This window comes from Eutrema salsugineum, unplaced genomic scaffold, assembly GCF_000478725.1.
Source record: "Eutrema salsugineum unplaced genomic scaffold, Eutsalg1_0 scaffold_16, whole genome shotgun sequence".
Taxonomy (NCBI): Eukaryota; Viridiplantae; Streptophyta; class Magnoliopsida; order Brassicales; family Brassicaceae; genus Eutrema; species Eutrema salsugineum.
In genome coordinates this window covers 3,976,498-4,046,592 of record NW_006256858.1, presented here as the reverse complement: position 1 = coordinate 4,046,592, position 70,095 = coordinate 3,976,498, and the positions used below count along the sequence as shown (strand labels likewise).

The 70,095-nt window shown below is 36.0% G+C and overlaps 9 protein-coding genes and 1 pseudogene across 9 annotated transcripts in view; 3 read left to right on the top strand and 7 right to left on the bottom strand.

Moving 5' to 3' along the window:
* LOC18021054 (L-galactono-1,4-lactone dehydrogenase, mitochondrial) overlaps positions 1-2,518 on the top strand; it is a 3,083-nt gene extending 565 nt beyond the window's left edge. Inside the window, exons 1-6 of the mRNA XM_006404252.2 lie at positions 1-135; positions 261-511; positions 790-975; positions 1,077-1,497; positions 1,814-1,954; positions 2,169-2,518. The exon at positions 1-135 is cut by the window's left edge and continues 565 nt beyond it. Coding sequence (XP_006404315.1) covers positions 1-135; positions 261-511; positions 790-975; positions 1,077-1,497; positions 1,814-1,954; positions 2,169-2,327 — 1,293 coding nt within the window. The 3' untranslated portion in view covers positions 2,328-2,518. The remainder of the gene's footprint in view (positions 136-260; positions 512-789; positions 976-1,076; positions 1,498-1,813; positions 1,955-2,168) is intronic.
* Positions 2,519-2,575: 57 nt separating this feature from the next.
* Positions 2,576-4,810, bottom strand: LOC18021053 (dnaJ homolog subfamily B member 1). Its single transcript, XM_006404251.2, has 2 exons — positions 4,033-4,810; positions 2,576-3,292 (listed from the first exon to the last, which is right to left on the bottom strand). Exons 1-2 carry the CDS (start codon positions 4,665-4,667, stop codon positions 2,848-2,850), a joined length of 1,080 nt encoding a protein of 359 aa, XP_006404314.1. The 5' UTR covers positions 4,668-4,810; the 3' UTR covers positions 2,576-2,847.
* A 346-nt stretch (positions 4,811-5,156) lies between these two features.
* LOC18021052 (protein NRT1/ PTR FAMILY 2.10) lies at positions 5,157-8,114 on the bottom strand. Its single transcript, XM_006404250.2, has 4 exons — positions 7,801-8,114; positions 6,980-7,197; positions 6,345-6,898; positions 5,157-6,247 (listed from the first exon to the last, which is right to left on the bottom strand). The coding sequence occupies exons 1-4, from the start codon at positions 8,069-8,071 to the stop codon at positions 5,326-5,328; spliced, it is 1,965 nt and encodes a 654-aa protein (XP_006404313.1). The 5' UTR covers positions 8,072-8,114; the 3' UTR covers positions 5,157-5,325.
* A 22,369-nt stretch (positions 8,115-30,483) lies between these two features.
* Positions 30,484-33,402, top strand: LOC18021051. The gene is made up of 5 exons (XM_006404249.2): positions 30,484-30,904; positions 31,665-31,798; positions 31,927-32,074; positions 32,944-33,050; positions 33,163-33,402. The coding sequence occupies exons 1-5, from the start codon at positions 30,571-30,573 to the stop codon at positions 33,202-33,204; spliced, it is 765 nt and encodes a 254-aa protein (XP_006404312.1). The 5' UTR covers positions 30,484-30,570; the 3' UTR covers positions 33,205-33,402.
* A 1,162-nt stretch (positions 33,403-34,564) lies between these two features.
* On the bottom strand, positions 34,565-37,738 carry LOC18021050 (E3 ubiquitin-protein ligase SIS3). Its single transcript, XM_006404247.2, has 10 exons — positions 37,519-37,738; positions 37,336-37,374; positions 36,988-37,054; positions 36,782-36,855; positions 36,241-36,379; positions 36,061-36,153; positions 35,923-35,988; positions 35,661-35,780; positions 35,265-35,378; positions 34,565-35,135 (listed from the first exon to the last, which is right to left on the bottom strand). Exons 1-10 carry the CDS (start codon positions 37,545-37,547, stop codon positions 34,797-34,799), a joined length of 1,080 nt encoding a protein of 359 aa, XP_006404310.2. The 5' UTR covers positions 37,548-37,738; the 3' UTR covers positions 34,565-34,796.
* Positions 37,739-38,454: 716 nt separating this feature from the next.
* Positions 38,455-41,474, bottom strand: LOC18021048 (aldehyde dehydrogenase family 2 member B4, mitochondrial). The gene is made up of 11 exons (XM_006404245.2): positions 41,282-41,474; positions 40,869-41,006; positions 40,603-40,745; positions 40,355-40,508; positions 40,030-40,259; positions 39,846-39,935; positions 39,592-39,765; positions 39,374-39,511; positions 39,154-39,291; positions 39,008-39,069; positions 38,455-38,922 (listed from the first exon to the last, which is right to left on the bottom strand). The coding sequence occupies exons 1-11, from the start codon at positions 41,355-41,357 to the stop codon at positions 38,649-38,651; spliced, it is 1,617 nt and encodes a 538-aa protein (XP_006404308.1). The 5' UTR covers positions 41,358-41,474; the 3' UTR covers positions 38,455-38,648.
* Positions 41,475-42,706: 1,232 nt separating this feature from the next.
* Positions 42,707-45,344, bottom strand: LOC18021047 (probable cyclic nucleotide-gated ion channel 16). The gene is made up of 7 exons (XM_006404244.1): positions 44,865-45,344; positions 44,562-44,777; positions 44,172-44,488; positions 43,980-44,091; positions 43,659-43,895; positions 43,181-43,575; positions 42,707-43,076 (listed from the first exon to the last, which is right to left on the bottom strand). The coding sequence occupies exons 1-7, from the start codon at positions 45,342-45,344 to the stop codon at positions 42,707-42,709; spliced, it is 2,127 nt and encodes a 708-aa protein (XP_006404307.1).
* A 302-nt stretch (positions 45,345-45,646) lies between these two features.
* LOC18021046 lies at positions 45,647-46,222 on the top strand. The gene has a single exon (XM_006404243.2). The coding sequence runs from the start codon at positions 45,653-45,655 to the stop codon at positions 46,031-46,033; it is 381 nt and encodes a 126-aa protein (XP_006404306.1). The 5' UTR covers positions 45,647-45,652; the 3' UTR covers positions 46,034-46,222.
* A 243-nt stretch (positions 46,223-46,465) lies between these two features.
* Positions 46,466-47,336, bottom strand: LOC18021045 (annotated as a pseudogene).
* Positions 47,337-47,979: 643 nt separating this feature from the next.
* Positions 47,980-49,312, bottom strand: LOC18021044 (RING-H2 finger protein ATL48). Its single transcript, XM_006404241.2, has 2 exons — positions 49,137-49,312; positions 47,980-48,386 (listed from the first exon to the last, which is right to left on the bottom strand). The coding sequence occupies exons 1-2, from the start codon at positions 49,210-49,212 to the stop codon at positions 48,217-48,219; spliced, it is 246 nt and encodes an 81-aa protein (XP_006404304.1). The 5' UTR covers positions 49,213-49,312; the 3' UTR covers positions 47,980-48,216.
* Between the last annotated feature and the right edge of the window lie 20,783 nt (positions 49,313-70,095).

The following is a 70,095-nucleotide window of genomic DNA, read 5'->3' as shown; positions in this document are numbered from 1 at the left end:
GATAAAGAGAAGAAGAGAGTTCGGGTGCAGGCTGGGATTAGGGTCCAGCAATTGGTGGACGCCATTAAAGACTATGGTCTCACTCTCCAGAACTTTGCCTCCATTAGAGAGCAGCAGATTGGTGGTATTATTCAGGTTTGCATACTCTTCTCTCCCTTGTGTGACACTAATTGAAAGTCTGAAACATCTTCTGCCATTTCAGTTGTTCGTCTCCATCTTGTGCTTTGAGGTTTAGGCTCTAAGACTTTGTTTATGTTCAGGTTGGGGCACATGGGACAGGTGCTAGATTGCCTCCCATTGATGAGCAGGTGATCAGTATGAAGCTGGTGACTCCTGCAGAGGGAACAATTGAACTTTCAAAGGACAAAGATCCGGAGCTCTTTCATTTAGCTCGATGTGGCCTTGGTGGACTTGGAGTTGTTGCTGAGGTCACCCTCCAGTGTGTTGAAAGACAGGAACTTGTGGAGCACACATACGTCTCAAATTTGGAAGAAATCAAGAAAAATCACAAGTAAAGTGTTGATTAACTTTCTTTGTCTTACTTTCAATATCATATCGTCACCCATGAAAAATTATGCCCAGCATATACAATTTCCTCCTGATCAGATTACTAGAAAAGCATCAGGTTGGTGCAAGTACTTTAGGTTTTGTTCGTTTTCTAGTTATTACCCCATTCACTTGGAGCCTTTGGGAAAGCTCACCCTCTACTATGAAGCAAATTGATCTCATAATTTGGCTCACGGTGGAAGTTTTCCCAACTTTTGTTTTTGTTTTTTTCTGGCTGTCCAGAAAATTGCTCTCTTCAAACAAGCATGTGAAGTACCTCTATATTCCTTATACCGACACTGTCGTGGTTGTAACATGCAACCCTGTATCAAAATGGAGTGGGCCACCTAAGTCCAAACCAAAGTACACTACAGATGAGGCTTTACAACATGTTCGTGACCTCTATAGAGAGAGCATTGTGAAATATAGGTATTGTTATGCTTAAATTCTTGCCTCTAACTTGCTTTCTCTAAGGTGGAGTACTGAATGAAATCATCAAACTAAAAAAAAAAATTCCCCGTGATATTTAGGGTCCTGGAGTCTAATAAGAAGTCTCCTGAGAGCAGGGAGCCAGACATAAACGAGCTTTCATTTACAGAGTTGAGAGATAAGCTACTTGCACTCGATCCTCTCAATGATGTTCATGTTGGAAAAGTAAATCAAGCTGAGGCAGAGTTTTGGAAGAAATCAGAAGGATATAGAGTTGGGTGGAGTGATGAAATTCTGGGCTTTGACTGTGGTGGTCAACAGTGGGTATCAGAAACTTGTTTTCCCGCTGGAACCCTCGCCAAACCCAGCATGAAAGACCTTGAATACATAGAACAGCTGAAAGAACTGATAGAAAAGGAAGCAATACCAGCACCTGCTCCAATAGAGCAGCGCTGGACTGCTCGAAGTAAGAGCCCCATTAGTCCTGCATTCAGCACTGCAGAGGATGACATTTTCTCATGGGTAACTCTTGTTTGCTCTCTGTTTTTTTTTTTTTTTTTCATGAAAGGAAGTATAAAGAGATATTGGTGTCAGTCTTTATGTAGCTCGTTTCCTGTTTTTTGCCTTTTGTTGTGGAGAAAACATTTGAAATATTGATGCTAATATGTATATGGATAAAGAAGTAGCCAGTAGAAATGATGCTAAATAATTTGCTATTGTTGTTTCACGTGATAGATTATTGCTATTGGCCAATCTTGTTCAGCATTGACTGTTTGCTGTTCTTTTCTGTTCTCGCTTTTCATCTACACTTCTAATATGGTGCATTATATTTTATCAGGTTGGTATAATCATGTATCTCCCGACAGCAGACCCTCGCCAGAGGAAGGACATCACAGATGAATTTTTCCACTATAGACATTTGACGCAGGCACGATTGTGGGATCAATATTCTGCATATGAACATTGGGCAAAAATTGAGGTAATTGTAGATTTTCCAATCTAAATTTGAGATTATTAACTCCAACGAACAGATGCCTTCATTTTCGACTTAACTATGTCCTTCTGGTTCACTCACCTCTTTAGAGTTATATTGTTTCATCGGAACCTGAATACCTATTTCTGCTTGAAATACAATTAATTGTCTTCATTTGGACAACTTCTAATATTTAGTGTTTAAATCTTTATTTAATCAGATACCAAAGGATAAAGAGGAACTTGAAGCCTTACAAGCAAGACTCAGAAAACGTTTCCCGGTGGATGCATACAACAAAGCACGCAAGGAGCTGGACCCAAATAGAATCCTTTCCAACAACATGGTGGAAAAGCTCTTTCCGGTCTCGAGCACTGCTTGAAACATTTTCATCAATAGGTTATTTCCTCCTTTAAAGTACCTTTTTGGGATCCTATGCATCTTTTATTTGCATCTATAAGTACTGGTAAGAAGAGAGGAAGAAAAGAGTGAAGCACCAATATATTGGTCACAGAAAGTGTACATTGTGTTTTAACTACTCTTTTTCACAAATCCTATTGAATAAAGATTGCTCTTCACTTCCTTATTCTTGTGTTGTTCTGGCTTAAATTTCAGTTGCCCAAGTTGGTAAAACAAAGGTTTATTAAATAGGTAACAAAGCATACCTCAATGTTTGGAGTACACCCACATAATAAGAGGCAACAAAACCAAATCAAATGAATAAAATAAATAAAAAAAGGGGAAAAATGTCAAATGCCAAACAAGACAAATAAAGACAGAAGCAAAGCTCGTGTTTGATCTTCGGCTTTCAAATCCAAGCCCCCTTAGAAGAATCCATCCTACCATTCACAATCTATCATCTCCTCTACTTTTGCTATCTACATTCATCATCACCGACTTCTTCAAGAGACCCCACCAAGAACTCTCTTCAGCTCCGATTTCTGTTCCGATGTCAGCTTCGACGGATATTTCACGTTAAGCTTCAATCTCAAGTTACCCTTTTTCCCAGGTTCTTTAGAGATTGGCATTCCTTCGTTTGGAACAACAATCTCGTGATCGGGGTTGATGATATCAGTTAGTGGGATCACCAGAGTCCTTCCATCAAGCGTGGTCAGGTCGAGAGTTTTACCGGTTAGAGCTTCCAGTAGAGTAATCTCCTGATTCACCACAAGGTCGTTTCCGTCTCTCTTGTAAACAGGATGTGGCTTCTCTTCAAGCACGAAGATAATATCTGCTGGTATGATTCCAGGCTCTTCATTGCCTTTCTTAGGGAATGTCAGCTTTGTGCCTTTCTTCCACCCGGGTTTTATTTCTATTGGCAATATCTCCTCAACGACCCTCATTTTACTGCAAAGATCAAACAACACGAATCATAACAGTGTTGAAACATAAGACGCTTTCGAATAGGTTTATTCTGCAAATAATCATCTTCTTTATGGTTCAATCGATGATAAAACAAACTCAAATCCATCTCTCTCTATATGCAGACATTATTCACCAACAAGCGAGTAATATCGCGACTATCACTAACAAATTTTCCCCAATAGGCGACTATTCTCTTACAATAATGGAAGGACATGTCTCACCACAAAACACTTGTTCTACTTGAGGACAAGTACTTCTTCGTTCAATAGAGAAAGAAACAAATTTATGAAGCAAGATGAGCCAAAAATGCAAACAGATACGTGCAAGCTATCATCTATTCTCATTATGCATAGAATATTCCTGCAGCGTAAACTGCAAAACCGAAGTAACTGAAAGAAACAAAGCATTTCATAGATAAACGTAAGAAAAACACGTTAATCTTCGAACAGGGGTCTTTGCTAGTATTTCCTATACTACAATCACAAAAGTTTCTGCCTTTTAAACATCCAAAGAGTTCAATTTTAAGAGTGTTGAGAAGCTACACATTACATTTTGTCATGAATCAACCGCTTAACTCCTGGATATAAACTAATAAAGTCACCATTTTTCTATCCACCAAGTTCAATTTGACCATGCAGAACAATACCTTTCTAGAGAAACCAGAAGATAATAAAAGTATAACCTTCCCTTCAGCTAAAACCAATCATCAGAAGAAAACATACCCGGAAGCATCGTAAACGTTTCTAGATAACCGCATCTTCTTCTTCACACCTTTGCAGAGATCCTCCAAGCTACACGGCAATGGATTCTCCACGGCAGGAGCTTTCCTCAGCTCACTGGTATTATGACCATTCGCACCGTAATTACCACCGGTGTTAAAATGACCGTTCCTGAAACTCCCATCCCTAAACGTCCGGTTTCCTCTCCCGCCGCCGCCGCCGCCTCCTCCGGCATTGCCTCCGCCTTCAGATCCAAAAATCTCGGCGTAGATATCCTCCGCGTCTCTAGGGTTGAATCGAAACGACGCGGCGTTGGGCGGATGCTGCCTGTGCTGGTGGTGGAAGTGAGGCGCTCGCGAGGAGAAAGAAGAGGAAGCCTCCGACGAAGAAGAATTGGGGATTTTGCCGGATTTGAGGCCTTCCTCGCCGTAAAGGTCGTAGATCTGGCGCTTCTGTGGATCGGAGAGAACGTCGTAGGCCTCGGAGATCCGCTTGAATTTGGCCTCGGCTTCGTCTCGCCTCGCCGATGGGTTTTTATCGGGATGCCAGATCATCGCCAGGCGCTTGTAAGCTTTCTTCAGATCATCCTCCGTCGCGTTGTGATTCACCTTCAGTATATTGTAGTAATCCACACCCATTTCTTTCACAATGACTGTAACAGTTTTGCGAATCTCTCTTCGTTGAAAATTTCCCGGCCGTTTCCGATGATTGGCCGTCGCCGGAGAAAAGAGGGAAATGAGGAACAGAATTAGAGACAGATGCGTGGAGACTAGGGAAGAGGGAGGCGAGTCTCCACGTTACGTTTATGAATAAAAAATCAAATTTTTATTTTTATTTTATTGCTTCATTTTACTATTCTTAAAATTTCAAAATTTTATAAGTAAAAATACTCGAATTTGTTCCGACCAAAAAAAAACAAAAATATTTTCTCATTTCTTACATATTCTTATTCTAGCAATTATACGTTTTCTTTCTTTCCATTTTTCATTTAATTTTCCAAACTTGTTTTTACAATAACTCAAAGCCAAAATTCCAACCTTTTAACATAACAAAGAAACATTTTTTCACTGTCTTCTCTTGGTCTCCTCTTTTAGTGGTTTGTTCTGCTCTGTTGTGTTGAAAGACGATACAGAATCGTTGTACGCAGTATGATATTAGCAAAAAAAAACTTATTTTACAACAATACATGTATAAAAAAGATGAAGTGATTCTCTTCATTCATCTCATCTATAAGAGTACAACAACAAAGAGGAGAGAGACTGAAGAAGAAGACCAAAATACAATAAAGTTTCGAGATCAGACAGAGTTCTTGTCTAGTTGCTGATGCTGCTTCTTCTCTTCTTCATTGGTCTCAATCACAGGTTTGTCTTCATCATTACTTCCTTTGTATCTATACCATTTAGCCACTAACAAGAAGTAAACCATGTTAACGACCATGAGTCCAGTGAGCATGAAATAAAAGTAATCCAATTTCCCTTTGTTCAGATCCTCAGCTAACCAATTCCCGGAAGGCGAATGTTCAGTCATTCGATGAACAGTCGAGATCAAGAAGCTAGAAAGGTAGCTCGAAACACCTGCCCCAACATAGAAGATGGAACCAGCAAAGCTCTTCATGTTTTCAGGAAACTGCTTGTAGTAAAACTCCATTTGTCCAATAGCTGCAAAAGCTTCTGCTACCCCTGCAAGCAAGAGCTGCGGAATCAGCCACATAGCCGACATGGACGAGATCTCTCCCCTTCGTGGCTCAATCCCTAGTGTAGGTCTCGTCAGCGCAAAGTTTCTTCTACGTTCCTCTATGAACGCCGAGACCAACAAACTCAACACAGCAAAGAAAATGCCAGCTCCGATTCTCTGTAAGAGTGTTATACCAGTGTCTAGCCTGGTCACTCTTCTCAGTGACGGGACAAGGACACGGTCGTAGAAGATGATGAAAACAGTCATACCGGTCATCAAGAACACTACATAGGTGGCTGCGGGAATCTTGAAGCCGCCGGAACCTAATCTCCGGTCACCCTGGAAGGCTTGGAAGACCGGATAAGTCATTTGCATACTTATTGCTAGGTAGTAAATGGCGCAAGCAAACCAGATCGGAATCACTCTCACGATGCATTTCACTTCTTCCACGTGCTGCATCGTACATAGCTTCCATGGATCAGAAGCAGCTCCATCGGATTTCAACTTGTCCTCAGGGGTCATAATCGCTGCTTTGTCTAGAAATCTGGCAACATAAACAAAACCAACATCTCTTCAGCAAAACAAGAACCAAGAAAAAATGTAAAGAAAGGGGAACAAAGAAACAGACTTTGATCGTTTACCTAAACTGGTCAGTGTATTTTAGTGTAGTATTTGGATAGTTAATAGGAATGTGGTTGTAAAGTTCGAGCCAAGGCTGCTTAACTGGCTTCAATCCTCGTTTCTTGATCGCTGCTACTATAACATGACCGATACTAGCCAAAGGACTACCAGAGGCTTTCACTTTTACATACAACTTATCACCAGCGAAGAAAATCACACACGCCAAGAACATTAGACCAACCGGTATACTCAAACCGATCGTCCAGCTCACATTCGACTGGATATACACAACCAGCGTGAGCGAGATGATCTGAGCGAACGTGAAAGTGAAGAAATACCAGTTGAAGAAACTGTTGATTCCTTTCTTTCCTGATTCGGATTTGGGGTTAAACTGATCAGCTCCAAACGCCAAGTTACACGGCCTGATCCCACCTGCTCCTACCACAAGAAGCGCTAAACCCATCAGCAGAAACGCAATCTGGCCACCACTTGGGCCTTGGCAAAAGCTTTTTGTTCCACAAGGAGTCGGGTGCAATCCAGGAACTGCAGCAGTCATTAGTATCACAAACGATCCCTACAGAGATGAAAAAAATGTTTAGAAACAAAAAAGACGAATCTTGGCAAGAAAACGAAAACAAGATGAGGCAATTAGTACCAGGAAACAAGCGATGACAGCAACACTGAGAGTCTTGTAGCGACCAAAGTAAGTGTCGCAGAGAAAAGCAGCGACGAAAGTCCCGAAATTGATTGTGCCACTAAAGGCATTGATGATTGTTGCAGCTGTAACACTCTTGAGGTTGAATACTTGAGTTAGGTAGACAAGAAGGTTTGATAATGTCCCAATGATGCCAATCTTCTCAAATGTTTCATTACCTGTGAAGACACAAATGATTTTTTTGTCAACTGATTAGTCAAACCAAAAAATGGGTTTCTCATTAAAGTAAGAAACTTTTACATTTAACTCTCAACTTTTGAAACGGAAACACACAAATCGAAGATTGGACTTTTAAAGGGTTCACATGAAACTTTTTAGACATCTAACTGCTGTAACTCCCGGAAACTAACTTTGTCTTTAAGCGTACAAAATTCTCAAAAATCTTATCCACTCTCAGAAACTTAACTGCATGAATCAAAGTCTCTTTTCACAAAAATTTGTAAAATATATTTGCATAGATAGATCTGGTTAGATTATCTAGAGAAACTATATAATAATTGTGCAAAAATCTCCTCTGGTTTTGATTTGGGTTTTAAACAAAAATCTTGTCTTTTAAAAAACCAATTTCATTTCTGAAATCTTAAAGGAGGAACTCCAATTCGAGATTTTCGACGCAGTCAAGTGAAATAGAAGATAAATAAACCAAATTAAATATATCACGGACAAAATGTTATATTTCTGTCTAAAATCCGACAAAGCAGACACAAAAAAAAAAAAAAAAAAAAAAACAGAGTATGTCTGAAGAGAAAAAAAAGCGTTACCAATGATAAAAGGCATGACTTTCCAGCCTCTATAAACGAGCTTTTTCTGCTCGTCGTCAAATGAATCGACCGTCGATGTCAAATCAGAACCACCACCATCGACGGCGGAGTAGGGTTTGTGATCCTCCGTCGCCGTCGTCGTTGTCGTCGTCTCAACCTCAAAGGGCTTTCTCTCCATGGTATCAATCTGTGTATAATTACAGAAGCTGTCTCTGTTGTTGTTAATGTTATCTCTTCTCTCTCTATGGCTGAGAATGACTCTACTCTTCATCTCAAGCTTCGCTCTATCGTCTTCTTATATAGTGGTGGATCCAGAGAGTGGAATTGTCGGAATCTGGACAAAGGGAAAAATTGGTGAATTTGGCTGTGGAGGATAGAGACATGTGTGAATGACTCATTTTTTAATATTATGATTAATTGATTTCCTTAAAGTTGAAAACTTTTTCCTTAATAAATTGGGAAAATCTATGAGAAAAATGTGGGCTGAGTTAGTGGTAAACGTAGGCCCATTTTTACACTCGTTTCCTCCGTGTTAAAGTCAGTTACTGACTTACTGTTCTTTGTCCTCAGTCAAATTATTTTTGTTGGATTAATGGATAATCACTTATTTATTGTTTATCTCCAAATTTATAATATTTCAGATTCATCCGTTCAGTCAAGTGGAAGTCAAAAACAAAAAAGTTTTTCCAATTATATGTTTTGACCGATTTATGGTAATTTCGTCTATTGTATTTTTTTCAATTACACTACAAGAAAAACATCATTTTACAACGGCCAAAATAATCGTTATTTCGTCGTAATAGGGCTATTACTACGGACTACCGACGATTTCAAAATCGTCGTAAAGTCATCGTCGTAATAGACAAATCGTCGTAAAATCGTCATATAATATACGACGGATTCGTTTCGTCGTAACATCGAGAGAAACAAAATCGTCGTAAATGCGTCGTACAGTTTACGACGATTTTACATCGAATTGCGTCGACTTGGTCTTCGCCTGAACCGTCGTTAAGTGGTCGTAAATGGTCGACGTAAGATCATCGTAAAATGTACGACGCATAAATCGTCGTAAATCAATCGTAAAGTATTTAATCATTTCGTCGTAAAATCGTCGTAAAGCACAGACGTATAATCTTCGTATTTGTCGTCATACGTTTTAGTCGTAAATTCGTCGTAATATTTACGACGAATGTACGATGGTTTTAGTAAAGCTATTACGACGATTATACGACGTTTAATATAATTGAAAATTAAAAAACAAAATTAATTCAAATTAAAATTTAAATTAAAAAACAAAATTTACAATTTAAAATTTATTAAAATTTGAAATTAAAATTAATTGTAATTTACATAAAAACCCTACAGATCTAAATCTAAATCTAAATCGTCGATCCCGTCGATCCCGTCACCGGCCTCCTCCCCATCGTCCTGGACGTGTTCCTTGCCGGGTCTTCGGTTTGATGCTTCCGCCGGTGCCTGATCTCCGGCTCTAGGAGGCTCAACCCCGAGAGATCGGAATATCTCCTCGTCCGTCTGCACCGGCGGTTGCGTCCTAGTGGATAACCCGGCGGCAGACGATCCGACAACCCCATCAGCCTGCAGCTTGTCCAACTACGCCATGAGTACCGGGTTGTCGGCTCCCATGATCTCGAAGAGACCGTAGAGCTGCTCGATCCTCGTCTCGTACCGGGTCCGCATCTGGTCGATCTTCTGGCGGATAACCGGATCCGGGACCCGGACGTGACCAGTCGCCGTAGCTCTCGGGGTATCACGGATGGACTCCATCCCTAATACCCGCCCCTTTTTCTTTGGGGCAACCTACAAATATTTTAAAAACATTATGGTTAGAAATTTAATTTAAAACTAAAGTTATATTAATTAAATATAGTAATTAAATTTACCTCTTCGAAGATCTGGTCCATCTCCGCCACCGTCAGCGCCGGGGTCGATTGGACCGAGCTACCTCTGGGAGACGTTTGACGCGCCTGCTGAGTCAGCTGCGTCTGTCGCTCCTCGATCGCCGCACAGGCGGCGTTGTAGATCTCCTCCGTCCGAGGATCCGTGAATTCGCCGTTACGCTTCTTATGCGTCTCGGCGAAAACCTTCGTCATCGGAGGAAGTTCTCCTCCGTTATCTTCGACCTACAAAATCAAAATGAAAAAAATTATTTAGTATCGAGAAATAAGAGTTAATTATTTGAAAACAAAAAAAATAGTAATTTAAATTTATTTACCATCATAAGCCGTCTTCCGGCAAAAGGAATCTGGCCGGAAGTGTGCGGGACGTTCTTCCGATTTCCCGCATCGTCAGTAGCGTTCCTGAAAAATATTTTCATTAGAATTTATTATAAGAAAAAAAAATAATGTTAATATTATTGAAATTAACTACTTACCTAGATCCGGAACACGTGGCGGCCGTAGCTGGTTGTGCGGATCCAACCAGTACTGGACAAGGCCCCGCCAGACGGTATTGGCCATAGGCGCCGGCTTGGCCTTGTCGCCGTCAACCTCCCACTTCCGTTTCCAGTCGGAAACGGTGTTGTTGAGGCGGAATTTATCCTTCTCCTTAAAAGCCGTCTCCACACGTCCGTGTGCGGATGTTTCCCAATGCCAGTTTTGCTAGGAAAAAAAAGAAGTTAGTAATTATTGTAAAAAGTTAAAATTTAAAATTACAATTAAACAAAATGGTAAATTACTTACCGCAAAACACTTGAACCAAGTGTCAAGTGTGGCCTGATCCAGCTTCTTCCAGCTGGTATGGGGTTGTACGAAAAACCCCTTGATGATATATGCAACGTTACGACCGACTGCATTGTCGGTCGTAAACCTAGTCAAATGGAAAGAGAAAAAGTAAATTAATATCAAATATATAAGAATAAATATTAATTAATTTAAAAATATTGTAGGAAAAAAATTACGTACCAAAAGATGCCTGGGGCTCGATCCGGGTCGAGTTTGTTCATGGTCTCACGACCGGGTTGCGCCAGAAGATCTTGTACCGTAAACTGGGCATACGGTACAGGCGGGATCGGATCAGCCTTAGGATCGGCCTGTGCGGGAGCCGCTGGTTCGGCTGGTGGTGGTGGAGGCGGTGCCGGCTGTGGAACAACGACCGGTTGGGAAACCGTCCGTTGTGTTCCCGAGGACTCCGGGATGGCTGATCCGGTCGCCGAGGTAGACGGGGCCGTACCGTCAGAATCGACGAGCTGTCGGTAGTGAAATCTCTTAGCCCGAGGAGCCATATCGACAGAACCTACAAAATTTTAAAAAATTAGTTACTAATTTTTCAAATATTTATTTAAATTTACCAAAATCCGGGCCTAACTAAATTCCGAAACCTAAATCTAAACTCCGAACCTAAATCTAAATTCCGAACCTAAATTTAAAATAATATGTAATGAAATTAATTTAACAAAAATACTTACAAATTAATTGGCTGGAGTGTAGGGAGAGAAGGGAGAGGTAGATTTCTAGAGAGATAGAGAGATTTCTAGAGAGAGAGAGGGATGAGAGGAACGAGCGACGAAGGAGGAAATCTCGCGTCCCTTATATAGATTTTGTGATCGTCGTAACATTACGACGGTTTTACGACGATTCGGTTGTATAACAGTCGGTCCACTGCATGACATGACACGTGTCGTGATGGGAGTATTTGACCGTTACGACGGTTTTACGATGATTAAACCCAAAACCGTCGTAACGTCTAAACATTCATAACCTCGTACCTCGGATCAAGAGCCTATCCGGTGCAAACGTTACGACGGTTTTGGGTTTAATCGTCGTAAAACCGTCGTAACTTTACGATTATATTACGACGGTTTTACGATATTTTTTAAAAAAATGAGTAAACCCTAAATCTTATAAATGGGATATTGCATAAAGAACAATGCAAAGGTTGTTGTATCCTAACATATAACAAAAGGTTTACAACTTTGCATGTATGATGGATTTATGACATGAGATAGTAAAAATTGAAATTCCGTAATCTAATATATAACCTTTCACTTAACATTTACGAAAACATGCATGAACTTGTAAATATGTATGTTTTTTTCAAATTTTTGATTTTGATCAGATTGATAGCATTTCATATAAAATAAGATAACCAATCAAAAACATTTGTGAAATACCTTACAACCAATAAGATATAAAAGATTCAAATTCTTGGATTTCAACATTACGACGATTTTACGACGAAATAGTGTACTCGTCGTAAAATCGTCGTAACTTTACGACGCTATTACGATGGTTCGTCGTAAAGACGTCTTAATGTTGAAACCCTATTCATTCAGGGCTTAAAACCTAGACTTAGGGTTTAGGGTTTAGAAAAACCCTCGTAAAACCGTCGTAAAATCGAATTATAGGGTTTTTAAAAAATTCAAACAAACAAAGTTACAAATTACATAATAACAAACATTCACTAAATACAATGCATGAAACTCAATCAGATTCATCTTCCTCTATTACTTCATCACCATCACCGTCGTCTTCTTCCGCCAAATCGTCATCATCGGTTTCAGCAAACTCATCATCACCTTCTTCTTCTGTATCATCGGGAAGATCTTCAACTTGCCTGTTCCGAGGGTCTATTAAGAAAATCTTCTCATCAACATCTGGTTCAGACAGATCTACGCAAGTGTCCTGTTGAAGTGGAACATCCTCAACCCCTACAATCTTGCCCCTCGGAACCACTTTAACTACTGCTAACCATGAAATTCCTGTTGATCGAACTCGAGGGTATGGCAGAAACGTTACCTGTTCTACTTGAGAAGCTAATATAAATGGCTCAAACCTGGAACCAAAATACTTAGCTCGTATATAGACATCTTGAAAATAAACTCACAATACTATCTCTTTTTATTGATTAGACAATAAAGGAGATGGTCTCTTGTGTCACGTCTAGCCACGTGAATAGAGTAAATTAACCTTATAATATTATTACTTCTTTTTTTCAAAGTAATATAACTCTTAATTCGGGTTTCCGGCAATGGACAACCCAATATATAAGGATTTACAACACTATACTAAAATTTAAGAGACCTACAATGGGTCTCCAAGATGAAGATGCTCTTATGTTTGAATGATGATGTGTTGTGATTGAATGAAGGAATGAAGATCTATTTATAGGAAAATTTCGGGCTTTACAACGCTTTTACGATGACTTTTTACGACGGTTTTACATTCAACAATAATATTACGACGAGTTTACGACGATTTTGCGATAAAATTTTTCATCTACAATTGTTAGGTAAACATGTTTTAAATGTTTTTCACCTAACTCCTTTTTCGACGTAAAATCGTCGTAATATATACATCGAAATGTAGTCGTCGTATATTCGTCGTAATTTTGCGACGAATTTACGACGGTTTTACATTTACTAGCAAATCTCTCATTATCGATGTATAATCGTCGTAATTCGTCGTAAATTGTACGTCGAGTTTACGACGATTTTTTTATACGACGGTTTTTAAATTATACGTTAGATCGTCGTAAAATCGTTGTAAATTTGCGACGATTTAAAAACCGTCGTAATGGACCGTTGGAAAACGATTGTTTTCTTGTAGTGTTATAAGTTTCAGTTTTAGTCTTGAATCTACTACTATTATTAGTTTATAGTGTTTATAAATCTTATTCTAAATCTTAGATGATGTATTATAGTAGTTTTAAAGTATTGTAAAGTCCTTTTTCTCGGGTCAATCAATATTTAAAGTCTGTGTTATTGGCAATGTTTTCTAATTATCACTAAGTAAATTTCAAATTTACTTTGAAATGTATAATCAAATCTAGTTTAAATAAGTAGTTTGTTATTTTTTTGGATAACTTGTGCCAAATCGACTAATCTTACAGATATGCTTGTAAAACACATATACCATGTTAAATATCCAAAGCCTAAAACATTGGGATCTCTAAATAATACCATATTAATGGAGGTTTTCACATCATACAAGCAAATATAAAGCCCCCTTAATTAGTAGCAGCGTCTAAATTCTGAACGGAAATCAAACACAAGTCTTCCAACTTTTTTTTTAAAAGTCTTTACAAATTAAAGTCATAAGATCTCTAAGTTATGATCATATAACCTGGCCACGACGGTTGACTTAAGAACTCGAATATAAACCTCTCAAAAACAAACACAAAAGTATTACTAATCCACGAAACTCTTGGCAACTTCGAATAATTTGATGATTCCTAGCGACATGTATATTTGCTATTAATATTGTTTTTTTTTTTTTGCTATTAATATTTGATTAACTCATTAGTATCGAGTTACATAAGATTCCACTCATAGAGCGTATGATTTATATACATGTGTGAAAGGAAGACAAATGGTCCACTTTATTTACTTCAGATTTATTGGGGTGACCGATGTGATTGCCAATTTTGGCATATGTGATTGTTGTCCACAAAATTTGCTAGATTTAGTCGAAAACCTAATTTATAGGGTAAAAACACACACACACACAAATAAATAGAGGGGGACAACATACACGCATATATTTAGAAAATATCATAATCGGGCGATATTGTGTTTCTTTTTTAGGCTTGTATGAAGCAGCCGACGAAAAAAAAAAGAGTTTGAAGGAAACTTTTTGTAATAACCGAAATTAGCATTTATCTCTTTGTATTAAAAATAAAAGGAAAAAAAACAGCATTTGTTAGATATGGAATATAATTTCTGAAAAGAATTGGGTTCTATTCCTAATGTCTTAATAACGTTCAAGGTACATAGTTAAATATGGTATATAGACATATAGTTATCGGATAAATAAATAGATAGAATATCTAGATTGGATAACTTTTACGGTTGTACCTAAGAATTATAATTTTGGTCAAAAAAATTATAGTTTTTGTACGAGTACGTGTCGCAGATGATCCGTATATATTTTAGAGTTCTAAATTCCTACGTACCTATTAACCTATAAGCTGACCAACAAAAAATCATAAAATATTATCATAATTCCATTAGGTTTTGACTAGTGTCTAGAAAAGATTCTGATGTCTTCCAAATTATTTTGTAGTGCACACAAAAAACTTCATTTTTTTTGTCAACCAAAAAAACTTCATTTTTTTAATAAAACACAAATATCTTATTACTTTAAAGTTTAAACAAACAAACAACTTTAACGAAAGACCCTAGAACCATGCATACATTGCAGACAAAAGAACCAGCTTGTACACATGTACGACAATGATTATGGACTACGATCCAAGAATTCGATAATTTCCAAAATTGAGACAAAGATAGTTTTTAATTTCGTGTTTGGACGTTATTGTTTTTAAAAGTATGATGATTTGCAGTTTCGATACCGCTATAAATAAAAATTTAAATAATATATTCTATTTCGTAAGTCGGATATATATAACATAACCAATTTGATGGTAGTTTAGTAGTTGAATTAATGAATTTTCCACAGCAATGTTAATTATGATTAACCATTATAAACCCTACCTTAAAATAATTAAAATATCCAACTCTTTCACAAAGTTGGAGACATATAATTTTGAATTACAACAAAATGGCTTGAGGGAGACATTTCTTTGGAAAAGAGAAATTGGAATATTTTTTTTTGTAGCTCTTTAATATTACATAATTGACAATATGAATAACTTTGCGACATAGACATATATATATATATATATAATTTATGTAATAAAAATATGTATGCATACTTGGAAGATCTACATACACACTGATAATGTATACGCATGTGTTTTTAATTGTGAAAGTGATGGGAGCTATAGTAGTAACATTCAAGTATAAATCACCTACCATTCTACTAACGAAAATGTGTCATATTTTAAAGAAATAAAAAAATGTGTCATATTCATCAAAGAATGATTTTGATGATAGATCCCCATTGCTTCGGTCATAAAATCAAATATGAACCGGTAATATAAATTCTTGTTTCGATCTTGGTTTCCGATATTCGGATTGTTTCGATTTTGGTTTATGATTTTCGGAGTGTAGATTTCGGTTTAAATTGTAACATGCCTTGAAAACCAAATTAAACAAAGAGAATTGAGTTACAGTTAATACTTTAATATATAAAAAAAGAAAGAGTTGATGATGTTGATGTTGCAATCTCCGTGTTCTCAATACCTTTTTGGTTTATGAAAAAGTTTCACACGCACACAAAAAAAAAACCTTTCGGGTTTGACGCGGTTTACTTGGAAAAACAGTGATGTTCTTCATCAAATTGCCAAAAGTAACACTACGAAAGTCAACCTTCTCATGCTTATTTATATTATTGTACATGTCATTAACCACGTCATGGTTTTGAACCTTTTAGTCTAACTCACGCCGTCAATCATTTACACACCAATAAACCGAACCTAACTAAATCGAATCAGAAGACCGGGTATGAAAATCGGTTTTACTTGGACAAGTTTTCTTGTATATATGCCTTTTATATGTCCGAAGTCAAATCATAGATAAAGTTTAACTAAATAAACCAAACTAATTCTATAAAATAAACACGATTACAAAAGATTTTATATACAACTGAAATGATAAATAAACTTGGTTTGATTTCAACATTTTTTTTATTTTACATGGAACGAAACCAATACAAACCAAATTGAACCGAGCCGAAAATAAACAATTGAAATGAACATAATTACAAAAGATTTTATATACAACTGAAATGACAAATGTACTTGGTTTGATTTCAACATTTTTTTTTATTTTACATGGAAAGAAACCAATACAAACCAAATTGAACCGAGCCCAAAATAAACAATTATAGGAATCCCTTGTCAATCATTATATAAAAGCGTAAGTCCCCCTTTCTTAGTAACTTCCTTTATTTTTTAATGAGTTGGACCTGAAAGAAATTAACCAGTGGAATGTAGGTAATTATTATTGTTATCTGAATTACAATTTCTGATTGAAAAAACAAAAATCTTAATGGAATGGAACTGTATGTTTTATGTCTAATATTTTAGTTTATATTGTTAATGTTAATCACGTGTCCTTTTTTTGGTTTTAGAATGTCCTTTTCGTTATATTGGGTGAATGTATTTTCTGGCGGTTTAATATACATAGTGGGACGACAAAAAAAAATATACATAGTGGAGTTTTAATTAGCTGGACTACTACACGTAATTTGGTCAGACACTTGGACTTATTGTTTACAAATAATTGACTAGATAAGCTCACACTTAGAGCAATTATATTTGAATATGGTTTTTGTATGTACGTATAAATATATATATGTATTATAAAAGCGAAACCTACCCTACGAGGTGTCGTGGAGCAAAAGGCGATTGATAATGTCGTATTTTGACTATTTAGATTTTCTTTCCAATTTTTTTATTCTAAATTTGATACATCATATGTGACTAATGTGTATACATCATATGGAGCAAAAGGCGATTGAAAATGTTGGGTTCTGACCTTTTTCTTGTTTGTAAACAAGACCAATCCAAGTTTTCGGATGCATTGCGCAGGATTAAAATATTCTGCTATTTGCAAATGGTTTTTGTAAAAAAATAAGGATTTTTCTCTCACAAATATTAATGTTAAGAACTCGAAACCGAAATCAAAAATAGCTTCACTTGTCTATGTAATGTATGTATCTCGGACATGTTTGTAGGAGTAGGACACACCAAAGATCACTAATGTTAAACGTGCTTCTAATTAAGTTTTATTTTTCTTTTCACTAAGTGCTTCTAATTATAATTAAATTTAGCTTTTTCTTAAATGGGTTGGCAAGTGCTACATGCACTCTCTGCGTCTGATTACGTTCTTAATTCCCATTTTAAACTATAAATCTCTTCTTTAACACCAAAAAAACAGATATAGCTAAACATCTCTAAATTATTAAATGCAATATACACAAAAAAGAAGTCAAATTTTCAAAAACTTGGAACTAAAAAAACTACATGAACCAGTGAACCACCGCATTTTCCACCTTTTACAAACTTTGAGATTTTCTCTTTATTACTATGTATAAGGAAAGTGGGCAAAAACGCATTTACAAAAATAAAAGATCCTACTGTATCTGAAAAATAGAAAGTTGAGAAGATAGAAGATTCCTAGTTTTATATTATATTTGATAATCAACATTTTGCGAAAGCCTATTACTTATTATTATACTTTTGGGATAAAAGTTGCTTCAAGAAGCAAAGCACTGTAATCTACTTGGGCAAAGAAAAAATAACTATTGACGCACTACAAATGTGTACCTAAAACCCACACACAATCACGCTCACGCACTACAACTTTAAACTGTATACCATACCAAAACACGCTATTCAAATAATCTCTACGGCTTCACGTGAAACATGTTTAAAATATTTGATAAAAATGCATTCCTGATTTTTTAAAATTTTGAAGAAAACAACACTTAAATGCTCGGGTAGACGAGGTGGTTGAGAAAAACTTTTTATTGTTCACACGCGTCCTGAATATCCTGATAGACGGTTCGAACATTGCTGAAGTGTTTGGCTTGTTTTAGTCATTTCCACTAGCAGTAGAAATAGTTTTTACGAGCTAAATAGGTTAAGAGCTTCTTGTTAAGTTTTTAATTGGTCAAAAGGGTGTGTATTTGGGTTCATGTGTGTTTTTGATAGTTTTTGAACAGTAACATTTTTAAATGGCAAAGGAACCCTTATTAGAAGGAAGAGAGCATAAGAGAGCGTGAGGGAAAGTGAAAGAGAGTGAAATAGAGTGGGGAGAGAGTGGAAGAGAGCGTGAGAGAGTTTGAGAGAGATGGAAAAAAATAGTGTATTTAAATATTATTATTCTCTTTCCTCTTTTTATTTTTTCCATTGAATCAATTATTGTAAATTATTCATAATAATAAAACATTTAATAATATATATATATATATATTAAAAATATAAAAATCTTTTTTAACACATACAGAAATTTGAATTTTTTAAAACAGACAATATTTGATTTTTTTGCAATATACATAAAAATTTGAAAGTATTCATCATTTGATGTACAACTATCAAGTATTCATTTAACGGTGTTCATCAGAAAGTATTCATCCCTAGATATTTATGATTTGTTGTTCATTCATTTGGTGTATACGTAAAAGTATTCACCAATTCGTGTACATGTAAAAGTATTCACCATTTGGTGTACATGTAAAAGTATTCACCATTTGGTGTACACTAGTGTACACATAAAGGTGTACACCAGTGTACACATAAAGGTATTCACCAGTATTCATGATTTGATATTCATTTATTTGATGTACACAATAAAGGTATTCATCATTTGGTGTACACCTGAAGATATTCACTCAACGGTATTCACCATTTATTTGGTGTACAACTATTAAGTATTCACAATTCAGTGTACAACTATTAAGTATTCACAATTCAGTGTACGACTAGATACATTCAATTGAATACCATTTCTAATGTATATAACTGAAGTATACTGTTTTGAATGTTTGCAGTTTATAGAATAGATTTTGATTTTTTTTTTTCAAAAAATCATTTTTTTATCCAATCATGATTTTGACAAAATTGATTTTTAATTTTTTAAGAAAACTAGTTTTTAAAAAAAATTCCAATTTTTAAACAAAAAACTATGGCCATGAATGTTTGCATGGGTTTTAGTTTTTGGTTTCTGGTTTTTAACTTTTGATTTTTGATTTTTGAATTTTGGTTTTTAAAATTTTGGTTTTTGATTTTTCTGTAGATTTTTGTTTTCTAAAATCTTAAATGGTATGATTGTTTAGTTTCTGATTTTCTTATCAATAATTGTTTTTTAACGTTTCTATGCTTTTTAATTTTAATTTAATTTTATGTGTTTAAAATTTACAAAATTAAATAAATAAAATTGAAGTTTCAAATCATATAAGTAAAATGAGTAAAAGTTATAGATCTTTTCTAGAGTGAAAGTTATATATAAAAATGTACATAGGTAAAATGAGGTTATTTTAGAAATGAGATTTTGTTTTGCTTATACATTTTTTATTTTAGAAATATAGTTTTTTCTCATAATTAATTATTGAAAAAAATAGCAGTATTTAAACAAAAATAAAGTAAATAACAAAAACTTATGAAACTTCTTTGAAAAATCCATATAGGATGGTTTTTGGTTTTTGTTTAGAAAAAAAAATCTGAAAAACTAGTTTTCCTATAATTTAAGAAATCCATTTTTTCAAAAACTTGACTGGTTAATAAAATGGTTTTTTGAAAAACGAAAACTAAAATCTGTTAAAAAAAATGCAAACAATCAAGGCCTAAAATCTACTTTTAAGGAGTTTTATGTCAAGATTTTTTTTGTTTAATACTATCCTATCCTATCCACCATTCAAGTTTTTCTAATTTCAAAATGTGTAGAAAAAAATTTATAAATTTTTTAAATCCTAAAATCTACTTTTTAGTAGTTTTATGTCAAGATTTTTTTTTGTTAACACTACTCTATCCTATCCACCATTCAAGTTTTTCTAATTTCAAAAAGTGTAGAAAAAATTCTATGAATTTTTTAAATATATATTATTATATATTTTATTATTATAAATAATATATAAGAGTGAATGAATTAAAAGAGAAAGAAAAAATAAAAAAGAGGAAAAAGAAAATAATATTTTTTAATTAAGATCTATTTTTTTTTCTCTCACACAATCTCTTTTTTCTTGTTTTTCTCTTTTTGTTTTCTCTTTCTTCCTTTATTTTATTTAATACTTAATTTATTATAATAGCATAGAAATGTAAATAAACTGAACTTAGGAGGATAATATAGATATTAACACATAAAAACTACCCAAACACATCCACTTTTTCAAAACACACCCTTTTGGCAAATTAAAAACTTAAAACTACTCTTTTGGCCAATTATCTCATAGGTTAATTAGACCCTGTTTGTTTTTTTATCATGAAGATGCGCCGTATGTAGATACATCATCTAAATATTGTTTATTTTGCAATTTACTTGCGTCAAGATGCTGCGTCTAGATATAAAACATTGTTTGTTTATAAATCTAGAAAATTAGTTGGATGCAAATTATATATAATGACTTAAAAAGACATACTTTTGAATAATTTTTTTATTTATAATTAAATTATTTTTATATTATATTAAGCTAAAATTATATTAAAAAGATATTTTTATCAAATTAATTTTTAAAAATACATAAAAATACAATTTTGCATTTTTTGCGAGAAAACATCATTTCCTAGAATTGCCAGGGATTTTTTTTTTTGCATTTTGACGGGTAATCAAAATTTTGCATTTTTGACAAAAAATCTAAATTTTGTGAAAAAACATAATTTCTCAGATTTAGCGGCCAAATTGGCGATTTTGCAGTTTTTGCTAGATAATAAATTTTTGTATTTTTGTTGGGAAACCAAGATTTTATGTTTTTAGCGAGAAAGTAAAATTTTGCGGTTTTGGCAGGAAAACAAGATGTTACTTCTCTGGCGGGAAAATGAGATTCAGCGTTTTTGGCAGAAAATTGAAATTTTATGTTCTTGGCAGCAAATCGAGATTTTGCATGTTTGGCGAGAAAATAAGATTTATGTTTTTGATAGTAAACCGAGATTTTGAATTTTTGGCGGGAAAACAAGATTTTGCGTTTTTGGTGGGAAACCAAAATTTTTCGTTTTTGGCGGGAAAATGAGATTTTGCGTTTGCGTATTTGGCGAGAAAATGAGATTTTGTGTTTTTTTTGTGGGAAACCAACATTATGCGTTTTTTACGGGAAAATGAGATTTTGTATTTTTGGCGAGAAATTAAGATTTTGCGTTTTTGGCGAGAAAATGAGATTTTACGTTTTTGGCGGAAAAATTTTGTTTTGCATTTTTAGTGGGAAAACTGAGATTTTGCATATTCGACAAGAAAACATGATTTTTTCGGTTTTGGTCAAAAACCAAAATTTTCTGTTTTGGTGTGAAAACGTGATTTGGCCAAAGCTGTGATTATGCAGTTTCATCGGTATTTTTTTTTGTTTTATTAAAAATTGATTTTTTTTACCAAAAATAATATTTTTATGAATAATTATGAAATGTTATATTAATGGGTAGTTTAATCTTTTGGTTTTTAAGATGTTAGATTTACATCATTTGAGCATTTGCATCCAGATGCAGCGTCTGGACGCAAAAACGAACATGATCTAAATAAAAATAAAAACAAAATGTGATGGGGGAGATTTGGACCTAGGTTACATGGGTCGGGTCACTTGAAAGCAATGGGCTTACACAGTGAAATTTATATTATTTTCAGGATGTCAAGTGAACCCCATCTTATCATATGATCTCAACAAGTGAACTCCATTGTTTTATTTGATTATTTCAATGTAAATATATACAAGAAATTTGTTATGTATTCTACGACTGAAGCTGAAAAACTCGGGTTGCATTTTCGGTCTAAATTGACACCGATGGACACCAATGATATGATCGATATAGTCAATACTAATGTTTTGAACTATTTTTCCAAACTTGATCTCGTTACAGATTTTTGATTGCTCTCGTCGATAATCCTCATTTTTAGTTGTAATGCATATTATGAGTTTTAAAAATATTAGAATCTAACTGCTCAATGTTGCTATTTATAAAAACTAGAAGGACATAAATTCCTAATACAGTTGTTGTTGCTAAAACAATATCACAGAGAATGTGAGAATCAATTTTTTTTGTAGGGAATAAAATTTTGAATGATATAATCTTCTTTCTCAGTCACGATAAATAAAAGATATGGTGAAAATCATTCGACCAACAAAAAATAATATGTTCAAAATCTGACTCGAAGTGAAAAAAATACACTCTGACCCTTGAAACTACCATATGACAAAGAAATATCAAAAATTCAAAAACAAAATCTTACTTCGATGCATAAATTTCACTAAATAAACTTAGATGTAACAATGAAAAGATAGAATAAGAAAGATACATGGACGGTCCATATTTTTATAAGGGGAATGTGTAGTGTATAGAGATAGTTACAAGTCGTGAAGAGGAAATTGATCCATATTTTGAAAGTAATGTATGAAAGCGAGACCATGTTTGGGCTATTCCATGAGGATAAAGATTAAACAAGAGATATGATCACAATTACCAATTGGTGATGAGTGGGAGAGTTGTACCCTTGAGATAAGTACTTAATATAAATCCGTTTCCAATCACCAAGAGACAAAAGTGAAATTGAAATTTGAAAACAACTTTTAGAAGGTCGATTTCCAGTCTGGTAAGCGAAGCTGGATTTACAAACAGATAAAGACTCGCGGGCATATAAGACCATCCACAACCCTGAACCCTATAATGATGTTCATCAATATTTTTTAATAATTTTTGGAGGAGAGAGAATGTGGAAGAATATTAGATGAACCTTGGGTAAAAAATGGGTGTCCAACCCTGATACCCATTTTGGCGTTCAACAGAACTATTTTAAACATTTGAATTATTTAAAATGAAAAGAATTATTTAGTACATATAATTTAAAATTAAACAAAGAAATTGAAAAAACAAAAGTAAAAGTAAAACTAGTAATCTTCTAGATGTAATTAAAACTTAAGAGAAAGTCCACTAGTAAACGAGTTCAACATAGCACATAAATAGTTTTACATAAACATTAAAACTTAATTAGAGTTTAGATAACAACAGAACATAAGATAAAGATAGAGGAAATTTGTTTTCAAGCCCCAGCGTGCTCCAAAGTACATTCCCGAGCAGTTTCATCGAACCCCGCCTTGTCTTTCTTGTACAGCTTCGCTTTGTCTTCATTATAGTAGTCCCCCTCACCTATTTCTGGGTTTGTCAGCATCTCATGAAGTTTAATGAAAATCTAGGATGTGTGACAAGATCATCGAATCAATCAAAGAGAGATTACAAAATAAACAAAAAGCATGAAGATTGAAAAAACAGCAATTGAATCGGACGTGGATCATATCGGACACAAAAAGCCCTAACTAAACTCAATACATACAAGAACCCTAATTTTATCATCAAATTTAAAAACCCTAATACGCGAAATCCAGAACCGATTGAATATAAGAACAATGAATCGCATACAACTCTTAATCAACACCAAAAGCCCCCAAAAAAAACTTCCCGAAGAACCCTAATTTTCCCCCAATTTAGTAGACCCTAATATCGATTCAAACACCCGACCAAAACGAAATTAAAAGACTTCTAAAGGATACAGACGACGTACCATACTGATTGGCCGGAGGGAAAGCGACGATTCACCGTCGATTCGATCGGAGGGGAAGATTGGATTCGAAGTCGCGATTTTCGCAAATCGCCTTCCAAGTTTTTTTTGATAAAAAGAGAATGCGAAATAAACCCCCAAATGTTCGACCCCGACCCTAAAAAATTTTCCCCAAACTTCAGCTAATTACTGCTTGCCACGTAGGCTATTGAACCTCGACGATACGGACTCATTGGACTCATCCCAAAAAAATAGTATTATTGATTTTTTGGGCTTAATCGATTAAAACAAATTAAAATAATGGTTTTGAGCCCCACAGATGAACCCCATCCATACCACGTTGTGGATGGTCAAAGTGGTCTAAGCAACGCGCAACAGATATAGACGCCTACACGTTTTATCCGTCCAATACATATTGTATTTTGCTTGTTTAGGATTAAAATTTATTGCCTTTTATTCTTTAAATATGTTTATTCAAATTATCATCTTTTGAATTTATAAAGGGAAGCTAAATTTTGTATGATATATCAAAACCGATCACAGTATTTAACCAATCCAAAAACTTGCTTTCCATAAAATACATTTATATGATTTTCTTACAACTTTTAAAATGTAACTTCTTAATCTATTGTTTATATATCTTGTTAATTCATCAATGTTACATTATAATATATTTTATTCTATATACGCATAACGCATAACCACCTAAAATAACATTGATTCCAAATAGATGGTTTATTAGATGTTTAACGTTAGGTCGCGTCAGCTTAACGTATGCCTAATATATATTTTGTTTTTTTTGAAAGAAATATGCCTAATATTTTTTGAAACAATGAATTTGTTTTATATAGTGTGGTTTTTGTGTGTATACGTTTATATTTTAAGCGAGAAATATATTTACATTCAAATAAAATTTTATTTTGCTGTCTTTGGTATATAACATTTGTATACATATTGAAATACAAATTAAACACGTAAAATGTGTTTTGCAAAAATCTGTTTTCAATTTGCATTCATACGTGTTTGATGTAGATTAGTAAAAAATTTGTGTTTACTACGATTCTGCTCAACAAGAAAAAAATTATGAATCTGTTTAAAAAATATATATATTTTAAACATGTAATGTCATATTTGAACTTAACATTTTACACTGAGAAACAAGCCAAAACCACTAAACTACTATTTATTTTAAAAATTTGATGCTTTTAAAAATGTTTATAACTCTTGATGTTTAAAAACTTAATTTCACCAGCTTTAGGTCAAAACCGGCCCTAACTATGAATATTATCTATCAGTATTTTATTATTTTTTAGACGATCCGAAAAATCATTTTTCAATAAAGAATTTTATTTGTAGTTTTTCCAAGTCAAAATAGTGGAGCTGGTGATGATAGAGTGAAGAACATTTTTACGACCTTTAGAGCATTGCTTGAGAGAAATCGCGGAAACATGGACGTGGAGAAAGTGGGAAGAAGAATATTGTAATTTACAAAAGACAGCGTGAATAAATTTCCAGACAAGCAACAATACATCACCCATTATCAAGGATTGATTTTTCTTACAGTTTTAAACCATTATTAGGGTTGTTTTAAGAGTCTATTACCATGATTGACACCAACCCAAGTATGAGTGGTAAAATATTCTACGAATTCTGATAAATAAAGAATGAAACAAATTATTATTAAAAACTAATAATTTATGGAACCAATTCACTATAGAATATTTGAGAAGATGAAAGATTTGTTGATTTGACAACTTCTAAAATATCTTTCTGTACGCAATGGTTAAATAAGAAAACATTTTTCTTTTTTGAAATTAAGTTTTGGGCCAATATATTGGAAGACAAAATAATGGTGCCGCCATTTTCCACAAAGTGGTAATAATTAGAGTAGAAGTAATATTGTTAAGCCGAAACCGAATTAAATTACGACACCCTGAGATTAGTTAGTAATACTGTGATGAGTTTAAATGAAAAATACACTTATCATAGTACAATAATAGAAGATGTTGATTAAGTCATGGATTCTCTTTGCCTCTCACTTTTGATGGTTTAGATGAAACATAAATATACACTACCAAATTTAAAAAAACCCAATAGTTATCATAGTTAAGTACGCGTGAAATATATTCTCAAGACAGCTATCAGCCAACACATTAAGAGTATGATTATCGCCAAAACCCCTAAGGGGTTTCTTTACAATATTTTAGTAATATATTTGGGCTAAAAACTTTATTAGAAACCCAATGTTTTTGGGTGGTCCATTGGTAAAACTATTTTTGGTTAAAAAAAAAAAATTAAAGATTATCAAGCTTTTGCCTTCTGCAATCGACCAAGCGAATACTCTGATTCTCAAGCAATGATGAAGCGATCAATCAGCTAAGTCTTTGGACCTTCTTCAGTGAGTACATTCGATTCCGCCAATAAAAACCGCAGTAAGAAGATTGCCATGAACGAGATCGGGACGGGAGAGAGACAAAGGACATGACTGTGGTGAACGAGATCGTGAGTGGAATTAGCGAATTAGAGATCCGGGAGCGGGAGGAGGAGGCCAAGGCTCGGAAGAAGGCGCAAGTTGAGAAGTTAGTAGAGTGAGAGAGAGAGAAGACGACCATCGGCGCGGGGGAGATGATGATTGAAATGAAAAATTTTCTCTACAAGATTTTTTAACCAATGATATGGTGCCACCTGGGTAAGAAGAATCGATCCTTGTGGTGCCCAAATAAGGATCGATCTCTCTCCTTTTAAGCCTTTTTGATTTAATTTTGAGAATTAAAACCCTAAGAAACTCAACAAGGACTCTGCAATAATCATGGTCTAATTTCCAACGAAAATAAACACTACTGATTTTTTCCATGGTGAATATTTCACTGAACACAACTACGGTTATGGGATTGTGGAAACAACTGATATTTTTTCTCGACATCTCTTACACGTTCTAAGCGTAAAGCGTCCTAGGTGTTTTGCTGGTTTTTTTTTCTTCGTGTGTTGAATATTGAATGTTGCATATCAAACAAATTTGTGGAATTCATGCATAAAACTATTTGATTCTAAATATTTACAATAGTTTTCTTAATTTCTATTGATTATCCAATTGTTTTTTTTCGTTTTTTATATACAGTTAACAGTTTACAAAGTCTTTTTTAGTTTTGTTAAAGCAACAGTTTACAAAGTCATTGTCGTCATACTTAGATAGCTAGCAAGCAAATAAATTGGACAATCTAATAAGATATCACCAATCTCGTTCGTTATAACCCTCTCCTTGGCAAGACGACCATCACACATATTTCTTTCCCAATTGGTAAACACAAATTTGACCTTGTTTCTGCATATACATAGAGATTTTGTTATTTACTTATTTGTTATCTCGAAAACCTAGTCAGCGGCTCAACCCCACACTGATTTGTTAATTTTTTTTTTTTAATATTGATATATTTTTAATTTTCATTTAATAACTTGATTGATGGCGGCTGACACATCAATTGTATACCGTTTGGCTAGCACGATAGCTGACTTCAATCTGAGTCCTCAAGTTTATTTAACGTCTGTTTAGTCTTGGCCATATTTTAATATATAAATTTTACAAAAAAAGAATGAATTGAGATTTATTTATGCACAATATTATAGAGATATGTATCATCATCACATAGACACTAATGTTTTCATGAATATTTTTTTTGGAGGGAAATTAGATTGGATGACAAGTGTCCAATATCCATATAGATTTTTTTTGGTTTTTGTAAGGATTAATATCCATATAGATTTAGGAGTGAGAGGATGCACACATGGAACATTTTCTGGGTATTTGTTAATTCTTATTATAAACAAATAATAATGATAAATCGTTTTATGGGTATTTGAACCATGCAGTGTAGAGATTCTTTAAAGGAGCAATTAAAACGGCTTAAAAATAATCTCAAAACATAACATAATCCCTCCCAAGCAATGTTTTCAGACCCGGACCGGATTGGACGATTCGACCGGTTAAACGGTGACCCAGCAAGATTTCCGGTTTGGTTTTTGTTGAAAATCCGGAATGCTATTAAACCGCTTAAATCCTAAAAAACCCGCTTAAATTCGGTGAACCGGCAAAAACCCGACCCAGATAGGTTTTTGATTTGGAAAAAAATTCATAGTTTTATAACTTTATTTATGAATATATGATTTTTTTAAAAAATATATATATATAATTTTGAAAAACAAAATTAGAACAAGATGCAGAGCACTTAGAGTAACAGAAGATGAAGAAAACGAGGCGGTAGCAAAATCAAAAAATATTGCTAGAATTTTCTATATTATTTTTGGATTTTATGAGATAATTAATATACTTTTATTTTAATGTTTTAGTAGTAATAACAGTTTATTTTTTTTTATATTTTATTGAATGGTTTGTTACTTTCTCACCATTATACAATTGTAAATTTTATAATATCAATTTGTTTTAGTAAAAAATTAACTGTTTTTTAAAAAAAATAAATAGAAGGAAAAAGAATATATAATAAAATATATAATTATAAATATTCAAAAATATAGTTAATATGATCACTATATTTAGTGTATATTTTATTTAAATTTTATTGAAAAAAAAATTATACAGAAAAAGATATATGATAATTAATGCGATTTAGTGACAAAACTTTTTAGCAAAATTTGTATTTTTTTACACAACTGAAAAAATGTAACAAAAGTGATAAAATTTATTAAAAAACATAACAAATATATATATTTAGTTGATTGACCCAGATTGATCCAGGTTAATCCAGTGACGCGACAACCCGAAGAACACTCCGGATCGTTGTCCGGGTTGGGTTTAAAAACATTGCTTCCAAGTAAACCCAACCCATATATAAAGATATATATCAGACTTTGAAGGAAAATAAAGTGGCCTTATTAAAATAGTATCGATCATGTGAATGGGCTTTTGCGGCATAATCTTTGGGAGTCAGTTTATAACAAGAAAATCTGCTCGTTGTTTTAACGGGCTTTGTCACAAAGCTTCACGTTCAGATCAATACGATATTGTACCTCAAGGCTCAAGCATATCGTCTTTTGTCCAAAACCTTTCTAGTTTTTCAATTAAATATTTAAGAACTTAAATGCAATCTCGTTCAACCAATCTGAAAATATATCCATGACGTTTTATAAGGTTTTCGAAAATAACAAAAGATACTTGCTTTTCTAAAAGGAGAAGATTGTTTGATTAGTCGGAAGAAACTATATATCTAAAAAAAAAAAAGGAAGAAGAATCTATACTATCAATATATGATTATCATATAACATCATGAGACCATTACTTTTGCAACTTGCAAGTACCTTATTGTCTGTTGTTACCATATATATAGTTATTATGATGATTAACGGATCCATTATTTACTGGTGGATACTAATGGTATCATAAAATTAATGTCGGTGCGTATAACAATATCGTATTACCACTCATTTTCCGGTTTTCTTATTTTCTTCTCTATATACTAATTGCAGTACCAATTCGTTAAGTATTTAGTGTTGACATTGTTGTTTAATTTGTGTTTAGATGTTATAATAGAATGTCTTTAGTTTCTTCTAACCGAAAACCAGTGGAGTATGAATCCAAAGCTGCTTCCTCTTTGAGAGTGGACACAAATTTTGGGTTATTATAAAACCTGCTTATATTTCCTATTAATATTAGTTTATTGTGATTGGTGTTCACGATTAGAAACATGGAACATGAGTATGCATGTGAAGGCGACAACTTTCCATATTTACAGAAATAGAATACAAAATCTCTGTTTATTACTGTATTACAAATCAAAGAAATATAACGATGCGTATAATCATTTAAATATTTTTTTAAAAAAGTCAATTTAAATATTATATGTAAGCCACTCTTGCTATCCAATGACCTTTCGACTGGTCAAAGAGGCTCAACTATGAACCCCAACACCCCTTATACGGCCACTGCTTTTTTTGGCATATCCACTAGCATCTATCATTTTAAAATAGAAAGTCATTCCTCCATAGTTATTACTATAATGCATGTAGGTCCTTGTTCTTATTCAGTTAAATAATCAATATAACCAGCTGAATAATAGTTAAAATCAAAAGCTTACACTTAGATGGAGATGAGAAAAATAAAATCATACATTGGAATGGAGATGAGAAATATATATATATATATATATATATATATATATAATTTTTTAGATTTTGGTTAAAATCAAAAGCTTATGTATATTTTAATGAAGGTTATTTTTTTTTAAAAAATTATTTTTGATGAACACTGCGTTCTATATAATTACAATAATTAAAAAACAAAAATCATTCTAGTTCATTCCAAATTAGGTACCATGCCTTTACTGCTTTACTTAATTATTTTTTGTTACCTGTATATATAATTTATTTTTAAGTTTTTAATATGTTCACACCACACACACATATATGTTTTTTTTTTCTGAATAATACTTTATTTCTCTTCTGCCACATACACACATATATGTTTTTTTTTGTTGGAGCAAAGTATATTTAATTATTTATCTACAGAAATCTGAGTGTTTGTATATATCATTTTCCACTTGTGGTCTCTCTGACTCTCTCTCACATCCTTTTGGTATAATTAGAAAGAGGGGAACATGTTTTTGAGTTGTTGTTGAGATATTTACATCAAAACCCTCCCAACAACCATGGCCTCGCTTCCGGTGAAGCCTCTACCTTCTGGCCATGTACAGCTTCTCCGCTGGAATCTCATTACTCCGGCGGTTTCGAGAGATCCGTCAAAGGTTTCCGCCAGTTTTAAAAGCCAGCAATTCTTAGGACTCTCTTCTTATCTATGTTTTGATGAATCTGTGAGGCATATAAGGAGCCTCAGGTCTACTCGCCGGCGAGTAAGCAAAAACGCCGGCGTCTCTACGCCGGTGGCTTCTGCTGAGGACTTTCCAGCGGTTTCTTGGGATTCTTGGAAGCCAGACAAGACCACGGCGGCCCCGTCGCTGAGTGACGTCATTTGGCCTGCAGCAGGTAATTAGTAATTGATTCTGTTCACCGGAGAAATTATTATACATGTTCACTTTGTTGTAAATAGTCTAAGTTGATATTATTTCAATTCTCTTAAATTGGATTAGGTTATGAACTCGTTTTATATCATGCAAACTACGAATCTCATTTTGAAAAATTAAGGATAAGAGAAAAAAAAGGAATAAATAGGAAAATAAATTACAATATTGATTAGACAGCAATTTTCTTTGTCCGAAGAGTAGGGAAGAGAGAGAGAGAGACAGGGAGATCAAGCCTCTTCCAACGACCAAATAGCTATTGATAATAGCCTAATAGGATATGAATCTAACTGTTCGAGGTTGACCAATTCTCGATCTTAGTAAGAATTATGATTCTTAATATTCTTCTAATGTTTGTGACTTTGATTAAATTATACATTCGATAATTGTCATCGTATATCAATTTTTTTTTGGGTTGACCGCGTCTATCAAATTCTATAAATTACTTTTGGTTTTATCATTTTATATATTGTTATAAATATCTCAAATGAGAAACAAACATAGTATAAAACTATAATCTAGACATGTCATTTTGTTATAAATTTTAACATGCATGCAAAAGAATTGAATTACTTGGTTTCTTTACTGGATTATATACATATGTATGTAATCTTCATATTATGGTTTACCTTCAATCTAAAACTGGTTTTGTTTACTTTATTTTACATATAGATATATATATTTAAAAGATTAATATGTGTTTGTTAATTTTTGTATGACAAAAGGAGCGTTTGCGGCGATGGCGATAATGGGAAGAATAGATCAAATATTAAACCCTAAAGGGATCTCAATGTCGGTTGCACCACTTGGTGCCGTCTCTGCCATTCTCTTCACCAATCCTTCTGCACCTGCTGCTCGGGTAATTTCATAAAAGCGTTTCCTTTTCTTGCGTTTGAAACGCTATTTGAAAAAAAACGCAGCCTTAAATTGCAAGCTACTTTTGATGATCATAATTAACGGTGATGGGTTCATGTGTTTTTATTTCAGAAATACAATATATTCATGGCTCAAATAGGTTGCGCAGCCATTGGCGTGTTGGCGTTTTCTGTCTTTGGGCCCGGTTGGCTAGCCCGCAGCACCGCCCTCGCCGCCTCCATCGCGTTTATGATCATTGCTCGTGCCAATCATCCGCCTGGTAACTTCATTCTACTTTTTATATTTTTTCTATTTTATGAAAGTTTATAAATTTATCATTACTATAACCTTGAACTTGCATATTTTATACTTGATCATCCTAACTAGCAAGAAACTAAAATAACAATAATCAGAATTCTTAATATTCTTTTTGTAAAGGTGGCATATATGAGAACTATATATACAATAATTCTCCACGCTAAACATATATTAATAGTGCGCCAGGAAAGTCCAAAGAGAGTGGAAACTATTGTATAAAACAAAAAAAAATATATGAAAAACATATATAAAGAAAAAATAGAAATAAAAATAAAGTTATCAATAGATAGTCCTAGCTACCAATATTATTTTGAAATATGGAATCTGGAATCCCTCCCATTTCCAAATGGAAAATGAAATTAGCTCAATTGATATCATACTCCTATAATATGAGGATTTTGGAGTGAAACATGCATTATTAAAAATTAAAAAGCAATTAAAGAGTGGCAGTATTATAGTATATTGAATAGTGCAGGTTTTTCTTCCGGATTTTGGTCAAATATCGAATTCTTCCACCTTTAAAACTCTTATTATTAGCTCTTGATCAACTACGTGAGACATTGTAATCCGGAGATTGGTTTGAATGTCAATATAATTTTCCTTGTTTATAAAAGAAAAGCATGAATATTGTGTTAGGTTCTATACAATACGGAGATATTCAAGTTTCAACGGCCTCATGAATAAAACAGAAAAGATTTATAAATTTCACTTTGTTGTGTATATATATATATATATATAGGTAATTTTCTATCAATGTGTTTGGACGTTTTCTCTACGAATAATAATAGGTTCATCTTTGATATGGTTTGTATATATCTTTGAAAAAAACAGCGGCGAGTTTACCACTAATGTTTATAGACGGAGCAAAGTTACAAAAGTTGAACTTTTGGTACGCATTATTCCCAGGTGCAGCCGCTTGTATCCTCCTCTGCTTCCTCGTAAGCCTTTCCTTAAGTTACCTTCTCAATATCCTTCTCCTACATATATGTATATCTTCTCATCTGTTTTTCGTTCTCTGAAAATATTTGATTAGATGTTTAAACTTTGCAGCAAGAGATCGTGTGTTACTTGAAAGAGAACTTGAAATTTTGACGAAAGGAAAGGGACACGTGTTTATATATACATATATATACACACATATTGGTGGAGGAGATCCTGTGCAGATTTTTGATTCATGTTAGACGTTTATGGTAGATGGTCGACGTTTTCGCACCCCATATATAAGTGAATATATACAAACAAATATGTATACGTTTCTACAAAACTTGTAATTTACTTTTCTTTCCATTTTTGGTCTTTATGCTGAGCTCAATTATTTTAGTGAAATAATAATACGAATCAATGTATCATCATAGAGATATACACATGGTAGAATATCGTACGTAGAGTGTTTTCATCTTGAACAAAAAAAAAAGAAGTTACATGCAATCATGCGATCGATCAATTAATGGACGATCGTGTTTGTGTGACGGTGATTAAACTCATGATGTTCAAAATAAAAAACTCACGGAGTAAGTTATTTAGGCTTTTTTTGGATTTCTTTCCAGTATCTACGGCACTATAGCTTGCCACTAGTTATACAAAAATTCACAAAAATTTTAACGATTATCCTTCCAATCAATGGTTACAATCAACATTACCTGGTGGTTTTAAGCAAATTATATCTACATATATGATATATGTAAAGAACGATGTGATCGAATCGCTCAACTACATCATGTGGAGTCGCCAAGTTCATTCTTAAATAGCGTGGATGATTATTGAAACCTTTTCATATCAATCAAATAGTATTTATCTCATTCGCAATTAGCCATTACTCATAGCAACTTTATGAAGTATGCAAATAATTATTCTTAAATAGCTTGGATGATTATTGAAAGCTACTATATAATCACTTCTACCTGATTTAATTATTTGGTAGCTATATTTTTCATCTCTCGTAGAAGCAATCGATTATCTTATATTTAAGTAAGTTGCACAATGATCGTGAAGATGTGATCAGTGGATATGCAAAATGACTCTAGGACTCTCTATTTAGTAAACAACCAGACTGGATTAGGGAGTGAGTTTACAAAACTAACTTCAGATTGTGATAAAGGGCTGCACGTAGGTTTCGCGCGAGAAAAACATGCTATTCGTTCATTACCCAAAAAAATCACATGACATGATATGTATGGTAGTGTTAAAAACATAGCATGTATTTTAATCACACTAGTGTTTTAACATCCGGACATTATTGAGGTTAGTTTTAACATCCGGACACAAACATCAAGCTTACGCAGATAATTATTATTGAGCTGATAAGGTATACAGTATATGTTAATCCTGAAATTAATGATTTGTTCGCATGATTTGGGTGAACTAAGATAAAAAAAAAATTGGTCTTCACCTGAAAGGCTGAAACTAGTAAAGGTATCTGAACAACATTCACTACCGTTAAAGAGTTTGGACATCATGAACAATTCTTCATTCTTACCAAATGTAAAACCCCCAAAGATTGTTGTTTACTCTTCTTTATAAACCCAATTTATTTACATCGTAAGACTGTCAAAGGTGAAAATTTTCAAGGGGTGGTGGGGGTAAGGAAAACACGAGTCAAAATGATTTTTTTTTGTTTCTTCTTAAATCAGTGAAGAGTTAGTATTGAGTAGAGTTTCCATAGACTCACACTCAACACTACTCTCTCATCTCCGGGATGGAGATAGATCGGCCAAGACAGGAGGAACCCCACCATTCTCTGCAGTCTCCAGAGCGATGTCTGTGTGTACAGGGTGAATTAAAGATGATTGAGGTCTCAAAGAGTAGCTCTCGCTTTGAGGGTGGCTTCTCATGTACCGAGCTTCTGTTGTTTCCGTGTTCCCTTGTGAGGCCTGTTGTGTTTCTGAGCTCTGGAGGTTTGATAATGCACTGAGATCTAGGTCTGGAAAAACCGAGCACCGGCACCGAGGACATTTCACGTTTAAACGCAGCCACTGGTCTATGCACTCCACATGGAAATTATGTGCGCAAGGTAAACCTCTAACCTGTGATATTCAAACAAATTCCGCTCGTTATTGAGACGAGGAAATCACACAAGCACAGTATTGAAGCAAAACTATTGTTCAGTTAATCCCTAGCAATGGAGAAAATTTAGAGAATATTATGTTTAGCACCTCATGTCCAATATGGAACTCCTCTAAGCAGATCAAGCATTCGCCGCAATCATCTGGGACAGCTTTTAACCTGAACTTTGGAAGTTCTTGAATAAGAGCTTCCACAGCTTCTGTCTGTTTATCAAAGCATCAAGCATTAGATGTTTGGGATCTTGAGACGGAGATATGGTAGAAGTTAATTTCGACATAATCACAGCTCGCCAATGATATGTTCTTCGACATCATTGGTAAAGAGGATTTCTCGTTCTCTAGAGGCTAATCTCCCTCAGGTACAGAAAAATATAACTATTGAGTATGTGAGATTGAAATCAATAACGCATAGAGTAGCTTCGAGTCATATTTATCTTAGGGACAAGTTAGATGATTAACGTGCTGAGAATAAACGACCAGACTTGCCTGGGCTGGGGTCAAGTAGAGTCCAGGGTGGTATGTAGCAGCATCTTGACTTATGCCTCTCATCTCTAGGCCTGCGGCTTCAAATGCCCAGTCAGGTACCCTAATCATGTCAACTAAAATCTGGGCACAAGAAATCAGATATTGAAAAGTGTCAGAGACTAATTCCAACTTAGCACTTAGAAAAAAATCATAATAACCAACTGCGAAAATGATCTTCTTGTATAACAGAACTGAAGCTGAATAAGCGGATCCTGAAACCTACCCCGAACTCTGAAATAGGAATTCCCTGCTGAGCACGTAATACGTGTACTTGTCTTCGCGCCAACCACTATCAAGTAAACTCATATAAGTCGGGTTTCCTCTTCAGACCAACCAAGAAAAAGCTTGATAAAAAATATACCTTTCCGACACAGATGCAAGCAATGCAGAGGAGGCCACAGTAGCTGAACATCAGCCAAATGAGGAAACCCCACTTTTGGCCTTCTTCAGGTAACTATCGCAAGGGAAATACATAATACCTCAGCATCAGGATTTGCAACAAGCATAATCATATGACATGATGATCATAAAAACTGCTTACACAGCTTCTTGCTTTTCTAAACCAGATTGTTCCGATTACAGTCCAAGCCCACAGAAATGGATACAGCAGCAGAGATAGGAGAGACAGGACCACCACTCTCCCACAAAACCCGGCGTTTCGCTGTTGACTTCCAAAGTCCCTAATAGACAAAATGTTCATACCAGAAATCAATGTGAAATAAACTAACCAGACAATTCATACAACTTTGCTACCTAGCAAGATTTAGACACGTTGCATATAGCTAATTCTGAGGTCAAGCTTGCAATTCTAAAGATAATTAACCCAAAGTAGTGTAAGATTCTACTCGACTGTAACTGCATATATAGTTGATGTTACCAATCTACCATATTTTGTTTCATAATCGAATCCTTTTCAATGAATTACATGCTTATCTGAGGAATAAGGGTAGCCAAGAAGAACAGATTAAGCAAAAAGATTATACTTTTAATAACAACTCCAGGAAAATCATGAAGATTCCAAATTTTCAACACGTTCAAATTCACGGTAACTCTATGACTATGGAACTTAAGATGGGACTTACAAGCCAAGTCCAGCAGCAAGACCATTGTCAACAAACATGAAGACGCGGAAGATAAACACGGTGGTGTAATCGACCTGAAGTAATAAAGACAAACAAAACCGTGAGAAAAATAACAAATTTTTAAGAGTCCAATGAAAGGAAAACAAAAGAATATGAAGCTGGTCATAAGAAAGGGCAAGAAAAAGTAGTTGAAGTGAGGCACCTACCACTATCCATATATGCAACGGGAAATGGCACGATTGATATCTCTTCCAATTGATAGCCACAATGATTCTACAACGCAAAACCCATTAAGGAAACGAAATCGAGAAGTTATCTAGATCACCTTAAACACTAGTATAAGAAGACAATTCAGTACTAGTTCCTCGAATCCATGAGAACCAAAACTAAAATCGGATCTTCAGGAAAACGAAAAAAAAAAGGAACAAGGAGAAGAAGTAAAATTAACTCACGGGATTGAGAAGTTTCAGCTCGATCCAAGCAAGAACAAACAAATTGTAACGGAAAGAAAAAAAAAATCGCTGAATCGAACAAGCAGAGATATATAAGGATACACACTAGTTGCAAGCATCGACAAGAAGAACCCATCATACCTGCAAAAATTCATAACCCACAAAATCAGAAACCCCCAAAAAGTGAAGACACAAGACAGATACGAAATGGGATTCGAAGATCAAAATCGAAATTCGTCTCCTTTAGATCGACCCAAGTAAAAAGAAGAATGAAGGAGAGCTCACCACTTGAAATCGACACCTCTCATCGCCATGAGAGAGGTGGAAGGGAGTTAAAATCCGAGAATCCGAGAGAAGGGGAGAAACCCTAAGAAACTTTAAATATCAAAATGCTTGAATCGAATCAGAAATAGGAACCTGAATCATCAGCTGATGCCAGTATCTAGCGGATTTAGGATCGTCGACTGAGAAAGGAGAAAGAGGGATTTTGGAGCCAAAGTAAAGTAGAGCAATTGCGATGGAGTAAAATGGAAAATTAAACGGAAACCTCTGGCTTAACAAGAAGGATTCCCGATTTGACAGATCAGGTTGGTTCAAGTTTAAGGAAAAAAACAAAAGATTAGTACTTTATTAGGTTCATCTTATATAATAATCTAACCTAACAATTCGTCTTAATTTAATTTCCCTACAAGCTCTCTGTTACATGATTAATTTTACAAAACAAAATAAAGGTATCATACAATAATTAATTATATTTTTTCCGATGATAGCTCATTCTAAAAGAGGAAAGTTATTTATTTAAATATCGAAACTCAAATATGTTATAAGTTATATAGATATTAATTTAGTTAATGAACCAATTTTTGGAATGATTTTTTTATTAATCTATCGAACATTAATTTATAAGAAAATTTACTGTATTTGTTGAATATTAAAAATCAAAATCAACACAATTTCTTGATAATTTGTAATCAATTTTATAACATTTATATTGTAGAAGTTAGATGAGAAGGTTGTATTCTGTGATCAATGTTACTTTCTGAAGGTTTTTTTAACCATCAAATGTTGAGGTATATAATAAATAAATAAAAATTAACCTATCTTTTTTTTCCCCAAGGAAAACATGTCCTGTAATTCCGATAGAATCTGTAAATAATAATTAGCTCCAGCCTCCATGTAATATTCAATTTTCCACAAATTATATAAACCAAAACACAAGGCTAATTGTAACAGCTATTATATGATATACGAGGGGAAACAAGTTACAAAGACTTTACAGTGAGAGCTTGATTACACAATTATTACAGTGTATCACAACGAACCGTTACTCTTTAAGTAACAAACCCTGGTCTTAAATTTTAGAGTCTATTCTTTTATTCAACAATTTATGATAGAAAGAAACTCCAGAGATAGGATCAGATCCAGGCAGGGTTATTAAGAGGAGTGACAACTGCCTTGACCTGCAAGTAATTATTGAGACTGTAAATGCCTTTCTCTCTTCCATTGCCACTCATCTTGTAACCACCAAAGGGAATGGCTGCGTCAAAGACGTCGAAGCAGTTAACCCAAACGGTTCCAGCTTTCAATGCCCTCGAAACCCTATTCGCAGTGTCCAGGCTCTTTGTGAATACCCCTGCGGCTAGACCGTACCTCGTCTCGTTTGCCCTCTTAATCACCTCATCCACATCCCTAAATATCAAAACATCCTAAATCATCATCTTCACTAAACTGTGACTTGTGTTTTGGTTACTAGATTTGTAGCAGCTCTACGTACCTGAACTTCAAGATTGATTGGACTGGACCGAAAATCTCGTCTTGAGCGATAAGCATGTCGTCCTGTATATTTGACCGAGAGGGATATATCACGGTTAATGCCATAGAGAATCGGAACAGAAGACCATTAAAGAAGTCTTTTATTACCTTAACGTTAGAGAAGACTGTAGGTTGAATGAAGTAGCCTTTTTTCCCAAACTGGTCACCACCACATTCAAGAGTAGCATTGCTTTCCACACCTGACCTTATGTACTTCATCACTTTCTCGAATTGTTTTAAATCGATCTATTACAAAGAAAAATCCAAATCAACAAAGGAAAAACAAAGAAGAATCCTTTTGATGTTATAAAGAATGTGTAGGTGTAACCTGAGGACCCTGTTCAGTGCCTTTCTTGAAAGGATCACCAACCACACGTTTCAATGCGCGTGCCTTTGCTTTCTCAACAAACTCATCATACACTTTCTCATGAACATATGTCCGAGACCCCGCGCAGCAACATTGCCCCTAACAAAAACATTACATTTAACATTACCTCAAGAACTAGCTAAGAAATTGAGTAAGCAATGTCAAGTCTTGAAAAAAACCTGGTTGAAGAAGAGAGCAAAGTGTGCAAGCTCTACAGCTTTATTGATATCAGCATCTTCAAATACTATGAACGGCGATTTCCCTCCAAGTTCCAGAGTTACCGGCTTGAGATTGCTGTTAGCAGCCAATCCAAGTATAACTTTGCCTGTATCAGTCGATCCTGTGAAAGCAAGCTGCAGGAAAAAAAAGAACATAAACTTAGTCTCTTAAAGAAGTTTAAGAGCAAGCAAATAGAGATATCTCATATCTCTACCTTGTCTACATCCATGTGACTCGCGAGGGAAGCACCTGCGGTTGGACCGAATCCAGAAACTATATTCAGAACACCTGGAGGAAGACCCGCCTATATCATAAACATTAAGAAGCATTGTTAGTGATAAAAGGCTTTTTCTTTTCCTAGAAACAATGGAAAGTAGACGATGATATATGTATCTTACTTCAAGGAAAAGCTTGCCAACGTAGAAAGCAGTGAGAGGCGTTTGTTCAGCGGTTTTGAGGACAATGGTGTTACCACAAGCAAGAGCAGGACCAACTTTCCAAGCAAACATCAAAAGCGGAAAGTTCCACGGAATGATTTGTCCAGCTACTCCTATCGGTTCATGCAGTGTCTGGACATGATAGTTTCCATCAGCTGGAACTGTAAGCCCATGAATCTTATCCGCCCATCCTATAAATCAAGAATGTTCATCCACAGAACTTAACAGCAAAAACAAGAAAAATTTCAGAGAATTCTCGAGATTTTTCGGTTAATGATTTCAAAACCAGCATAGTAGCGGAACAATCTTGCGAGCATTGGAATCTCTGATGTTTTGGCTTGCTCATAAGTCTTCCCATTGTCCCATGACTCTAGTGACGCGAGCTGTTCGCTGTGTTTCTCAACAAGATCTGCGAACCTCAGCATTATCCTTGACCTTTCCTGAAATTCCAAACCCAAAATGCCAACCAGACCATTACAGATTATAAAGTTCACAAATTTCAAGACTCAAGAACAGTGTTATTCATATATATACATAAGCAGTCATCTTAGGCCAAGGTCCTTCATCAAAGGCCTTCCTTGCAGCTTTCACAGCTCGATTGATATCTTCAGCATCACCTTCAGCTACGTGAGCAATGACTTCGCCTGTGCGCGGATCAAGAGTTGGAAACGTCTTACCTAAACCCCCAAACCCCAAAAACCAACCATTAGTGGTCATGGAAACTGAAATCTCAAGACTTTAAAAACTTTGCCTTCCTCTGTTACTGAACAGAACACTTTAAAAATGAAAACTTTACCCACCAGAAGCAGCGTCTACGAAGTTCCCATCGATGAGGAGCTGTGTGTGAGAAACTTGAACCGACGGGCTTATGATTTCTTCAGCTGCAGAAGAGGTTCCGAATCTCCTTGCGATCCTACTTCCATTGTAACAATTTCTCCCTGAAAATCGTCTATGTTTAACACTAGATTTCGCCTAAGATCCAGACATCAAATCATCTAATTTCCGGTCTATTTTATTGGTATACAACTCACTGAACTTGTGCTAACTTCCCCCACATGAACGTGATTACCAGTATATTTAAAACATACTTGAATCCATCTATTACAATTTTACAACTAAGTTGAAACAAGAACACGTTTTTATGGAGATTCACTGAATCAGAGCAGAGACACAGATATATAGAACAGGAGTTAGTTTTGTATGTATGAGTTACCTTGAGAACGAAACAGAAAAGGAGAGGAAGCAGAAAAGGATCGATATAATAGAGAAGACACTCTACGAGCTGCCATGGATGCAAACTTCAAAGTTCTTATCTTTTTTCTTGGGTTTATCTCTCTCTCTCTCTCTCTCTCTCTCTCTAATGGGATTTATATTTTGATTTCAACGACGAAGAAATTAACGGTGAAGATCTCACACATGTCGCTTAAATTGCACTCTCTTGGTGTGGTGTTGCCGTACTTTGAATGGCTATTGACTAGTTTACGTATTGTCCGTTTTCCAATAAACTAAAAAATTATTACTGTCAGATAATATTTTTATTTTATAAGATATGATGAAAATAATATTGTAAGAAAATAAGAAAGAGATTATTTTTTCTTTAAATAAGACAAAGACCTATGCGTTGTCCGTTTTGCAATTAAGACAAAAAGATCTCTGATTTTACAAATATTTTTATTTCTTCCATTTTAGCTCCATCTGCAGAAGAAAATTAATTAACTTTGGATATAATTGGAAAATTATATAAATATATATTTGTCTATAATTGAAAAATTATACTTAAAAGAAATATAAGATGATGCAATAGTTCATAGTTGCATGTTATGGTGTGATGTCGTTATCTAAGCGCGGTAGTTGTGTCATTTCTTCTATATGTTTTCATCTTTCTTGTAATTGTAGTTTTGTAGTCCGTTGACTGTTGATAAATGAAGAAAACATGATCTGATTTTTCTTATATTCTACAAGCCTAAAAATAAGGAGGTTTTATATTTGACTGCAGTCGGAAAAATCTACTGCGCAAAAGATTACTAATCAAGAAAATGATTGTAGTTTCGAAAAGACAAATGATTAAATTTGGGAAAAAAATGTGAGACACAGAAGCAGCGGAAGAAATCGGCGTTTGGGATCATTGTTAATACTGGAGCGCCAAATTAGTTTTTATTTCTTATGATTGTATTTATATATAATATGCAAAGATTTTTTCACCCAAAAATATATATTACTTAGACGTTTATGTAATTGTAAGTATGTATACTTTCTTAGAAATTAGTATAGTTTTATTTCCATCATATGTGCGATTGTTATTGAACTGTTAATCTTATATTTTTCTAATTAGATATCTTTAAAATGATTTGAAAAGTTGAACCATAACAAAATAAATATCTATCAAACTTAATTGTGAAACCTACTAGGCTACTACTATCACAAAATAAGTCAATCCCCCAATAAAAGCGCTAGTAATAAAAGCTGTAGGAGCCAAGTATGCGTTGGATAGAAATCGACATGTCATCGACCAGACACAATTACTTTTAATCTGTAACAATGTCTCTTTATATACCTGATTAATAATATTGCTTACAACAAATCAAACCAGTACACGTCTGATGAAAAATCCTAAATGCACTGCTTCACAAATATAAAATCAGAAGAATCCTGGATCCTCGGGTTTAAACATTTTAGGCATCTTCAAAGTCGGATCATCAGGATCAATTCTTGTAGACCCTCTTTGGTTCCCTAAAACACCTCTCTTCGTATTAGCCGCAAACTTAGACGCTAATATCGTCGCATTCAAATTCTGATTATTGCTGCTGTTTTCATCTACGTTGTTACTACTTTCCGGCATGTTCTCTCCATATTGATATCCTCCATTATCGTTATCATCATCATCATAATAGTAATCGTCTCCTTCTTCTTGCATAGCTAACTCCATAGCTAACTTTCTCTTCCTGTATCGTCTCCACGCAGCTTGTATAAAACAAGTTCCCCAAGCTCTCCATTGATGCGAATAGTACCTGATCAAGAGTCAAAACGTAAAAAAAAAAAAAATCAAGAAACTCTAGCGTGTAAACCAAGAAACTTTAATTGCCTGTGAAGCAAGAAACGATCTATATATTACCTGAAAGCATGTTGAAGTTTCTTGCTGTGGAGGCGTCTGAATTGGTTAGCTACGAACTTCAAGTCCTCTGCTCGGAGAGCAAAAGCTTCTACTTCAGAGAGAGTCCTCACAGTTCTTGTGGACAAAGGGAGATTAAGGTTAACGTTTGGCATTAAAGCCCAAGTTAAGAGCTCTTCACCACAGAAATCTCCTGGTCTAAGCGTGATGGAGTTAAAGAATCCTGACCGTCCACCATCTGTAGTAGAACTCTCCATCTGACCTCTAATGATGAAAAGCATCTCGTTTACAGGATCACCTTCGCGGATCACGTGTGTATCTTTAGTGTTCAACGACGGAACTAAACGCTCGCAAATTGCGTCTAAGAGCTGGTCATCCATCTGTGCAAAGAATGGCACCTGGTAAAGAAACCAAAAATGTAGAATTAGGGTTTATAACTTGAGTAGAAAGTAATCAAAGTGTGGGGTTCCATGTGGCTTACACGGCGAACTAGGGCGAGACAGAGATGCCGTTGGATCTGTCTACGAAGATCCAATGGTAGTGCACGGAGGATGGCTTCTTCGTCGACTCCACGAGTGGTTAACCATTTGTATTGAACGAAACGCCTCACACGCTCTTGTAACTCCGGTGGCAATTGTCTGTGTCTCATCCATTCCTCTGTATCTCTTCTTCTGACTCTCCATTCGTCTAACCTAGCCGTGGTCGATTGTAGATAGTTCTTCAAGAAATTTGAAATCACTTAATAAGTCTCCATTGTTAAGTTATATAGGGAGAGAAATTGTATATGCATTGAAGAATTTACCTGAACATTGCCAATGAGATGAGAGAAGAAAACAAGACCAGCGACACATATGAAACAACTGAATATAGTCTCACTACTCAGTGTACTCGCTGCAAGACTCTGTCCATAAGAACTACATCAACCGAAACAACGAAACATCAGTATAGAAATTGCAAACATCCGTGGTTATATTTGATTCAAGATTAACCTAACCTGAGATTGCGGAGACCCCACCAAAGGCAGTAGAAGTATTTATCAAAGAAAGGAGAAGAAGTGACATCATTAGTGAAGGCATCACCAAACATACCAAACTGGAAATGTTGGTCATCATCATTACGTGCATCACAATTAGAGAGAACCCGAGTGATGCGCATCCAAGCTTGTCTACCTGGATCCTGCAACGATCCACAGTCTAGAAACAAGAGACTACACGAAGGTGAATGCGTTGCGTTCATCTCCTTAGTACATTCTCTTGTCCAGCATTCGTGCTGTCTCTGGATCGACAAAACGTACCAAACCGAGCCAAGAACCTAAAAAGGAAATGAAAATTGTGAAACAGAGGCATTGTTAGGTCACGATGGAGTAAGAGAAGGGGTTACTTACGTGGCTAACAAGTAAGTAGAGGACGAGATTGTAGGCTGCACCAGACCAGGCTGTTTTGGCTGCGACTCCGGTGGCTTTAATGATCCGACGGTTGAGAGGAAGCATGACGAGGAAGCGAGGCACGTATTGTATAAGTACGATCAAGGAAAGCGTGTGGTTCTGATGCGCTGCGTATCTGAATTCTCCAGCATTTGGTATCACAAACCAAATCATTATCTGATAAAAAACAGAGAGACTTCATTTTGCAGAACAGATCATATATCATCAATGAATCACACGTTTTCATTTTGATCCATTGAGTACCTGAGGAAGAGGAAGCGCGGCGGCGAGATCGATGACGAACTCGGATTTGAGGTAACGGACAGCGATTTCACGGCGATCCACGACGAGCTCGCCACGACCAAAGACTCTAGAAGATTTGGAGACAAAAGCGGTTTTGAATTTGAGGAAAACGTGGATGAGGAAGAAGAGATCGGCTAGGGTTCGGAAGAAGGTGACGAGGATGCCGAAACGGACGTCGATGGACATACAAGCGGTTCCGGCTTGGACGATGGGGAGATAAAAGTAGAGAGGGTCGAGGAAGAGAGCGAGGAGACAGGTGATGAGGAAGATGTGGTTCCATCTCGTGATTAGGTCACCGCCTGGATCGAGGGTTTTGTCACCGAGCTCGGAGAAGATAGATCGGCGGCGTTGGCTTTGGAGGTCGTTATTACGGTGACGGAGGGAGAACGCAGTCGGAAAATTGCGGAAGCGTGCGGAGGTGTAGAGGTGGAGGCTGCTCATTTCCAGGTTGCGTGTGGTTGAAGTTAATGGAAAGGGAGAGATTTGTGGAAGTAAAAGAATGAGATAATTTTGGAGACAGTTAAGGAGAGGAGAGAGACTGTGTGTGTGTGACTCTCACGAAAATAATCAAATACTTTTTGAGTAATATAAATGTATAAAAAATATATATATACAGGTGACGTGTTACATAAGTATCCTATGTTTGACCTAATCTTGATTAAAAATATAAAAATTGTGTAACCAATGGGTTGATTACAGCTTAATATAAAGTCACAAAACCTTTTCAACTCTGTTTCGACTCTTGTGGGATGGAAGTTGAGCGAGCAGATCCGGAGCCGGAGAATAACTCCGATCCGCTTCTTGGTCACTCTCCTTGCTGTTCTTGCCTCTCCGGCGATTTTCAAAGCAACCATGGCCAGGAGCCACGGTGGTGGGTACGGGCGATTCTGAAGATCAGAGAGTGGTCGGAGATCGTAGCTGGTCCACGGTGGAAGACTTTTATCCGTCGAATCAACGGCCATCGACGCCGACGCCGTGTTTGGCACGATAGCGCCAAGTACGATCCTTTGAGTTACAAGTTGAATTTCGAGGATGAAGAAGAAGAAGACGACAAAGCTGGATTCAGGAGCTTCTCGATGCGATACGCTTCTGTCCCCGTTGTTTCCGGTAAAGCTCCAGCCTTGAAATGATGTCTCAGGATAAGCGTTCTGCGTTTGGACTTGTGGCGGTGACGGCGTTTGAAAAGGTCTCTCGCGTCATGAGTTTTTGCGTTTCCTTTGTTTATTTGTTGTATACGTCAAGTTTGGTTTGAAAGTTACTCTGATCACGTGAATAGTATAACGAGGGTCTTAATATTTTTGATTGTATAATTTTACTGTTATTTCAGGATGGTTTGTTGTAGGAAAGAATATGATAAGTGGTTATTGAACAAGATATGTGTTTTCATTTCAATATTTTGTTCATGATTGAATTGATTCAGCTCTTAAATCTGCTGCCAAAACGAATGTTTACTCTGTTTTTCCCTTTGCACTTAAATCTTAAAACAATAAAGAAAATAAGGGAATATAGTGTAAAACTCATGAGTGAAGTAAAATCTATACAAAATAGAATGAAGTAAAATCTCAAATTTCCATGGCTTCGTGTTCTGCTCCTTCTCCAGTAGCCACCTCTGTGTTTGCAGGCACACTGAACATGTACTGGCTCTGATTCTCAACCAAATACTGCATCGATCTCTTTGTGTCTAAAAACAATCGATAAACTCTCTCAATGTCCTCAGTCTCCACGACCTTCCCTTTACGTTTCATGGAAGCCAGAGCAGCTGCATTGATTAGATGAATTGCGTACCTAAGCGAGGTATCACGTCCTATCAAAGTCAGAAGCTGTCTCGCCTCCTCGTTCATGTCGACGTCTTCTTCCTGGCACCGGATCTCCAAGATCTTTCTGATCTCATCTTCTGTGTAAGGTTGAGATGTGATGATGAGAAGACGGTCGAGGAGATCGATCGGGATCACATGTGCTGATCTCTGGTTTGTTCCTCGGATTGTTGTCACTCCTCTGTTCGTGGCCACGACGAGGATTGGAGACATGTCGTTTTCAAGGGCTCGGTTCAGGAAAGAGAAGCATTCGAAGTCGAGCATATGGACTTCATCGATGAAGAGAACGCTTGAGTCAAAGCCTCTGTTTTCGACATGTCGAGAGAGAAGAGCTCGCTTCCTGCGATCATGGTGAAAGGGGCTTCCTTCCAAGCGATTTGGCCATACCCATCGCAATCGCGGTTTTACCCGTTCCGGGTTGACCGCTAAGAGGATTGCCCGGCCGGCAATTTTGCCTTATCATCTCGACGATTACTCCTGCGGCTTTGCGCGCTTTCACTTGACCCACCATTCCTTCCGATACAGCTCGTGGCTCGAGCGCTGAGTCTAGACCTAAGCCTTGTATGTGAGAGTGTGCTCCGATTCGCTCTAATCTGGTCAAGTCTCGACTCTCCGCCATTCTCGGTTGTTTACTCGCCGGCTAATGGCTATTGAGGCGGCGGAATGAGAGAGGCTTGGGGTTTTGGGAAGGGTTTATTAATTAGAGGTATGATTTATACAAAGATTTTAGAAATTTACAGGAAAAAAGAAATTTTTTTGACCCGATATACAGTATTTTCTTATTTAAGAGGGAGGGCCAGAGAAAAGTTTTCATTTTTCTTCTTTGTTCAACAACATTCCTCTTTTTACTCAACGATACATACACAAAGGAAAGAATCAATGCCGGTGATGGAGCTGAGGGGAGGAGGAAGAGATATCTGGGCTGGGTTGAAACTGCGATTTTGAAAAAAGCTGGGGGATTTTTGAGAAATTTCAAAATTAAGTGGAAGATACCGAGGAAGACGATGATCAGAGCAAGTACAGAGAAAACACCAAACACAAAACAGAGATTATAGAGCTTGAAAATGGATCTTTCTGGTTCATAAGAGTTATTGTTGCTGCAGATAATGATTTAGGTGAAAGAGCTTATGTTTCATGAATTTCAGACAGATAAAATCACCCTACGCATTTTGTTTTCCAAAGAGACGCAGCAGTTTTGAGTTTGGCTCAGTTGATCGGTCTAAAGGAAACAAGAATCCAGTTTTAAGAACTTTGCTTGAAAGATAATAAAAAAATTTGGCAGATAGAGTAACAAAGATTTTCCGAGAATCTCCTCAAATCAATATAATCAATACACTTTTTTAGTTCTTAATTATTCAAATCATGTGATGTGCCCTTACAAGTTCTAAATCCTAGCAAGACCACAGATGTCTACTCTCGGAACGAGTGAGCACATACCTCTCCCCGCGCAATCTCCCTGAGTGTCATCTCATTTATGTTGAAGAACAAGTAGTTGCAGCTCATTTCTTCCACGGATTATCACCATAGTAATAGGCGGTTCCAACCATTAAAGCGACTGTAGCACCCTGGACGACCACTCTAGCTCTCATCAAAACCTGACCCATCTGAGAATTGCCTCTTCTGAAACTAATCAGCCCAGCCGTGAGCACTCCCGCAGTCATAAGTGCGCCTGCAATGAGTATTAGCAAGGAATGATCAGTTTTGACCAAGGAAAACAGTGGAGCATATCCAGAGAGCATAAACCAATTCCAAATTTGAGTATTCCTCAATAATTATCTCATCGGAACACTTTCCACATAGTGGAAGCCATGGCTTTTGTCACTGATTGAAACAATCAGTCTTCATACTTGAATAAACATGGAATTGCTAGCTGAGGTCCAAGTTACAATTTTTCATACAATTTAACATAATGTAAGAGCAATTCCAGAAGCTGATATCATAAACGAAGATGTTCTCACTGATTTCAAGTGTGTTTGCAGCTTCACAACAATCACTTACATCTATTATGATGTATGTTGTCCATATATATCTACCATCTATTATGATGGTTCACTGAATCATGAAACTTGAGATTCTCAGGGGCATAGAAAGAAACTCTGGTACAACACAGATCATTCATACCGACTCAAATGTGCAACAAAGACCCAAAATTGTATCTCAAATACATAGCCTTTTACTCAATTTAGAACGAGAACGAGGAACAAACTCATCTCCCATTTGATAAGCTGCCGAATTAGAGAATCCAAACTTTTGAATCCTATGATTCTGATTATGAATCAAAGAGAACAAGTAATTGTGTTCATAGATCGGACAGATAAACCAATCTATACATTCGAGGCCTAGAAAAGAAATGTTCGATTTTGGAATTGAGATCGAAAGAAATAGCAAATGACTGAGAGGTGCGAAAACGAAGACTAACCGAGAGGAACGAGAGGATTCCTGACCCGCTTCTTCTCCTGGAACAGATCTTCCATGTCTGGTTCTACCGAACTCATCTTCTTTCTCGATTAGGGAGAGAAGCAATGCGAAAACTAAGAAGGAAGAGGAAGAAGAAAAGAAAAAAAAGAAGAAGAAGAAGAGAACAAAGTATAAAGGCAGACACGCGTGGCTTGTTCGTCACCAGAGACCGTGAGACGACGGGGCGGTTCGGCGAAACGGGTCGGTTAACAGCTCATATAAATGGGCTCGGGTCGGGTTTAAGAGTGATGAAAAATTTTAAATGGGACCACACAAAATATAATCTACTGAGCCCTCTTATCATTAACAAAGTGTTGACAATTGAGAATTAACTTCATTTAGGTAGATTCGTTATGTGCTAAGCCAATCAGTCTGATTAATCATTTAACATTTGCCAAGCATATTCTACATAGATGAAAATTTTATCCAACAAAATGACAGTGATTTATATAAAAGGACTTAATTAGTTGTGGATGCTAAACCAATATGTACATTAGGAAATGAAAAACTTTTTGAATAGCCGCATATTAAAGACATTTTGTTCTATGTATCAGGAATTACTAAATTTTTTAAAAATGTGAAATCATTTAATGAATCCACAACCTTTATATATATATATATTATGTTAAAAGATTTCAATCGACTCGACCCTAAATGCATGAATTGTACACTGGATTGACATATCACTTACAGAGTCAAAACTACTAAAACTTGACTGACAATGTGAAAGTCAGCTCCAATGATACGTTCATTATTGAGAATATAGCGGCCTCTGATTCTCTAGACTAGAGACAAAATGGTGTAGTCGCCAATAACAAGAAATATTTTTATTCAGGAAATTATTTGTTTGTTGACTATCACATCATTTCCAATTATCTACTTTCTATTTCCTGTGTTTTGTTGACTATCACACCATTTCCAACCATCCACTATATAAATAATTTATAAATAAAAACAAAGAAGTACCACACTTGAGTTTTGACATTGGTGACAGTCTCATTTTGTCTCCAATCTAACAAATCAGGATCACCATGTTCTAATAAATGAACGAATCATTGGAACTAACTTTCACATTGTCATCAAATGTATCTTTCATTTAATTTTCATTTGAGTACAAGTGTGGGGGTGGAAGAACTCCATGACTGTTAGATTTACAAACTGATTCAACTTCAGTTTGTACGGTTTTTTCATTTTGTTGATGTTGAGAATGTGTTTTGCATTCTCTCGGAATATTTCAAATATGTTGTATCTTTCATCAAGGTCGTTCAATGGTATGAAGTGGTGGCTCCTCCACTTATTGTATAGTTTTAGTAAGTTTTTTTTCATTCTGTAGATTATTTTCATCGTAATAAAATCTACAAATAGTTTGAAAAAAAGAAAGCTAAACGACTGTTTTATCATCTTTTTATTTCTTTTTCTTTGATGATTAATTTTTGTAAGTTGAAAGATTAGGAAATGGATGTAAAGATGTATGTTGGGAAGAGAAGACTAATATATAGCTCTGTGAGGAGTTTAGATTTTCATTTGGTTAACTTTTAAGTTGATCACATTAAGTTTCTATATAAGTATTTAGTTCATCACACACATTATATGGGCAACTATAGTATTATAATATAATTTGTAAGTTGGACACATAATTCCAAGTGGTGTATGGATCAATTTAAATACTGCACTGAAAAAGTGTGATCATCACTGAAAATGCTTAACATTAAATTACCGACATCATAATATTATTGTTTTTGCATCTGGACAGATAAAGCAAACTACAACATAATCTTAACCTGCCACGTTTGATTTGTCCCATCTGGGTTGAACCTACTTGAAAAGTTAAACAGGCTTTTCCATTTAATACAAATGACGTTTCTGAATTCGTTAATGTTTGGTTGATATCAAACTGGGTGGTATAAATAGTATGTGCATTCTTTGGAGAGCCAAAATAGTATGTGTATTATTCTTTCTATAAATAAAAAATTAAATTTGAACTTTTAAAATGGCAAAAACACAATGGTTGCAAATGAATCGTAATTGCGTTGATTGTGTTATTGTCAAAACAATAGTGTTTTGACTTTTGATAGTCTGATTTTTTTTAATTCCTGGCCGTTTTTAGATCAATATTAATCTTACATTATTTTGACAGCTTTTTTTTTTGTTAACTCATTGTTTTGACAGTTTTAAATATTTTTTTTTACATTTTCTTTTTAGATATTGATATTATATTTGATAACATTTTGATCTAGAGCTCATTTTATATGTTTCATCCAAATTTGTAGATCGGGAACTTGAACGGGTACACACGGTCCATCACAATTCCGTTGCACCCTTTTGAATCGGCAATGCCTCTCTCAATCCAAACATAATCCCCTTTCGAATCTCACTGGTTTCAAGTATTTTTTTGCAGCTTCACAACAATCACTTATATCTATTATGAATGTATGTTGTCTATATATATATTCCATCTATTATAATCATTCACTGAACAATGAAACTTGAGATTCTGATCTGACGCATAGAAAGAAACTCTGGTACAACACAAATCATACATACCGACTCAAATGTGCAACAAGACTCATAATTTTAGCCTTTTACTCAATTTTAGACTCTAATTGGTGACCAAGGAATGAGAAAGAATAATGAAATTTCTCTTTATTCCTTAAAAATACACTATTTTTATAGAATTTATTTTTACACATTCTTCTTCATTCCTAAAAAATACACCATTTATGAAAAATATTTTTACATATTGTTCCTTGTCATTCCTTCATTTATAAAGAATTATAGAACAAAAAATATTCCTCACCAAATTTGATAAGGAACAATAAGAAAAAGACATTCCCATTATTTAATTCATCTTCATTCTTTTTCTATTCATTCCTATTATTCTTTTAATGGTCACCAATTGGAGCTTTAAAATGATAACGAGCAATAAACTCGACTCCCATTTGATAACCTATCGAATTAGAGAACCCAAAATCTTGAATCCCATGATTCTGGTTATGAATCAAAGAGAACAAGTAATTGTGTTCAGAGATCAATTATGATTATGATTACTATGCCCTCTTATCATTAGCAAAGTGTTGCCAATTGAGAATTTAACTTCATTTAGATAGGTTCGTTACCTCGTTATGTGCTAAGCAATTCAGTCTGATTTAATAATTTGATATATATATGCCCCACTAATATTCTACATGAGATGAAAATTTTATCCAACAAAATGACAGTAATTTAAATATAATGAATTAAGTTAGTTATGGATGCTTTTTTTTTTAAACTTCAAATTGCATTAGTAGATTAAAAGGCGGAAACAGAGTTTAGACAGGACTGCAGAGCCTGTTTAGCCAAGGAATCAGCCAGCATATGTATTCAAAGGAAATAAACAGAAAAGCTAGAAGATAAAATCTTGATGTCATGAAGAACTTCATAGATGTCTTTGTGGGATTCTCCAGATCTGATGAAGCCGATAATAGTCAGCGCATCTGATTTTAACTTCAAATGGATCCAACCGCGATTGAGAGCAGCTTGTAATGCTGCTCTGGTTTAGTTGTGGATGCTAAACCAGTACATTATGAGATGAAAAACTTTTAAATTCTTTTGCATAGCCGCATTAGGGACCTTTTGTAAAGCCTATGTATCAGAAATTATTCTGAAAATTATAAAAAATGTGTAAATCATTGAATGATCCACAATCTGTTTAATAAAATATATAGATTAACAAGTTATGTTAAAACAAAAATTTAACCGATTCGACCGTAAAGGCATGAACTATATCTTGGATTGACTTGCCACTCACAATCTCAAAACTGCAAAGCTTTCAAATTTTTGTAAAACCACAAAAATGGACAGACAAAATTAGCTCTGGAAGCATGTGTACAAGCTCGTAATGAGGGACGTGATCTTGCAGTCGAGGGTAATGAAATTATCCGAAGATTTTGGGTTTGCTCATTATGAGCAAATTTTATCTGGTCTAGTTTCTACCTTTCCAGTCATTCTTGATACAATTTTTAAATATTGGACTGATTATATAAACGGTAATAAGTAATAATAAACGATTAAAATATGAACTAAAGTCAGATAAACAGTTGCAGAGGAAACGATATGAAACAGAAAGAAAGGAGGAACAAGAGGATTGAAAAACGTTTTAAGAAACCCGAAGAAACGCTGAGGCGAGATTTCTCTCTTTCCTTAACTCAAATGAATCGCCCGATAGTGTGACGGTTCTGTACGATTCTTGAGTCCCAGGATACAACGCGCATGAGACCGTTTCGCAACACTCGAAAACGGAATCTATGAACTTAGAAAAATACTACGCTATACTCTCGGAACTTACTTAAACGAAAGAGAGAATGTTGGAAATTTTCTGTGTATTAAACTTGGTGAGAAATGAGGAAAGGGAAGGCTTTCTTATATAGCCAAGAGAAGAGCCCGTTTTGATTTTGAAGTCAAACGAAATCAATTATTCCGTGAGACTCGCTCAGAATAATTGACTGGAGTAAATGGTGATCGTGGGCGAAAAATCTGGAACGAATATTTTTTAACGGAAATATTTGAACAGATTTCTCCAAAAAATACATGTTTGTTTTGACCCAAACATTTATCTGAGTCTGGCCCAAAAAGATAGTTAATGGGCCGGAAGCCCTCTACCAAGAGCCAAGAGCCAAGAGCCACCAGCCACGAGCCAGCCACGAGCCAGCCACGAGCCACGAGCCACGCGCCACGCGCCACGCGCCACGCGCCACGCGCCACGCGCCACGCGCCACGCGCCACGCGCCACGAGCCACGAGCCACCAGCCACCAGCCAAGAGCCAGCCACGAGCCACGAGCCTGCGCCAGCGCCGAGCCGAGCCGAGCGAGCGAGCACGCGCGCGCGGGGACCATCTCTCCTTCCAACAGCTTTTAGACTCCCAAGAGTCTTCTCCCCTATATAAACCAGAAGATTTCTCCTTCTTTACCCGATGTGGGACAATTCCCAATCTCTTCATTTACATGTTGCCTTCTAAAAAGTTTTCTCTTTATGAGCCCAAGCCCATTTCGTTTTCACACATACAAAATTTTATAAAGCCCACATGCTTTATTAAAATTAGTCCAACAATCCCCCACATGAATAGAAATGCCTCTAAACATATGCAGACTCGACAATGCAGACTCGATAGACTACTGACTACACATATCCTAAAACTAGACAGACTGACTTATCGAGAGTATAGACGAAATTAACTGTGTTTGAGTAAGTAGCATTTTTCAGCTTTGAACCACTCATTGTTAATATCTGTCGGGTTTACTTGGCCAGGAGGTGAACATGATGTCTTGAACCACCCAGATTTTTATGTAAACCGAGACAACAGGTATAACCCAGCTTCATTTCTCGTAGAACTAAGTTCTCTATTGTGTTCATTTTGGCCGTGAACTTGCCTGGTTTTTCATGAGTGAACTTAGAGAATATAGCCTCACTTTCATTCTCCTAGAAACGGCCCCATTTCACACTCACTAGATGATCTGCCTTTAGCATGTATTTTAAGAAGTATCCTGTCATACTCCACATATCTAACAAAGCTATAGAATCATTAAAAGCCATTGCTTAACCTTATCACATACAGGTGGCACTGTTTTGGCATCTTAGGAACTGGGTAGAGATACAAGTCTCACAGTGCTCTTAGCAGTTTCAGTTTGATTTAGTTGTCCCCTTGAACTTAGATTTTGGGATCTCCAAGCACATAAGTAGGGTTTCCACCAAACATCTTCTTAATTTACAGGCTTTAAACCCATTCCTCTTGATGATTTTAAAACTTGATCTCGATTCAATCTTTTTGTAAATGGATCTGATAGATTGTCAGCTGACTTTACATAATCAATGGTGATAACACCAGTTGAGATCAAATGTCTAATGGTTTTATGTCGTCTTCTGATGTGACGAGATTTTCCATTATAGAGATTATTCAGTACCCGAGCGATAGTCGCTTGGTTATCACAGTGTACACGTATCGCTGGCACTGGTTTCTCATACATTGGAATATCTTCCATCCAATTTCGAAGCCATTCGGCTTCTTCTCCGGCTTTATCAAGCGCTATAAACTCAGATTCCATCGTGGATCTAGCTAATAGGGTTTGTTTGCCAGATCTCCAGGACACGGCCGCACCTCCTAGCATAAAGATATATCCACTATTGGATTTGAGTTCTTAGAATCGGAAATCCAGTTGGCATCACTGTATCCTTCTAAAACTCCTGGTTCCTTGCAATAGTGGAGACCATAATCTTTTGTATAGCGAAGATAATTTAATACTCTTGTTATACCTTTCCAATGTGTATGTCCTGGATGACTTGTATAACGACTCAGTATATTGACTGCGTGTGCTAAGTCAGGTCTAGTACAATTTGTTAAGTACATCAGACTTCCAATCACTCTAGCATACTCAAGTTGTGACACTGAATCATCCTTCTTGTTTTTAGTGAAGTGGAGATGAGGGTCCAGAGGAGTTTTTGCTGTACCATTTGAGTAAGCTTTGAACCTCTCAAGTACCTTGTCAGCATAATGAGATTGAGTCAGAGTGTATCCTTCAGTGGTTCTAATGATTTTAATCCCCAGAATTACATCTGCTAATCCCATATCTTTCATATCAAATTTACTCTTTAGCAGGTTCTTAGTTTGATTGATGATGGCTTTGTTGCTCCCAAGAATGAGCATATCATCAACATACAAGCATAACAAAATATACCCTTGTGAGGTATTTTTGAAATACAGGCACTTATCACATTCATTTATGCTGAACCCATTTGACATCATTACACTGTCAAATTTTTCATGCCATTGTTTTGGAGCTTGTTTAAGTCCGTACAAACTTTTCACAAGTCTACAAACTTTATGTTCTTGTCCAGGTATAACAAACCCCTCAGGTTGTTTCATGTAAATCTCCTCTTCTAAATAACCATTTAGAAAGGCAGTTTTTACATCCATTTGATGGATCTCTAGGTCTCTTAATGCTGCTATTCCAATCAGCAATCTTATCGAAGTTATTCTCGTTACTGGAGAATAGGTGTCAAAGAAATCCAATCCTTCTTTTTGTCGGAATCCTTGCACCACAAGCCTGGCCTTGTACTTATCAATTGACCCATCAGTTTTCAACTTTGTTTTGAAAATCCATCTACACCCCAATGCTTTAAACCCTTCAGGTAAATCAGTGATGTAGTATGTGTGGGTTTGTTTAATAGATTCCATCTCATTATTAACAGGTTCCTTCCAAAAAGGAGCGTCTGGTATAGACATAGCTTCAGCATATGTCCTAGGTTCGTTTTCTAAAAGAAGAACCATCAAGAAATCATCCCCAAAGGATTTTGCCTTACGAGCTCGTTTGCTTCGTCTAGGTTCATCTTCAATGTTTTCTGAAGTTCCAGGAGTGTTTGCCTCATTTGTAGAAGAGCTTGATTCTATTTGTTCCAAATTTCTTTTATGAGGTTGTTTATCCTTGCATGGGAAAACATTTTCGAAAAAGGATGCATTTCTTGATTCTATTATTGTATTTACATGAATATCTGGGATTTCTGATTTATGAACCAGAAACCGATACGCACTACTGTTGTGTGCATATCCAATGAAAATACAATCCACGGTTTTTGGTCCGATTGTGACCTTTTTCGGAGGTGGTGCTGCGACTTTTGCTAGGCACCCCCACACTTTCAAGTATTTATATGATGGTGCATGACCTTTCCAAAGTTCATAGGGAGTTTTTCCTGTGACTTTGTGTGGTATTTTGTTCAAGATATAATTTGTGGTAAGCAATGCTTCCCCCCACATGTTCTGGGGTAACCCAGATTCCTGCAACATTGCATTCATCATCTCTTTAAGAGTTCGGTTCTTGCGTTCCGCAACTCTATTAGATTCTGGTGAATAAGGAGCAGTTGTTTGATGGATAATCCCTTGTTCTTGACAAAAGGCATTAAACGGTCCATCATATTCACCTCCTCTATCACTTCTAACTATTTTGATAGTTTTATTTAGTTGGTTCTCAACTTCACGTTTATATTCTTTAAACTTTTCCAAAGTTTCATCTTTGCTGTGTAACAAGTATACATTGCAATATTTTGTGTGATCATCTATAAATGTCACAAAATATTTCTTACGACCTCTACTTTGTACGAATTTTAAATCGCACAAATCTGTGTGTATTAAACCTAGAGGTTCATTTGTTCTTTCAACTTTGGGTGATGGAGTTTTAGTGAGTTTAGCTTGTACACAAACTTCACATTTCTCTTTGCTTGGTTTGCTTTTCGGAATTAGGTTCAAGTTCATTAATCTCTGTATAGATTTATTATTCACATGTCCTAATCTTTCATGCCAAATATTAAAAGACTCAAGCAAATAAGCAACTGGGTTATTCTCATTGATAGAAACATTTGCCACAGAGGCTACAGCATTGGAAGTAGAAGCAACATTAGCAACATCATTGTTACGAAGGACTGTCGTAACACACATTTTGACAAGTCCATTTTTCACATAACCCCTGCCTACAAACACCCCAAACTTCTTGAACACCAGCTTGTCCGCCTCAAGGTGAGCTGAAAATCCGGCCTTGCTGAGGAGAGTGCCGGAAATCAGATTCTTCCTCATGTCAGGAACATGCTTCACATTCTGGAGAGTGACTTCTTTTCCTGAGGTCATCTTGAGCACAACTTTCCCACGGCCAGCAATTTTTGAAAATGCAGAGTTTCCCATGAACATCTACTCGTGTCCCTTGCTCTCCTGATAAGTGCTAAACATTGCCTTAGCAGTGCAAATGTGGGTCGTGGCACCAGTGTCATAAAACCACTCCATTTGATTGTCTTCAATCATGTTGACTTCTGAGACCATAGCACAAAGGTCTCCCTCAGTCAAGAAGTTGGCTTGAACCTTCCCATTATTTTTGGGCTTGCTGCGACACTCATCTGCCTTATGGCCAAGCTTGTTGCAGTTGTGGCACTTGCCTTTGAACTTCTTTTGTGAGGCTCCATTCTTCTTGAAATTCGTGGAGGATGAAGGTTTCAGTGATCATTTTTCATAAACCTTAGCCTTTCCCTTTCCCTTGTGAATGGCCACATTCGCATTGTGTCCCAAACCCTGAGAGAAACCATGTTGGTTGCGGTTTCTGTCCTCCATTCGCAACCTGGTGATGAGATCTTCAAGAGATAACACCTTTTTCTTGTGTTTGAGGTAGGCCTTGAATGAATCCCAGCTTGGAGGTAGCTTATGAATGAAGGCGTTTGTTGTGAAGATCTCACAAACCGACATTCCTTCCGCTGCTACCTCATAACAGATTAGCTGGAGCTGCTCCACTTGATCCATTATTGGTTTGGAATCCACCATTTTGAAGTCTAGAAATTTCTCAGTTGCAAACTTCTGGCAGCCAGCATCTTCTGTTCTGTACTGCTTCTCCAAAGACATCCACAATGCCTTGGATGATTTGGCATTGCTGTAGACACCATACAGCTTCTCAACGAGGCGGCCCAAGATCCATCCTCTGCACAGATAATCACCATGAATCCATGACTCAACGCTTGAAGTGTGCGGACATCAGTGTTCCCAGCCGGAATGGTTGGTTTGTCCTCGGTCAGATACTTGTCAAACTTCAGGTTGGTCAGGGCAAACAGCATCTTTTGTTGCCAATTTTTGAAGCCTTTCCCATCGAACTTGTCTGGCATGAGCCCTTGAGTGACTGCTGACGGAATATCATTGTTGACTTCAATGGAGGTAGGCACCAAAGGAAGACCAGAGTTAAACAAAGCTCTCCTTGCTATCTCCTCGGTTCCATCACTGATTTGGGTCACAGTTGGTGTCGTACCAGCCCCCACATTTTCAGCATCAGCCCCCAAAACTGGTGTGTTATTGTTGGACTCGGTAGTCATTTAATCACAAGTAAAGAACAGGTATCAGTATGTAAACAATTTAACACACAGCAGTTTTGTGCGATTTAACACACAGCAGTTGAAGTAATGATTTATCTAAAATAAACCAAAACTGTTGTTTAGCAAACTCGCTTGTAAAAGCGTTCGCTGAAACGTTTTTTAAATGGTCAAAGCGTTTTGCAAACTCGCTCTAAAGCGTTGCAGAAACCTTCACCCTTTTGCGGAATCACTGTAAAGCGTTCGCAAAACCGTCTGTATCGTTTCGAAAACGATTCGCGGAATCACTATAAAATGATTCGCAAATCCGTAATCGCTCAAAACCGGAAAACGTTTATAAAGATCGTTTATGAAATCGCAGAAAGTCTAAATCCGATTGTAGTGATAAACTAGAAGCGGATTCATTTGAGTTAAGACTGTAAAACCACAAAAATGGACAGACAAAAAATTGCGATTGAACTGATTATATAAACGGTAATAAGCAATAATAAGCGATTAAAATATGAACTAAAGTCAAATAAACAGTTGCAGAGGAAACGATATGAAACGGAAAGAAAGGAGGAACAAGAGGATTGAAAAACGTTTTAAGAAACCCGAAGAAACGCTGAGGCGAGATTTCTCTCTTTCCTTAACTCAAATGAATCGCCCGTTAGTGTGACGGTTCTGTACGATTCTTGAGTCCCAGGATACAACGCGCATGAGACCGTTTCGCAACACTCGAAAACGGAATCTATGAACTTAGAAAAATACTACGCTATACTCTCGGAACTTACTTAAACGAAAGAGAGAATGTTGGAAATTTTCTGTGTATTAAACTTGGTGAGAAATGAGGAAAGGGAAGGCTTTCTTATATAGCCAAGAGAAGAGCCCGTTTTGATTTTGAAGTCAAACGAAATCAATTATTCCGTGAGACTCGCTCAGAATAATTGATTGAAGCAAATGGTGATCGTGGGCGAAAAATCTGGAACGAATATTCTTTAACGGAAATATTTGAACAGATTTCTCCAAAAAATAAATGTTTGTTTTGACCCAAACATTTATCTGAGTCTGGCCCAAAAAGATAGTTAATGGGCCGGAGGCCCTCTACCAAGAGCCAAGAGCCAAGAGCCAAGAGCCAAGAGCCAAGAGCCAAGAGCCAAGAGCCAAGAGCCAAGAGCCACCAGCCAAGAGCCCGCCACGAGCCACGAGCCACGAGCCACCAGCCAAGAGCCAGCCACGAGCCACGAGCCTGCGCCAGCGCCGAGCCGAGCCGAGCGAGCGAGCGCGCGCGCGTAGGGACCATCTCTCCTTCCAACAGCTTTTAGACTCCCAAGAGTCTTCTCCCCTATATAAACAAGAAGATTTCTCCTTCTTTACCCGATGTGAGACAATTCCCCATCTCCTCATTTACATGTTGCCTTCTAAAAGGCTTTCTCTTTATGAGCCCAAGCCCATTTTGTTTTCACACATACAAAATTTATAAAGCCCACATGCTTTATTAAATTAGTCCAACAAATTTTTATATAATTGTTTGATCATTTTGTAATAGTTTTGAGCAGATGAAAAAAAAAACATATGAGAAAAACATAAGTAAAATGTAAAAACAAAAACAAAAAATTATAGAAATTATAGATTACAAAATTGAGTTATTGAAAACAAATATAGATGACTATAATGTCGGTAACTATTAGCCTTTGACATCCAAGATTAGGTCTACAGACCTTTCTTTGGTGGTTTGTCTCTGTTTGGTATTTAAATTTTGTAAACAGTGTGCAAGTATGATTGTGAATACATTAATTTTACCCTCTTTTTGTTTAAAAACTATGTTGGTGATAAAAGTAATCAAAAGAATCTCCTTGAAAATTTTAGATGAATCTCAAATAAAACTGTCATTTCTTAAGACTTACCACACTTTCCTTGAGTTTTGACATCAGTAACAACACGATTTTGTCTCCAATCTAACAAAGTTGGAGTGCTATATTCTCGTAATATGAACGGATATATCACTGGAGCTGACTTTCACATTGTCATCAACATTCTTCATTTGGGTACAAGTGTGGGCTTGGAAGAACTCCATGGCCAAAAGTTGCAAACTAATTCAACTTCAGTTTCTACGGTTTTTGAATCTGTTGTTTTCTGTCGGAAGTTGTTCATGGTACTGTATAGTTTTAATAAGCTTTTTTATTCTCTAGTTCATTTTCGTCATAATATTATGTTTGGAAAAACAGAAAATAAATGAGAAACATTAATAGATGTTTTGTCATTTTTTATCATTGATATCAGGCAGCATTATGTCCACAATGCAAATGTCATTAGTACTCTCAAGTTCAATGGTTTTGAGATTGGAAAATGGCTAGACATTGCTAAGATCAGCTCACCACCACACTCTGATTACATATCTTCTCTCCAAGTTGCCATTTTAGCTAAGTTATTTTGTATCATAGGGATCGCCACGTCACCAATGAGACACTACAAGAAAACAGTTAATTAACGACTACGGTTTGCGACTGATAATGTAGTCGCTAAATTTTGTGACTACTTAATGACTGATTAACGACGACCCTACGACTGCGGAAAATCAGTCGCCAAAATGTCGCTAAATAGTATTGCGAATGTCGTCACTTCTTAGTCGCTATCTAACGACGGATTAACGACTAATATGTAGTCACGATTAATCAGTCACTAAAACGTCGATAAAGTTGCGACTAATTTGCGACATATGCGGCGAGTCGGTATTATTTAACACGTGTAATACGTTTTAGGGTGGTTGTACCGGGTTTTCACGACGAACCGTTGGCAGTCGCAATATAGTGACAAAACAGTCGCATATTAGTCGCAAAATTTTCTATATATTGAGATCTCATCTACGTTCCACTTCATTAGTATGCTTGCTATCATTTTGGTAGTTACTTTATAAAATTCCTTTAGCTGTAAGAAATATTTCTTACAAAAAAGGTGAAAAAAGAGTTAAGAAAAAAAAAACTCTTATAATAGAAAGAGAGTTATAATTATAATTTCAAAAATGTCTGGAAATTATAATTATAATAATTTTAGAGCTTGGATGTATAACCGAATCGATGAAAAGACGGGTAATTTTTCGGATGCGTTTATAGAAGGAGTGGAGCAATTCATGAATTTTGCAAATAATCAGACTATAACACAAAGCAATTGTGGTAAATTTTTCTGCCCTTGTAGTGTATGCAAAAACAACAAGTTTTTGTTGGGGATTGGGGAGTAAAATTTGGAATCATCTATACAGTAAAGGGTTCATGCCAGATTATTATGTTTGGTATAAGCATGGGGAAGAAATAACTATGGATTATGGAACTAGTTATAATAACAGTCATCTAAGTGGGAGTGAAGAAAAAATGGATAATATAGCTGAAGATAGATATGTGGATATGGTGAATGATGCATTTTGTGATAATTTTCGTCAAGATGATAGCTATTGTCTAGATGAGAGTAATGAAAATGTAGAAGAACCTGTACGTAACCATCCCAAAAAGTTTTACGACTTGTTAGAAGCTGAGAAAAAACTATTATACGATGGTTGTCATGAAGGGCATTCACAGTTATCTTTAGCTGCTCGGTTCATGCAAAATAAGGCAGATTATAATATGAGTGAAAAATGTATGGATTCATGGGCCGCATTGTTTACTGAGTATTTACCAGATGGAAATCAAGCAACCAGTTCTCATTACGAGACAGAGAAATTGATGGGAAACCTAGGCCTTCCTTTTCATAAAATTGATGTTTGTATCAACAATTGTATGATCTTCTGGAAAGAGGACGAACATTGGGAGAACTGTAAATTTTGTCAAGCACCAAGATATAAGCAAGTCAAGGAAGGACGGCGATCAAGAACCAGAATACCATAGAGTCGTATGTGGTATCTACCTATAGCTGATAGATTAAAGAGAATGTATTAGAGCGAGAAGACAGCAGCGGCTATGAGATGGCATGCTGAACACCAAGCCAAGGATGGAGAAATGTCACATCCCTCTGATGCTGATGAGTGGAAATATTTTCAAGATCTACATCCTCCGTTTGCTGAAGAACCCCAAAATTTTTATCTTGGATTATGTACAGATGGGTTTAATCCATTTGGCATGTCTCGTAATCATTCTTTATGGCCTGTGATTTTGACCCCATATAATTTACCTCCTGGTATGTGCATAAAGACAGAGTATTTGTTCCTGACGATATTGAATTCAGGGCCAAATCATCCACGAGCCAGTCTTGATATATTCCTCGGACCTCTTATTGATGAGTTAAAAGATCTATGGTCTACTGGAGTGAATGCATATGATGTGTCCCTGAAACAAAACTTTAATTTAAAAGCTGTGCTGCTGTGGACGATAAGTGACTTTCCAGCATACGGTATGTTATCAGGATGGACTACTCATGGTAAATTATCTTGTCCAATTTGCATGGAAGATACAAAGGCTTTTTATCTCCCTAATGGAAGGAAGACATGTTGGTTTGATTGTCACAGAAAGTTTCTTCCACAAGATCATCCATTAAGAAAAAATAAAAAAGACTTTTTGAAGGGTAAAGGCATGAGTGACTACCCACCAGAGTCTTTGACTGCTGAGCAAATATATTCTGAGCGGATAGAATCTGTGAATCCTGGTAGAACATTGAGTGCGGTGGAAATTGTCATGAAAAAAAGAAGGTTGGATATGGTAAGTGGCACAACTGGCACAAAGAAAGTATTTTCTGGGAGTTGTCATACTGGAGGGACCTTAATCTCCGGCATAATCTTGATGTGATGCATATAGAAAAGAATTTTTTTGACAACATCATGAATACTCTTATGAGTGTGGGGGGTAAATCAAAAGACACAATCAAGTCAAGATTGGATATACAACGATTCTGTGATCGGGCACACTTACATGTTAATGGTAATGGTGCAGCTCCTTTTCCTGTATACACATTGCAAGAAGCTGACAAAAGAAGATTACTAGAATGTGTGAAAGCGGTACAATTCCCAGACGGTTATGCATCTGATCTAGCTAGTTGTGTTGATATAGAGAAGGGAAAACTTTCTGGTATGAAAAGTCATGACTGCCATGTTTTTATGGAGCGGTTACTTCCGTTTATCTTTGCAGAACTCCTAGATCGGAACGTTCACCTTGCATTATCAGGTACGAACCTATTCTTTTGCGCAATTATATCTCTACAATATGATTACTATGTAAACAAACTAACTAATTTATTTGAAATATTGTAGGGATTGGATGTTTTTTCGTGACTTATGTTCTAGAACTTTGCAAAAAAATCGCGTCCAAATTATGAAACGAAACATAGTACTAATCCTATGCAACTTGGAAAAAATCTCTCCACCATCATTTTTTGATGTAATGGAGCATCTGCCTATACATCTGCCATACGAAGCTGAACTTGGAGGGCCTGTACAGTATAGGTGGATGTATCCATATACATATAGCAATATATATATGTATATTGCATACTATCTAATTTAAAAGCGATAACATTCATGTATATGTATGCAGGTAACTTACTGGAACACCACGAATTCTTTTCCAATTTGGGTTCACGATATAATTCATGGGCCAGTGAATAAGGCTAAAACGTGGCCCATCTACTTCACTAGGGGATATTTGTTTCATACGCAGAAGCATGGTGTGGGCCGAAAAACCTGTAACTATGGGATATGTGTGAAAGGAGAAAATTATACGGATGCATCTGATGAAGCCGATTTCTATGGAATCTTAACTGATATCATACAACTCGAGTACGAGGGAATGGTAAATTTGAAAATCACACTTTTTAAATGTAATTGGTATGACCCTGTTATTGGTAGAGGCACACGAAGAAACAATGGTGGCGTCACTGACGTTAATTCATCAAGAAGATACAATAAGTACGAACCATTTATCCTAGGTATGTTGATATATATATATATATATACTTAAAATATATATGTTTTTTTGTTGAAAGAATCTTTTTATTTTGCTGATCTTCCACAGCTTCTCAAGCTGACCAAGTTTGTTATATTCCCTATCCATACCGAAAGAAACCGAAGCAATTGTGGTTGAACGTGGTAAAAGTAAATCCAAGAGGAAACATTAATGGAGATTATGAAGAGAAAGAACCAACTCTTTTACAACAAGTAAATGATGATGCTATAATGCTGACTACAATTGAGGATCTTGTGGTCGATAATCGAGTACTCGGAGTAAACTCCATAAATCTTGATTTTGATGTTGAAGATGCAGAACCAGCTGATGAATTTCAGTGTAACTTATCATCCTCAGATGATGATGAAGATGAAGATGAACCTTACTAATTATTTTGTTTAAACTAGTTGATAATATGATGAAGATTAAGATGAACATTACCAATTTCATTTTTTAAAAATTGTTTAAATCATTTGATATTAGTTGATATTATCAATTTAACTAAATCAAAATTAAACCAGATTAAGATTAATCTTAAAACCAAATTAAACCATAAAACTAAACCATATCAAACCAGATTAAAATTTAGTTAACCCATAAAACCTAACTAAACCATACTTAACCAAAATTAACCCACTAACCTTAAATTAACCCGAAGCCCACTAACTAAATCCTAAGCCCACTAACTAAAATTAACCCACTAACCCTAAATTAACCTGAAACCCACTAACTAAATCTTAAGCCCACTAAAACTTAACAAAATTTCTTCTTCCCTCTAGTCGATCTAAACGACTAAACCCTAATTCCTCTTTCTCTTCTCTCGATCATTCCGCCTCTTCTCTCACACCGATTCTCTCTTCTCAACCTGTTTTTCGATTCTAAGTTCTAACCCACACCGATTCTCTCTTATCTTCACTCTTTCTCTCTTCTCCACCGATCCGAAACCCACAAACCGATGGTTACTCGTCGTTCGAAGAAAGGAAGAGGAGGTGGAAAGGCATCGACTGCAAAGACGCCTCTCCCAAGTCGATACGCCTTCACTCCGTCGCCGTCTAACCAGTCTCCACCACCGCTTCAGCCGGAGAGGGCACCGTCGATCTCGGTGAGAGATTATCCACCACCGACGCATCTGTTCCAGAACCGCAGCCAACATCAAAGCTCTTCTCCGCCGCTTAATGCTCCGTCGACTCAACCGCCTCAACCCCGAAGCTCCCATAACTCCGAACACCGACCAGCCGCAATCTCTGAAGAAGAAACATCTCCGCATGCTGAAGGGACTTACTCGCACTCCCATGAAGGCCACAACGACGGTGAAGAAGCTCTATTCAGCCCCGATCTCGCTCCTGACCATCAGAGAATCCTGAACGCTTTGCTTACACAACCAAGAAGGGAAGCTTTCACCACAGTCCTATCTCCTTTACCGAAGCCTAATACAACATGGTAATGCTTTCATTTTCAGCTTGTATTGCTTAGTTTAGTTGTTTAGGTTTGAACTTGATTGGGTGTGGAACTCGGATTAGGTTTCAACATGGTATGCGACTTCATTGCTTAGTTTACAAATTTAGGTTTGGAACTTGATTTTAGGTGTTGTATGCGAATTCGTTGCTTAGATTAGGTAACAATTATGTATGTTTTGATAACTGGTAACTTGTTTGTATCTGACTTTGTAGGTTTGGTCGGGACAAATCTAAACTTACCCGAAAGATCACCAAGATCTTTACAAACAAGTTCGACGGTCCCTTTTACAGCTGGACCTGTGTGCCTCGAGAGAGACAAGAACGGTACTTCATTGAATTTGCGGTAAGTAATTCATTCTTATTCTCATTTGTTTCTTTGATGATTTTCAGTCATTTTAGGCATTTGAAGCAGTTGTTTGTTGAGTCGTTTGAGTTATTTATAGCAACTGTTTGTTTGCTTCATTTGAAGTTATTGAGGCATTTCATTCTTTGAGTTAGTTGAGGCATTAGATTAGATGTTTCTTAGTTTAGGCTCGCTTAAAAGATCTTCTACTCATTTGATTCATTTGAGGCATTTTAGGCATTTGTGGCATAAGACTTCATCGTTTCTTCTCCTTTGATTAATTTGACTTGTTTTTTTCACTCGCTAATACCATTTTCTATGTTTCTAATGTAGAAAACACACACCTGGGATCCATTAGTAACCGGTGTTGTCCAAGAAAATTTTGAGAGCATTTGTCTCAATCGGATGAAGGATATGGTGAGCAAGGCAAGGACTACTCGGGAGCATCCCAACTGGATTGGCGACACTCTCTGGAAACAAATGAATGAATACTGGAACACTGAAGAAGCCAAGGAAAAGAGTGCCACTACATCAGCTGCAAGGATGTCTGAACGTGATGGTCTTGGACATCATGTCCACTTCTCAGGCCAGAAGTCGTACATACAAATCCAACAAGAGATGGTTAGTTCTCTTCCCTTTTCATTCATCACTTATGTCTACACATCTTTAAACTCTTTTGTTTGAATTTTTTTTTCATTGCAGGAAGAAGAACTTGGAAGGCCGGTGAGTCTTGGTGAAGTTTTCATCAAGACTCATACAAAATCGGATGGCACTTTTGTAGACCGAAAGTCCAAGACGGTGGCTGAAGCGTATAAGAAGAAACTGGAAGAAAAGATGGCTGATCTTGGGGTAGACTCTGAGACTTCAGATGGTACATCACCGCCTGTGGTGCTGTCCGTAGAAGAGGAAAATGAACTCTTTCTTCAGGTAAATACTTTTTTTACATTGTCTTTTATGATATGCTTTTATTCTTTGGATTTTGACAGTTCTGTTATTCTAATACTGTTTTGCAGGCGACTTTCACAAATGAAAGAGGCATTCCTTATGGAATTGGAAGCCTCTCACAAACGACTTGAAAAAGGAAGTACCCAGGAACCTCGGCAACATACAAGGGTCTCGAGGAGCAGCTTCAAGAAGCTCAACGCCTAATAGAAGAACAAGCAGATCAGAACTCAAGGCGTGAGGCAGAGCTTCTCAAAGTTTCTGCTGAGCAACAAGCCAGAATCGACAAGTTAGCTCTGGTGGAAAGGTACTTGACTCAAACTGATCCAGGGTTCTTAGATTTTGTGGCTGCAAATCAAGTTTCAAGTAATCCAATGCCTTCACCTAATCACTCTACAACTCCGTAGGTTCTGGTTGGCCTCTGTTTTTCTTTGCTCCTTTATTCTCTTTAAGAACTTATCACAATGATATGCTATGTATTATTTGGGTATTTTGATCACAATGTTTTGGAACAATGTCTATTTTGGTATTTTGGAACAATGCCTATGTTTAATGTAATATATATTTGCTTTTACAAGTTCTTCTAATTATTTGATTTCGAGTTTAGCTTTTTGGTGTAATGAACAAATTTGAAATGAAAATAGGAAATATAATAGATTACCAAACCTGAATCCGTTTGATCTATGTAGTCGCAAATTCGTCACAACTTCGTCGTAAAGTAGTCACGAATTCGTCGGAAATCAGTCGCTAAACCATAACAAAACATCACGTTTTTGGTGATATCAGTCTTCAAACAGTCGCTAAAGTGAAAGCAAAGTAGTCGTGATTCAGTCGTTATATACTGCGACTATTTCGCTACTGAATTTTCACGACCACTAAGTAGTCGCAAAATGGTCACAAATTTCGCAACTAATTAGCGACTGAATTTACACGATGTTCCGACGACCAAATCAAAAGTCGCTAATTAGTCACAACTGCAGTCACTTATTAGTCGTTAAATTAACTACTAAGTGCCCACTATTTAACGACTGAATGACGTAGTCGTTAAGTAGTCGCGAATTAGTCATTAGTTTGCGACTGATTAGCGACTCTTTATTTTAGCGACGTTAAATTAACGACTAATTTGTTTAGTCGCTACTCAGTCGCAAAACCACTTTTAGCGACTGATTTGCGATTGATTTGTTCGTCGCTAAAAACCTGTTTTCTTGTAGGAGGTCGCATTCGCCTAGGCTGCCAGAGTGGTTTATCCGCAAAAATATGGGTTATGGGCTTGGGACCCTAACTGAACTGCTGGTGGAAGATGGTTATATTGAGAACCAAAAGATGAAGACGTTTGGAGGGAACCAAAGATGAGAAATATTACAAGTGTCTTTTATGATTTTAGTGATAACACACACTCTGTCCTCTTGAGAATAGGTTGGCAGTTGAATGAACAAAGTTGAATTGTTGGATCAGTCTCAGTGGGACTTCGACCACAAGAGACGAGGTTGGACATCTAGGATGGGATAGTACTCCACCAATCAAGAGTTGAAGCATGTCCTTCACAATTTCAAACTATGGTCTTGAAACTTGCAAGCGATGATAACAACGACTTGTTTTGCATAAAAGACTTGTAGATTGTTTTTTGGTCATTTTCTGTTTTCTGTATAATTTGTATTAAAAATAAACACTTAATAACACTCCGTACAATCATATGCTAATCAAATATGTGATTAGTTCTTAGTATCTTGTAAAGCATTGTTCAATAAAGCATTTTGTGTAGAGGATCTGTAAATATATTTTATTTCTAATAAAATTTTGTGATTAAAATGTTAGAAGGGTGGATTGTCAATTGACAATTTTTCCTCGTATCATCTGTAATAGACGATTAAAAAATGTTAAAACTACTATTATTTAGATTTATTTAGTCATTTCACATATAAATAAGTGTAAAAAGGTGTAGTTTTTTTTTCAAAGTATAAAACTTATTTAAAAGTATTTTGAAATTTCTCAAATTTTCTCTTATTTCTCAAGATAGTTTCCAGGGACTTACAATACGTCAACGGCATTAATTTCCGGCTAGTGCTTGATGTCACTGTCGGAGGTAGCAAGACCTACGAAACGGAGGTATATACGACAAAACTTGGCTCGATTACAAGGAACTTACTTACTTTAGAACCCTTATATAATCAATGCTTTCTCACTCTCATCACAACTTTTTACTTTAAAATCCCTCAGTGTATGTATGCATCGACTGTTAGTTGTTGTCTAGACCTCTCTCTTGACTTCTCTCTCTCTCTCTCTCTCTCTCTCTCTCTCTCTCTCTCTCTCTCTCTCTCTCTTTCTCTCTCTTATTAGCAGTTGAGAGAGGAAAAAGACGATGGAAGTAGAAAGAGACAGTTGTTGGAAGATATTTTCCATTAATCTGGGAA

Bases quoted from the DNA above. Each gene is read 5' to 3' on its own strand.
- LOC18021047 (XM_006404244.1), bottom strand. From the start codon at position 45,344: ATGAGCAGCCTCCACCTCTACACCTCCGCACGCTTCCGCAATTTTCCG. The intron at 44,778-44,864 runs GTACTCAATGGA...GTTTTTTATCAG, and splicing joins CCGCGCTTCCTCTTCCTCAG to ATAATGATTTGGTTTGTGAT. The intron at 44,092-44,171 runs GTTAGGTTAATC...CGGTTGATGTAG, and splicing joins TGGGGTCTCCGCAATCTCAG to TTCTTATGGACAGAGTCTTG.
- LOC18021052 (XM_006404250.2), bottom strand. From the start codon at position 8,071: ATGAAGAGTAGAGTCATTCTCAGCCATAGAGAGAGAAGAGATAACATT. The intron at 7,198-7,800 runs GTAACGCTTTTT...GTGTCTTCACAG, and splicing joins AGTCATGCCTTTTATCATTG to GTAATGAAACATTTGAGAAG. The intron at 6,248-6,344 runs GTAAACGATCAA...TTATGTTGCCAG, and splicing joins AAATACACTGACCAGTTTAG to ATTTCTAGACAAAGCAGCGA.
- LOC18021046 (XM_006404243.2), top strand. From the start codon at position 45,653: ATGGAAGTTGAGCGAGCAGATCCGGAGCCGGAGAATAACTCCGATCCG.
- LOC18021048 (XM_006404245.2), bottom strand. From the start codon at position 41,357: ATGGCAGCTCGTAGAGTGTCTTCTCTATTATATCGATCCTTTTCTGCT. The intron at 41,007-41,281 runs GTAACTCATACA...GACGATTTTCAG, and splicing joins TTTTCTGTTTCGTTCTCAAG to GGAGAAATTGTTACAATGGA. The intron at 39,936-40,029 runs GTAAGATACATA...TTTATGATATAG, and splicing joins TTGGCAAGCTTTTCCTTGAA to GCGGGTCTTCCTCCAGGTGT.
- LOC18021050 (XM_006404247.2), bottom strand. From the start codon at position 37,547: ATGGCGATGAGAGGTGTCGATTTCAAGTG. The intron at 37,375-37,518 runs GTGAGCTCTCCT...GAATTTTTGCAG, and splicing joins AGAGGTGTCGATTTCAAGTG to GTATGATGGGTTCTTCTTGT. The intron at 35,989-36,060 runs GTATATTTTTTA...TTTACTTGATAG, and splicing joins CTTGCATCTGTGTCGGAAAG to TGGTTGGCGCGAAGACAAGT.
- LOC18021044 (XM_006404241.2), bottom strand. From the start codon at position 49,212: ATGAGTTCGGTAGAACCAGACATGGAAGATCTGTTCCAGGAGAAGAAG. The intron at 48,387-49,136 runs GTTAGTCTTCGT...TACTCATTGCAG, and splicing joins GAATCCTCTCGTTCCTCTCG to GCGCACTTATGACTGCGGGA.
- LOC18021053 (XM_006404251.2), bottom strand. From the start codon at position 4,667: ATGGGTGTGGATTACTACAATATACTGAAGGTGAATCACAACGCGACG. The intron at 3,293-4,032 runs GTATGTTTTCTT...TGATCTTTGCAG, and splicing joins AACGTTTACGATGCTTCCGG to TAAAATGAGGGTCGTTGAGG.
- LOC18021051 (XM_006404249.2), top strand. From the start codon at position 30,571: ATGGCCTCGCTTCCGGTGAAGCCTCTACCTTCTGGCCATGTACAGCTT. The intron at 30,905-31,664 runs GTAATTAGTAAT...GTATGACAAAAG, and splicing joins CGTCATTTGGCCTGCAGCAG to GAGCGTTTGCGGCGATGGCG. The intron at 33,051-33,162 runs GTAAGCCTTTCC...TAAACTTTGCAG, and splicing joins GTATCCTCCTCTGCTTCCTC to CAAGAGATCGTGTGTTACTT.